Here is a 60,948-nt window from a genome sequence, read left to right as displayed (position 1 = left end):
TCTCGACGTGACATGACCAGCACGCTATAACCACGGAGCCACGCGAGCTGGTAGAATCAGCTCAGAGAGCTCAGAGTTAGTCCATTCCTATTGGCAGTCGTAAGCACATGACTTCTCGCTCGCTGCATCACATGCAGCGGCGTGCGATGTGACGTCAGAGGCGCATGAGTCTCGGTATTCGCGGCGCCCATTTTCTCCGCTTCTATTACCCTTTTCGCTGTGAAACTTTCGGGGCAGGTTCAGATTGATGCAAAGAACGGCCTCTTACGTTTATCTGGGATAGGATGACCTGTCTCAACCACTTTAATGGGAAATGTCGCACACCGCTAATATAACTACGAGATATCTTCTTCATCCATCATCTTCTGTAGGTAACAGAAGGATCATGGTATGCATTGACCATCATACACGCTACGCCAAAACCGCAGCGCTTGCCTCTTCGACGGCACCAGACGCTGCCTGTTTCCCCTAAGAAACACATATTTGTCGCTGGAGCGGAAGTGACGTCTACTAGATGTCATAGATCGAGAAGTTACCTGTCGAAAAGAACTCTTAGAAAGAAAAAGAAAAAAAGAAACTTAGTTACAGAAACGAGTTACCTCGAAATCTGCTAGATGTATTCCCGCTTTCTATCCAGACCGTTCAGTATGCTCCGATATATGAAACTCCCGCATTCATAATCTCAAAGTAAAGTCGTAGTTTTGCTACGAGAGATATTTAACGCAATATTTATAGCTGAACTTATTTTTGCTTACTGATTTTGCATTGAAAGGAAGGCAGCGCATCATTACTACTATCGCTGGTTTTTATTATCGAGTGTTTTGGAGCAGCCGGCTATTGCGTTTTGTAGGAGCGTTTTTCTTTCCTAACTCCAACTCCAACTGTTACTACATCCTACTGTCACTAATACCATATTACTACCGTCATCAGCAGCACGCGCATGGTACCAAAGCCCGTGAAGAAGCAGAAGCAGTGTCTCGTTCACCCGTTCGGTTGCTCACTCCTTCCCTTGCCTTGCCTTGCCGAGCACATCAGCTCTCACCGCCGGATAACATCAATTATGGGTAAGCAGTGTTCGGTCTTTTTTTTTTTTTTGCTTTGCAACCATTGCGTACGTTCCCTAACGATACACACGGCATAGTGGCACATCCACCTTTTTGACGCGGTCAAGTTTTGAGCTGTGTAGTCCTAATGTGGTTCAGGTGTGAAATTAGGAACGTGGTTGGTCGTTCGTTTTTGATAACTATTACTTGTGCGGCCACGTGCCTGCTAGCTGGAAAGTTCACCTCGGTGTGGTCAGTCGTAGACGTGTAGTGGTACGGTTCCGCTTAGTCATTGCGAGCGTCTACGGTAACTGAAATTACCGCTGTTCCTTCGACTAAGGGCACTTGACCACACAAGAGAAGGAAGCAGCCCTCTCAAAAAATTACGAATGAAACCAACTTTCCAAGCGCTGTTACCCTACCACGGCGTAGCGCTTCCTCCGCTCATGTTGGGCAGCATGTACAGACTGTCCCACGTAACGACCGCCAAGCTCTAAAAAATATATATTGTTGTGAAGAGAAGTCGAAGCTGATAGCCAGTATTTTCGTTTATACTAATTAGCTGAGAGCCGAAGTGTCAATGAAAGTGTGTTTTCTTAAAATCAAATCAACATATTCTCGAATAAGGTGTCCTGAACGCGGCACCCTTTACGGGTTTTTTCGCCAAGAGAGAACCCGAGAGTATCACGTGACTGTCTGCGCGCGCGTGTAGGCACTGGCACGCATTGTTCTTCGAACGAGAGCAAGCGTTTGCTACGGATGTCCACCGAAAGCGGATGTCCAGCTTTCACTACATGCTCAATATGACAGGGCTTGTTGTACATGCTTGTCCATAGCTTGTTTAAGCCGTATAAATATGGTGACCTATAATGGTATAACGGCAGTTTCCTATAGAAAGCCACCATCTTGCATGATATCACTCTGCCGCCATTACAGCGGGGTGGGAGGCGTCATGGCGCCCAGTGATATGTGCCGCAACCAATACGGCAGCTTCCTAGAGAGCACCCATCTCGCCTGACGTCACTCGGTAGCCCTTTCAGCAGGGTAATGGACGCGCCCAATTACATGTGCCGCAACCAATACGGCAGCTTCCTAGAGAGCACCCATCTCGCCTGACGTCACTCGGTAGCCCTTTCAGCAGGGTAATGGACGCGCAAAATTACATGTGCCGCAACCAATACGGTGGTTTCCTACAGAGCACCTATCTCGCCTGACGTCACCCGGTAGCTCTTACTGCAGAGGGGGCATGGACGCGCCCAGTGATATGTTCTGCAACCAATACGACAGCTTCCTAGAGAGCACCCATCTCGCCTGACGTCACCCGGTAGCCCTTACAGGAGGGTGGGGGTATTGGGTCATGGATGCTGCCAGTGATATGTGACGCAACCAATACGACAGCTTCCTAGAGAGCACCCATCTCTCCTGACGTCACCCAGTAGCTCTTACAGCAGGGTGGAGGTGGTGGGGTCATGAACGCGCCCAGTAATACGTGCCGCAACCAATACCACAGCTTCCTAGAGAGCACCCATCTCTCCCGACGTCACCCGGTAGCCCTTACAGCAAGGTGGGGTATTGGGTCATGGACGCGCCCAGTGATATGTGACGCCACCAATAAGGCAGCTTCCTAGAGAGCACCCATCTCGCCTGACGTCTCCCCGTAGCCCTTACAGCAGGGTGGAGGTGGGGGGGGGGTCATGGACGCGCCCAGTAATACGTGCCGCAACCAATACGGCAGTTTCCTAGAGAGCACCCATCTCTCCTGACGTCACCCAGTAGCCCTTACAGCAGGGTGGGGGTATTGGGTCATGGACGCGCCCAGTGATATGTGACGCAACCAATACGACAGCTTCCTAGAGAGCACCCATCTCGCCTGACGTCACCCAGTAGCCCTTACAGCTGGGTGGGGGTATTGGGTCATGGACGCGCCCAGTGATATGTGACGCAACCAATACGACAGCTTCCTAGAGAGCACCCATCTCGCCTGACGTCACCCGGTAGCCCTTACAGGAGGGTGGGGGTATTGGGTCATGGATGCTGCCAGTGATATGTGACGCAACCAATACGACAGCTTCCTAGAGAGCACCCACCTCTCCTGACGTCACCCAGTAGCCCTTACAGCAGGGTGGAGGTGGGGGGGTCATGGACGCGCCCAGTAATACGTGCCGCAACCAATACGACAGCTTCCTAGAGAGCACCCATCTCTCCTGACGTCACCCGGTAGCCCTTACAGCAGGGTGGGGGTATTGGGTCATGGACGCGCCCAGTGATATGTGACGCCACCAATAAGGCAGCTTCCTAGAGAGCACCCATCTCGCCTGACGCCTCCCCGTAACCCTTACAGCAGGGTGGAGGTGGGGGGGGGGGTCATGGACGCGCCCAGTAATACGTGCCGCAACCAATACGGCAGTTTCCTAGAGAGCACCCATCTCTCCTGACGTCACCCAGTAGCCCTTACAGCAGGGTGGGGGTATTGGGTCATGGACGCGCCCAGTGATATGTGACGCAACCAATACGACAGCTTCCTAGAGAGCACCCATCTCGCCTGACGTCACCCAGTAGCCCTTACAGCAGGGTGGGGGTATTGGGTCATGGACGCGCCCAGTGATATGTGACGCAACCAATACGACAGCTTCCTAGAGAGCACCCATCTCGCCTGACGTCTCCCCGTAGCCCTTACAGCAGGGTGGGGGTATTGGGTCATGGACGCGCCCAGTGATATGTGACGCCACCAATAAGGCAGCTTCCTAGAGAGCACCCATCTCGCCTGACGTCTCCCCGTAGCCCTTACAGCAGTGTGGAGGTGGGGGGGGGGGTCATGGACGCGCCCAGTAATAGGTGCCGCAACCAATACGGCAGTTTCCTAGAGAGCACCCATCCCTCCTGACGTCATCCAGTAGCCCTTACAGCAGGGTGGGGGTATTGGGTCATGGACGCGCCCAGTGATATGTGACGCAACGAATACGACAGCTTCCTAGAGAGCACCCATCTCGCCTGACGTCTCCCCGTAGCCCTTACAGCAGGGTGGAGGTATTGGGTGATGGACGCGCCCAGTGATATGTGACGCCACCAATAAGGCAGCTTCCTAGAGAGCACCCATCTCGCCTGACGTCTCCCCGTAGCCCTTACAGCAGGGTGGAGGTGGGGGGGGGGGGGGTCATGGACGCGCCCAGTAATACATGCCGCAACCAATACGGCAGTTTCCTAGAGAGCACCCATCTCGCCTGACGTCACCCGGTAGCCCTTACAGGAGGGTGGGGGTATTGGGGTCATAGATGCTCCCAGTGATATGCGACGCAACCAATACGACAGCTTCCTAGAGAGCACCCATCTCGTCTGACGTCACCCAGTAGCCCTTACAGAAGGGTGGGGGTATTGGGTCATGGACGCGCCCAGTGATATGTGACGCCACCAATAAGGCAGCTTCCTAGAGAGCACCCATCTCGTCTGACGTCTCCCCTTTGCCCTTACAGCAGGGTGGAGGTGGGGGGGGTCATGGACGCGCCCAGTAATACGTGCCGCAACCAATACGGCAGTTTCCTAGAGAGCACCCATCTCGCCTGACGTCACCCAGTAGCCCTTACAGCAGGGTGGGGGTATTGGGTCATGGACGCGCCCAGTGATATGTGACGCAACCAACAAGGCAGCTTCCTAGAGAGCACCCACCTCTCCTGACGTCACCCAGTAGCCCTTACAGCAGGGTGGGGGTATTGGGTCATGGACGCGCCCAGTGATATGTGACACAACCAATACGACAGCTTCCTAGAGAGCACCCATCTCGCCTGACGTCAACCAGTAGCCCTTACAGCAGGGTGGGGGTATTGGGTCATGGACGCGCCCAGTGATATGTGACGCAACCAATACGACAGCTTCCTAGAGAGCACCCATCTCGCCTGACGTCTCCCCGTAGCCCTTACAGCAGGGTGGGGGTATTGGGTCATGGACGCGCCCAGTGATATGTGACGCCACCAATAAGGCAGCTTCCTAGAGAGCACCCATCTCGCCTGACGTCTCCCCGTAGCCCTTACAGCAGTGTGGAGGTGGGGGGGGGGGTCATGGACGCGCCCAGTAATAGGTGCCGCAACCAATACGGCAGTTTCCTAGAGAGCACCCATCCCTCCTGACGTCATCCAGTAGCCCTTACAGCAGGGTGGGGGTATTGGGTCATGGACGCGCCCAGTGATATGTGACGCAACGAATACGACAGCTTCCTAGAGAGCACCCATCTCGCCTGACGTCTCCCCGTAGCCCTTACAGCAGGGTGGGGGTATTGGGTCATGGACGCGCCCAGTGATATGTGACGCCACCAATAAGGCAGCTTCCTAGAGATCACACATCTCGCCTGACGCCTCCCCGTAACCCTTACAGCAGGGTGGAGGTGGGGGGGGGGTCATGGACGCGCCCAGTAATACGTGCCGCAACCAATACGGCAGTTTCCTAGAGAGCACCCATCTCTCCTGACGTCACCCAGTAGCCCTTACAGCAGGGTGGGGGTATTGGGTCATGGACGCGCCCAGTGATATGTGACGCAACCAATACGACAGCTTCCTAGAGAGCACCCATCTCGCCTGACGTCACCCAGTAGCCCTTACAGCAGGGTGGGGGTATTGGGTCATGGACGCGCCCAGTGATATGTGACGCAACCAATACGACAGCTTCCTAGAGAGCACCCATCTCGCCTGACGTCTCCCCGTAGCCCTTACAGCAGGGTGGGGGTATTGGGTCATGGACGCGCCCAGTGATATGTGACGCCACCAATAAGGCAGCTTCCTAGAGAGCACCCATCTCGCCTGACGTCTCCCCGTAGCCCTTACAGCAGTGTGGAGGTGGGGGGGGGGGTCATGGACGCGCCCAGTAATAGGTGCCGCAACCAATACGGCAGTTTCCTAGAGAGCACCCATCCCTCCTGACGTCATCCAGTAGCCCTTACAGCAGGGTGGGGGTATTGGGTCATGGACGCGCCCAGTGATATGTGACGCAACGAATACGACAGCTTCCTAGAGAGCACCCATCTCGCCTGACGTCTCCCCGTAGCCCTTACAGCAGGGTGGAGGTATTGGGTGATGGACGCGCCCAGTGATATGTGACGCCACCAATAAGGCAGCTTCCTAGAGAGCACCCATCTCGCCTGACGTCTCCCCGTAGCCCTTACAGCAGGGTGGAGGTGGGGGGGGGGGGTCATGGACGCGCCCAGTAATACATGCCGCAACCAATACGGCAGTTTCCTAGAGAGCACCCATCTCGCCTGACGTCACCCGGTAGCCCTTACAGGAGGGTGGGGGTATTGGGGTCATAGATGCTCCCAGTGATATGCGACGCAACCAATACGACAGCTTCCTAGAGAGCACCCATCTCGTCTGACGTCACCCAGTAGCCCTTACAGAAGGGTGGGGGTATTGGGTCATGGACGCGCCCAGTGATATGTGACGCCACCAATAAGGCAGCTTCCTAGAGAGCACCCATCTCGTCTGACGTCTCCCCTTTGCCCTTACAGCAGGGTGGAGGTGGGGGGGGTCATGGACGCGCCCAGTAATACGTGCCGCAACCAATACGGCAGTTTCCTAGAGAGCACCCATCTCGCCTGACGTCACCCAGTAGCCCTTACAGCAGGGTGGGGGTATTGGGTCATGGACGCGCCCAGTGATATGTGACGCAACCAACAAGGCAGCTTCCTAGAGAGCACCCACCTCGTCTGACGTCTCCCCTTTGCCCTTACAGCAGGGTGGAGGTGAAGGGGGTCATGGACGCGCCCAGTAATACGTGCCGCAACCAATACGACAGCTTCCTAGAGAGCACCCATCTCGCCTGACGTCACCCAGTAGCCCTTACAGCAGGGTGGGGGTATTGGGTCATGGACGCGCCCAGTGATATGTGACACAACCAATAAGGCAGCTTCCTAGAGAGCACCCATCTCGCCTGACGTCTCCCCTTTGCCCTTACAGCAGGGTGGAGGTGGGGGGGGTCATGGACGCGCCCAGTAATACGTGCCGCAACCAATACGACAGCTTCCTAGAGAGCACCCGTCTCTCCTGACGTCACCCGGTAGCCCTTACAGCAGGGTGGGGGTATTGGGTCATGGACGCGCCCAGTGATATGTGACGCAACCAATACGACAGCTTCCTAGAGAGCACCCATCTCGCCTGACGTCACCCGGTAGCCCTTACAGCAGGGTGGGGGTATTGGGTCATGGACGCGCCCAGTGATATGTGACGCCACCAATAAGGCAGCTTCCTAGAGAGCACCCATCTCGCCTGACGTCTCCACGTACCCCTTACAGCAGGGTGGAGGTGGGGGGGGGGGTCATGGACGCGCCCAGTAATACGTGCCCAGTAATCTGCAATTATGCTATTTGGTCACTCCTTTATGGAATTGTTCTTTCCGCAGCCGAAAGCCAAATGAGCGCAATGAGTGAGATGAGCTCCATGTCTGGCATGTCCGGCATGTCTGGTATGTCTGGTATGGACATCTACTGACCATGTTCTGTAGAGATACTTACCATTTTATGTTTTCTAGGGACGGAAAGCATAGGACAGGACAAAGGCGGTAATTGACATTTCCTGTTATTCGGTTCGTTCGGTTGTTGGGTTCAGAAAAAGCGTTTCATCCTTCGGTGCTCGTGCGTTGTAGAGTGAAGGGGTATCAGCATAAGATGTGGCGGATCCAGGGGAGTAAGGGAGGGGTGGGGGCGCACACATCGACTTTTCCTCTCCCCCGAACTGACGAACCGATGGTCAGGATCCGTCCCTTGCATTAGTCCTAGCAGAAACGACAAGGAACAGGACATTGAGCACAGGCACGGGGGATGGGTGGGGGTGATCGTTTCGCCCCGCTTTACCTCTGATATATCTCGGGGCTGCTCTTGCAAGGGAGTTTACAGGCTTAAAATGTATACATTTGTCTAACAGTGAGTAAGCGTGCAGTGGATCAGCTCGGAGGAACTCTCCGAAGTGCTCAACATTAATGAATCATCACTGATTCCGTATAAACCTGGTCGGTCCCAGTCCAGTCTATGTGCTAACATGGATTGGTTCTACTCATGACGCGAAAAGTGCATGAAAAGAAAAGGACGTTGTGGAAAGTACACGTGAATGCTTTATTTTCCAGGCAATGAGTAAGTACAGCAGCGTACTTCCCGTACCAGGTATGTCGCATGCTGACAATGTTCATTACTTCCAGGAAAGCCAAAAAAAGGGGACTGATAGCGATGGCGATTTGCTGCGTTCTCCTGTTGGCATTAACCGTCGCTGTCGTCACCGGTGAATATACTGGTTCTGTTTAAACATCCGGGGGGTATTGTGTACTATTCCATGTAGACATTGCGGGACACCGCTTATACGTACGTAGCCACAACGAAGACCCTTCTTCGGAGCGCATGCATTCAAGACCGTGATATTGGCGTTTTCGAGAACCGTAAGGGGCGACAGCCTATACGTTTTACGAATGGGATACAGAACGACCTTCGAAGTCGATGCGAGTATGGTGAGACCGTTCCATCCGCGGTTCTCATCCATATTAGACTCGGGGCAGCACTGTATCGGGTCGTCGAATGCATTTTCAGCCAGTACTTCCAAAAATGGGAAATATGTCATCGTCTGCCGCTAAGCTCCTGCGTGGAATTCCAAAACTGCGTTCCCGCCTCGCGTGGCCGGTCGCCTTCGGTGATTTTTCAGACGATGCGATGTACCATATGATTACAGGCGCATTTGGGTCCAGTTCAGCCAACGAAGGGGGTGAAGGGGATGGAGATACACAGGGCTATGACGAAAATTACGACATTCCTCCTCCTATTCCTTCAACAACTACTGCGAGCACAACGACGACCACGACAACCACGACCACCACCACAACCAAGGCTCCCCGTACGTTTCTCTTGCTATGCTTGTGTTATCGATGGATGTTTCTGCAATCGCTTTTATCTTGCAGTACCAGAGAAGACCATCACTTGTGTTGCGTATTGGACAAACAAAGCATTCTTTCCATCGGATGGCATCTGTGACATCCTGTTATTTACGCAACCGTCGCCTTTTCCATCTTCAGAAGCACTGTTTTCACAGTTTCTTACAAATGCTCAGAGTAGTCAACGGACGAAGAACGGGGTAGACATAGCGGCCTCGTAAGTATAGTGGGGCTGGGGCTACGACATGTTTGCTCTGCTTTGTAATGCCTCTACAGGTAGAAAAAAAAAAAGAGAGAGCGCTATCTACCTGAAATAGGAAGTCCACTCATACTGTATTGTGTGAGGCGAGATGTTCCTGCTGGCTACCGAGAATGATTCACATTATTGCCTTCCAGTGCGTGCGAATGCAGTAAAAGCTCGCGTGGCTCAGTGGTTAGTGTGCTGGTCATGTCAGTCATGTGGGGACTGGGAGGTGCACGGGGTCGAATCCCGGTGCCGGCTGTGCTGTGTGGGGTTTTCTTGGGTTTTCCTCAAACGCTGAGCCCACCTCTGAAGCCGACAATTGTGAGCTCTTTCCGAAGCACCACCTTGCGTGCTTTGTGCTGCGCGGTTGCTATGGTAACCAAACTGTGCTTCGCTCCGCGTATCATTTCATAGACAACCGTATAGGCCGCGCTCCCGGTAGAATGCCAGCGCAGCCGCACGCACGCATTGGATCGTCTGCTAGCGACGCGACCGGTGCATTGCTCCGCTTCATGCACGGAAACCGCTTCATGCAACTGCAAAAGGAGTGGAAGAAAGAGGGCACGTGCCTCGCTATTGGCCGACTGACATGACGTAGCAAACAGCCCTCCCAACGGAACAGATTCAAGACTCCCTTGCATACCAGGATTGCGCCCGAAGCTTGCCACCATAAATTGCTACTCCGTCCCATGCGTGTCTTGCCGTGCTATATTCAGTGAAATGCGTTGCGCGAAGTTATGAAATGGGAATAGCGCTGAATAGCAATTCTCTTGTGGTAAGGTACGCCGCAAAAAGCCTGGCTCTGTTTGCCTTTCAGCGTTGCTGCCACCGTTTACCAACAGCTGAGATCCGCCAGTGGTAAGCAGGGGATGAGGTCGTACTGGATGGATAAGGTAACGGTGTTTTCCACCCTTGACCTCGACCTGAAGACATCCACCACGGATGCAGAAATCAGCAACATCATCAATCTGCTGAAGGTACAGTTAGTCTTCGATGAAACAAGCTCCAACTTTTCGCTCACATATCCTTTCAGCAAAGACGAATGTGGTAAAATGTAAGTGACATTTCCTCGCGCTTCAGATGTAAAACAGGCAGTAAAAAGGACAGGAGGCTAAATTCCGTCACTGCCTACACCCGTACATTGTGCAGTTCTAATATTTTGCGGAGTTCTGATAATTGATATCTAAATCAATCAATATATCAATCTAATATATCATATGTCATCATTTCAATATATCATGCCAAGGCATTGAGTGATGAGCGGCGCGAGAATTAGAGATCATAATTGGATCGAGCAATATTGTGAGAAAATAGAAGAACAAAAAAAAATGAAATACAAACCAGTTTTCTCATATAACGTGGAGCCGGTTTTGCGCTTTTCCTTATGCCTTCCTGTGACTGCCGTGTTTTGCGGCTCATTTCCTCAGTGGTGTCTCCCTGCCACGCCTAACAACAAACCTCACATTTGGACAGTAGACAAAAGTGTTATTGCTTTTCAGGAAATCGCTTCGCTTCAGGAAGAGTTCAAAAAGTCCAAGGATGCGTACGCGTACATTTTGTTCGGCGCCGCGCCGCTGTTCGAGGGGAAAAATGACGCTACTGTTATGAATATTTTGAAGACCAAGTTTCAGCGGGTGATCAAGTAAGAACCCGTAGGCTGTAATTTCCGCGCTTGTGACTTACCCAGCTCGTTCTTCTATCCAGCGAGGCCAAACCCGATTTGGTGCTCTACCGCACAGCACTGTTAAAGGATTTATCTGGAACAAATTGCCGTGAAACTGGTCACACTGTGTGGGAAAACGCTCCTCTGCCCCACATTCAGGCGTCATTCGTAAGTGTTTCACTAATAGCGCAACCGAAGGAAGCAACGCCGTCGAGCCAGTGATTTGTCTTGACCTCCTACACCCCCCCCCCCACCCCCAAAGAAAAAAATCTGAGAGACAGATCCTACAATTTTGTGATATTATGCAATATTTCTTCAAATAGCATAAAAATTAATGGGAGTAGTTGCGTCACACCAGGTCCCGCCACACCCCCAGGGACGAAATTCTTGGTAAACTACTGCATCGAGTTCTTGATTACAAATAGCGACGATCCAGGTGAATGCCGTTGTACGTTACGCGGCCGTTGCTTGCCTTTTGACGAACGTACACTACAGGGTCGGTGAAATCCTGTTTCGCTCTTGTGAAGGTCGAGTGTCTTGGATTCAGAAACCAGATCCGCTTGCCGCCGGCAACAAGAGAGGCCCTAGCGTTTCACATGGGAGGTCGCTGGAGTGAATTTAACAACAACACTTTCACAGACTCCGAGTTAGCGGCGCCGTTGGTGATACCAAGCGGCAAAGTATGCAATCGGAGTAGCTCGTACTCGAGCCTCCGTTACGTAAGTAAAAATCATCCTTCTCACATCGAAAGTCATCCTACGCCATAATGCCTACCGCCGTTTGTCATTGGAATAGTGGCAGGTTTTTCGCAGACTTTTATGGGAGACTAGCTAATTGCCCACGATGTTTTATTCACGAGTTTCGTGGCACGAGACCCCAATGGCATATGTCTCAAAATGGCAGCAGTAATGGCATACCAGGGTGTAGACTTGACCCAACACAGCTTCCCAATGCCCGACTTGCCAGCCATATGCATGGCATCACGCTTAACGCAGGTCTGTCTGGGCGTCACAGCCAGATTCTGGCAATCACATTCGTAGTCATGCGGTCGAATGAACAACCAGTCAGTGGTATACAGAGTGGACAATAGTGGTATAGCATCGCGGACGGAACGCGAAATTATGAGCCGAGATCACTCCCAGACATGCTGGACCGAGAATGGAACAGTGCTGAACAAAAGTGACACGCTAGCAGCGAATGGTACCGTACGTATTGCCTTGCTCCCTGCTTCTGCCAAGTAAATAGTTACTTCCCTTCCTGTTCAAAGTGACTATAGTGCAGTGATTCAGATGTTGCATCGTCTTGGTTACGTATTTATTGGTGTTGCACTGAGGCTCTAAGTGGCTGAGGTTCTTACTGCTTGGCAGCAGTCTGTACCACAGCTAAAGCGGGACTTGTAGTGACTTTCTTGAGTGACTCTAGTGACTTGAGACTGAGTTGAAGCGACTTTAAGAACTACTGACACTTAACATCAGATCGTTGATATAGGTGCGTCTCTGACATCTATATACATGCCTAAAGATACATGGCCTTGAAAATCGTGAAAGGCGCCAAACCATGTGTGCTATGGAATAGGCGACATTGATACAGAGACATGGGAACAAGTAAGAACTTTTAGTGCACGGATAAACATGACATCGCTTGGTTCTGTAGCGGCACACACGACGGCTGGCTCGTACCACGTCGTTTCCTCTGCCATCTTTGTGGCCAACAAACGTTCGTTCAGCGCGTCGCCCGTGATCCACGTGTGGCAAGAATGCATGTGGCAAGAGTGCATGCAAGAATGGCATGCATGCCCTTAGCGGCGGAAATCCTCGAGAGGAGATTCGATCGCGTGCTGTCTAGGGTGCCTGAATATTAGCTGGACAAAAAAACTCCGACTTCGTCCGTCATGCGACGGACGTCATCAGTGCCAAACTGAATGAGAGATTATACAACCGGTTGCTATTTAAGGAGTATTGTTCCGGAAGGGGGCCACGGTTTTTGTTACAAACCGAGGGGTCACCATGTATGTGCCAAGACTCTAGAAGCTTCCACTGTCCCCATCTTTGTTCTCGAGATAAGGCCACCGCGTGATCGAAGTAGAAACAACGTCCTGTGTCCTAACAATGTTCAGTAAGCTCAGTCTTAAAAACCGTGTGTCGTGCGTCGCGCTCTTTATGTCCCGCTTATGTTCTTTGAAACTGTTCCGTTTCCTGCCTGTCTCGCCAATGTAGCACGTGTCAGTCTTGGCATTGTAGTTTGTAGTCTAGTCTGGCCTTCCGGGGGGACGGAGTCCTTTGGTTTCGACATGAGTAGTCCTGATATCAAACGGAAGCAAAGCCGGATAGATTCAGAAACATCGTTGACATAGGGGATGACAGCGTGAATACTAGCTCCCTCCGTAGGGCGGAGTCACCCTTACCTTTACCCTAATACTGAACCCCATGCTTACCATGCATGAATGCTGTGTGGCGATTGCAACTTCACCTTTTCACCTGCTCCTTCTCTGCCTTTCACCTCTTCTGTTAAGTATTTACTCCACTGTTGCTAAGCGTGCAGCTACAGGTCCCGTTTTCTTATTCAACCCGAGTAGCCAGGGAGTTTGGTAACGACGTCAGAGCCTTCATCATCACCTGACTCCAGAGTGGCCACGTTTGACCGCAATTTTCGAACAGCTAGAGTTACTCTGCGCTGCGCGGACTGGCCTGACGGGCGCTGACGATGTGGAAGTGGTGGCATACAGTCTGTTTAACAACTTACCGCAGATACGTGCACTCAAGCAGATTCTGATTCGACAGTTTTCAACGAGTCCTACATTTCCAAATTGAACACCACCCAAATTGTCTGTCCAACAGAACAGTTGGTAGCAGACGACGCATCGTCGTCTGCTAGCTTGTGTGCGACATCATAGCGCCGAAAGTAGAGAAGAGCTGTCAATCCCTGGCTACTCTGACGTCTGAGTTATGACGTCATTTCCGCTTCTCTGGCTATTTTTCGCCTGTTGTCTTGACCTTATGCAGAGGGAGCTTGTATTGACGTGGTACTGAGTGTTGTCTAGGATTCCTCTCTGTATTGTCCTCTCCGCCAGGAATCCTGATGCTTTAACCGGAAGTTTAACCATCTGTGGGTGGAACATCGGTGCTAACAACCGCTCAGCACACCGCTCATTGTAGTCCATCATAGACGTACGTCGACCGTGGCACAATTCCCCTGAAGTCTGCCCGGGACGCATACCCATTCCTTCATGCTGTCCTCTCTCCATCTGCCGACATCTGTACGCCGTCCATAGCCATACTTGCTTCGCGCCGCCAACAAATTTTCTAAGCTACGGGATGTCGCGAAATATTCGGTGTAAGGGGACAATTATGCTGGTGTGCCCGACACGACGGCCGCGCCTATTCGGTACATCAGCTCCATCCTATCATCTGCATGCTTGCAGCTAGAGGAAGAAATGACACGAAAGCTCAGAACTACTCATGAGGGCTACTCACGGTGTCGTCTGTTGTCTCAATTAACACGATCAAAAGTCTGGCCGTGTGTACACAGCGCATTCAAATCGGAATTAAATAGACGTACATGTATAAAGCCCTTAGTCTTTCCCTGTACGTTAGATCCGCGATAGGAACCGTATTTTCTACTTCTTCTTTTCTTCTAAAATGTAGCTCTGCTCTGATCCCGACGACCATGAACAGACACATAAAAGGTTCTATGACTACCATTGCTATAACGGGACACATGACGTCATCGACCAGAAGAGAGTGTTGCGGCTGTTGCGTGCAAATACATTATGGGTGCTCGCTACTGACACAAACACCACAATGAGAGTAAAGGTACGTACCACAACCATGCTTGACTAAGCTATGGGTCTCCGTGGGTATGGATCTCCGCACAATTTGGAGGCAGTGATTTATCCAGACGCCTCCTGAACCCCCTAACGCCCCCTCCCCCCCCAAAAAAAAATGTTCAATTGCACCCCTAACTTTTTCACCTGTGTACAGGGGGTGCCCTTACGATTTCACATGTCGGTAATATGTTAAGCTGTAATGACATAACGACCCCAACACCCCTCCATGCTTGGGATTCTGGATAAACCACTGTTTGGAGGAGTGCTTATTACAAATGCACTCAAGTACGAGGAGTCTTCAAGTCAAACGGGGATTTTTCGCAAAAGTAAACAGGCGAGAAATGCACAGCATGCATCTCCAGCTGCACTAATGCACTTGTCCCAGCGTTTCACGAGGGCTTCGATGCCAGCAGCGTAGAAATACTTACCAGCGCGTAGCAGCCACGATCAGACTGCATTCTTGACTCGTCGTCGCAGCTGAAGTTGCGGCCACCAAGGAACGCCTTCAGTGGCCCGAAGAGATGAAAATCGCTGGGGGCGAGGTCTGGACTGTAACGGGGATGTAGCAGGAACTCCCAGCCAAGTTCCTGTAAGGTGCGTGTCGTGAGATGCGCGGTATGCGGACGTGCATTGTCCTGTAGGCAAGGCCGGTGCTAGGGGTGTGCGGGGCCTGAGGCGGAGGCTCATTGCGGGGCCTGTTTCACACTAGCGGGAAATGGCGGCAGGTGAGAAGGGTGAGAAATCCTTGGTATAGCTTGCAGGGTTGGTGGATTTTTCTTTTTTTTTTGGGGGGGGGGGCATTTTCTGATCGCATGACGGAATGGCATATTCTCTTATCTGCGTTAAGTGCATACTTGATATTTAAAAAAGTAATCCCTGGTTGAGGGCTTCATGCGCGGGGCCTAAGGCGGTCGCCTACCCCTATCGCAGGCCCTGCCTGTAGGACTCCTCCTTTGATGATGAGGCCCAGCCACTTTTGCTTCAGCGCCTTATGCACATCCCTAAGAACCTGGCAGTAGTATGCAGTAGTACCACTGGGAAGAATATCAACATGAAAACGGCAGCTTCGTCCCCGAAAAACGTGGCCATGACCTTCCCCCCAGACTGGGTGCTTCGGGCGAGCACGGATGCTTCCATTGTTTTGATGCGCGTTTATACTCGGGAGTGAAATGGTACAGCCACGTTTCATCGCACGTGATGATCCGATCAAGGAACGGCTGTCCTTCAGTGTCGAAACGGTACCTTAGCTCTTGGGAGATTTCCAGTCTTCTCTGCCGCTCAAACACAGAGCTGCTTCGGGACCCAACGGGCACTACCTTTCCGAAACTGGAGGTGTTCATGAATGATTCAACGTTCCCACAGAAAGGTCCGTCTTTCGTGTTATCCGTCGGTCCTTGAGGAGCAGGCGCTCAAGGAACTCTGACACTGGGCTCTGAGCCGCCCCGGCAGGGATCGTTCTGCCCTGATGTACGGCAGTCTCGGAACCGTTTGCACCACTCAAACGCTTTGCTGTGTCTAAGTGTATCGTAACCATACTGAGCCTGAAGTCTTCTGTGAATTTGACTTCATTCACGAGGAGCGTCATGACAATTCGCTATTCGATGTGCGCGCTCACCCATAGCCTCCTATGGCTCACCTCGTTGTCAGCCATCTTGTCCAGCACGTGTTTTCTGTTTTGCACCACCACGTGGTCAACACGCGCGAGCCATTTGACAGAAAGTCTCGGTTTGACTTTCAACACCCGTCATACATTGCAAGGAGTGCTTATTACAAATGTACGTAATCTGTTGACTCTGGGTGTGTTTTCTTTCCGAAACCACCAAACAGCTAGGCGGCAGTGAGGTTGCAGTATGTAGTGCTGGACAAAAGTTTACGGAACGCGTTCCTCAGAGTGACAGGGCAGCAGCGAATGGGAGCGTACCGACTTCAGAAACCCAGTGACAAGTCCCTACGGTACCATTCGCTGCTGGCCTGTCACTTTGAGGAAGGGATGCGCCGGAGCGTGGTCCGTAAGCTTTTGCCCAGCACTGTACATCGCTGAGCGAGTTGTGCCATACCGTATGCGTACGTAAAGGGTAGCGCTGATTGTTCGCTCTGCCGCGCGCAAGGCAGAGCTTTGCTCGTTGTGCGGAACCAGCGCGCTATTCCTACGCAACAGCGTATGAGGAGAGCGGGAAGAACTGCGTACCCAATAAGCGAAGCGTAGGTTTTTTTGTCGTGATCAGATAGCGCGTTAGTCTAAGGATGTCAGATGAGGTAACGAGGTAAGAATATCGGATGTGTAACGGTGGAACACTATAACCGAGCCTGTACATTACTTACAGGTACGGAGGGCATACGGAGGTACATAGCAGATACATATGGAAATATACATACTACTTCATTGTTTCAGATGTGCAAGGCAAAACAACAGGGCTTTCACGGTGGCTACGTCATGTTCGGCTTGCAGTACATTATCCACAGTGGCGAGCTAGAAAAGAACATCTGCAATGACACCTACAGCGATGGCTACAGGGATATTCTCCACGTCAAGGATTATCTGAACGACAATTTCCGTGTGTGCCCATCATTGGAAAATTGGAAGAAACTACCCGACGACTGCACGTGAAATAAATTCCTGTCCTGGTGATCATTCTTGACACGCTTCGCCCGCGAAACACTATAGGAACCCTTCGAGTCTTTGAACTAAATGAAATATGAACTAAAAACTTCTCAAATATGCCGTAAAAATCGGGATGCGCATTTTTGTTCCGTCGTTCTTGGTATGAAAGCAATGCATAGAGCGCTTACATGAAAAACGATGAGCGGATCACGCCACAGACACATACCACAAACACTCGTGGAGCTGAAGGCTTGGCTTTCGACACTGCATCATAGTGGCTAAAATGCGAGCGCCGCCAGTCTTCGTAGCCCTAGAGAGACGAAAGTGTGTAGTACGGCTTATGGGTCATGCACACAGTGGAAAGCACAGAAGGCAAGGGATGGGCTAAGCAACGCACCTTACCGCACAGAAACCACGATCGAAAACTCTAGCTTCCCCGAAACCACCAAACGGACCCAAGGAAAAAGGCGAAATATGCTCTCCCGTCTGAAAATACTGCAAAATATGCACTATGCGGGCGTTTTCATGCCAAATACGCCACAACGTGTGAATCTTGCATTTATGTGCATGCAACAATAGGGCTTTCTGGTTCTGGTCGGTACCAGTATTATAACCAAAACTGTAATGAAAAAATATAATCCGCTCTCTAGTAATGAGTATCGCTTTTTAAAACAAAGTGACTCCGTGCAAGTCTGTTTCCGTTGATGCAAAAATGTACACGTGGAGGTAGGACGTCCTTGAGAGATGATCATGCGTGGCACACATGAGTGATGTCTCCGCACATCAGTAACAGGTTGATCTGCAAGAAATAGCACCTAGAATCTTTGCACTATCTGTGCGGAAAATAATGGGCCTAACATTTGGGTGGCAACGGATAGATAGTGCCTTTTGGCCCTTCATACCACTCTGCGAGGCTAAATTGCAATAAACTTCATTGCACGCAGCAAAAAGGTCGCTCAGCAAAAAACAAAACAAAAAAAAAACAGAAGGAAACAGTCGGCCCAACTTTCGTGAACGGCTGCGGCGTTATCATTTGGCTCGTGCAGTTTACATTAATTAGTATAGAAGACTGTTGCCAGCGACCTGTAACAGCCGATGACTCTCTACGGGGCTAGTGGGGTCGGTTGGCACATGACAACAGCGTAGACAAGAATCGCACAAAGACAGTCAGTGAACGTATTTCAACCTTTAATCATAATCACCCAGTATTAACCACATGATAAAATGTTGAAAGTTCGACGTTCCCCCATCTGTCTGGTCGCTTTCGTCGCGTCTTCGCTGATGACACTCCAACCTTGTTCGGATTTTTACTTGATTGATATTACTAGTACATTCCTGCCAAGTTTCTGAACAGACCCTACATGGCCGACTTGTAATATTGATGCCCATCAATGCCACCAGACTTAGATTGGTTCAGTCGCAGGCTTGCTGATCTCCCGAGTGTATTCGAGCAAAGATTCTTCGAGTGCAGGATACTTGAAACGGATCTTTTTTGCCCGCCGTTTTCCGCAGTGGTTGATACGTTTCTGATGACTAACAAATGGAACTGATTGACCTGCGGTGCGACGCTCGTCCACGTTCGGTACAACTTACGTCCGATAGTAATTATTCGTTAGTTTGCTTCCCGAGGCAACTGTGTCAACGTGTGTCTGCGAGCATGCCTTTTCTGCGATAAACCTCAATAAGGTAAAGTTGTACTCACAACTAACAAACGAACACCCCAACGCAGTCCTGAATGTTGTAGTTGCGCAATGACTTTCATACGATGTTGACGCAATACTTTAAAACAAGAGGCGCCAAGTTTCCTCGTGACAAGCCAATAAAAAGAATTGCTGACCCAGTGATTGAGCAACGCTAAGTAATACGTTTTATGTCGTTTCAACTTTTGTGTTGTGTCATCGATATCAGAAACAGGCTACCCCAAAGTCGTAGTATGCTTCCCGCGTAGTTCCCCCAGGGCTCAATGCGGCCCGTGGACTCAAATGAGTTCGGCACCTCTGGTATATACCATCGAGAATAGTAAACTGAGTAGAGAACATATGAGCAAGAGTGCATCATCAATGTCCTCACATGCCCTGCTTCAACGGCAATGGCCCTCGAACACAACCCGCCGTTGAACGTTTAATTCGCGTACTTTGTAAACGGAGCATTAAAGCAGTATCGCCAAGACATTGTCGTGTCGTACATACCTCCCTGAGGAACATGAACATTTCTGCTGCCTCTTTCGGGTGAATCCTTCAATGAACAAGTCTCGGTTCCATTCAGAGTCCTGCTCATCTGAGATGCGGGGGGGGGGGGGGACGTCCCTACTCCACCGACTGCCTCATGCTGTGGACGAGGGCACACGGATAGTGAAACAGGCGCCACCCCCTTATGGCACGATGCTTTTGATATTGCGTATCTTGTGTTTACCCGGCAAAGAGAGTATACTGAGACTTTCCAAGGGCAAGCATGATTAGTCAACCGCAAAACAGATCTTCACCAAGATTTAGATCACCACCACCTCTCCCCGTTTGCCGTCTGCTACTCCGTAACCACCAGCTCCCTGACGCGCACCTGCTCTTCCCATCCGCTGACACCACGCGCACCTGAAACCGTATTTTGATATAGAAGGGATACACTTCTGATCAAACAATTGATTTTAAAACGTGGTCACAGCTATGTATATGAGCGAACCCTCCAAATTTTCTTGAGGCGCACTATGTCACAGCGTAAGCCCTACTCCGCGCGCCGGCTGGGCCCTTTGGTTTTCATTTTCTCCCTGGGATTTTTGCAGAATGACGGCATTTGTAACTACTTAAACTTCACCACATTGCACGCTCTTAGCCAACCGTCGTTCCGAATGGATATCATTCTGTGTTCTGATTTGTTCAAAACGGGGGAGGCGCCTACCTGGGACATGCATAATGTATCCAAGATAGGCGCCTCCTCCCATTTTCAACAAATCAATACACAGAATGATATCATTCGGAATAATGGTTGGCTGTATGAGCGTTACTTCGGAAGTTACTTCGAAAGAAGAAGCGGAAGTTACTCGTCGTGTAACTTCGCTAATTACTATTTGTGCCGAGTAACTGTACTTGTAACTTAGGTACTTTATTCGCGAACTAACTGTCACTCTTACTTTTTCGAGTCTTTCCAAGGCACATAAGAAGGGACATACATCATGGACGCTTTGTACTGCAGGGTGCAGGCCAGAATAGTGAAGAAGAAAAGAATCCTACGTACTGGTGAAAGGGCTCGCCGTTGTCGACCTCACAGAGGTGGGCAACGTCACCACTGACGCCCTGGGGAAAGTGCGTCCTGGGCCGACTTCTAAGGGAACTGTGCCGACATATGTCTGAAAGTGTCTGAGGGAAAACCAGGAGAAAACCCAGACAGCACAGCCGGCACCGGGATTCGAACACGGGTACCTGTCAGTCCCGAAGTGACATGACCAGCACGCTAACCACTGAGCCACACGAGCTGGTAGAATCAGCTCAGAGAGCTCAGAGTTACGTCCATTTCTATTGGCAGTCGTAAGCACGTGACTTCTCGCTCGCTGCATCACTGGTATAGCGTCGTGCGCTGTGATGTCAAAGCCGCGTGAGTCTCTGTATTCGCGGCGCCCATTTTCTCCGCTTCTATTACCCTTTTCACTGTGAAACTTTCGGGGCAGGTTCAGATTGGTGCAAAGAACCGCCTCTTACGTTTATCTAGGATAACGTAGGATGACCTGTCCCAACCCCTTTTATGGGAAATGTCGCACACGGCTGAGGTATCTCTTAGGCCCATCATCTTCTGTAGGTAATAGAAGGATCATGGTATGCATTGATCATCATACACGCTACACCAAAACCGCAGCGCTTGCCTCTTCGACGGCACCAGACGCTGCCAGTTTCCCCTAAGAAACACATATTTGTCGCTGGAGCGGAAGTGACGTCTACTAGATGTCATAGATCGAGAAGTTACCTGGCGAAAAGAACTCTTAGAAAGAAAAAGAAAAAAAGAAACTTAGTTACAGAAACGAGTTACCTCGCAATCTGCTAGATGTATTCCCGCTTTCTATCCAGACCGTTCAGTATGCTCTGATATGTGAAACTCCGGCATTCATAATCTCAAAGTAAAGTCGTTGTTTTGCTACGAGAGATATTTAACGCAATATTTGTAGCTGAACTTATTTTTGCTTAATGATTTTGCATTGAGAGGAAGGCAGCGCATCATTACTACTATCGCTGGTTTTTATTATCAAGTGTTTTGGAGCAGCCGGCTATTGCGTTTTGTAGGAGCGTTTTTCTTTCCTAACTCCAACTGTTACTACATCCTACTGTCACTAGTACCATATTACTACCGTCATCAGAAGCACGCGCACGGTACAAAAGCCCGTGAAGAAGCAGAAGCAGTGTCAATTGCCCCGTGCTATGCGCCACTGCGGAGAAAGACGAAGAAGAAGAAGAAGAAGCAGTGTCTCGTTCACCCCACTGATCTCTATGTATAAAGGCTGGATCGCGTATGGGAGAGGGGCTCCTGGGGGAGAGGCACGCATTCGGGCCGCCATGTTGGTGGGCCCTAAAACGCTGTGTGTGCCCATAGGAAACAATGGGAGGCAACAGAGATTGTGAGTATTTATTTCGCTACAGGCGTTGATCATTGTTTGTCGTCACGCAATTTTGTAAGGTGCCTGTATACTGATGTATCCTAACAGTGTTTCACAGGTGCCCTGCCTTTCGATTCTTAATAACGTTATGTTTTGCATTCCGAAACTAGACCGTCACTGCAGTGCAGCGCTGGGAATTGTACTACAGCACGTTTCCCAGCCAATATTTCAATAAGAAACGATGTGAGGTTAACAACAACTATGTATATAATATCCCGTGCTGCGTTCTGGACAAAAATTGTTCCGTAACGAACGGTCCGGGAAAAGATATACTCGCATGACAGAAAGATATCGTTCTGTAGAATCACAGCCGTTGTTTTAGCCGGGTATGCGTTTAGTATGATTTATATCAAGCATCGCCGCGGAAAGAGTCTTTTAGTGTACGACATGGGTGCCTTGCCTCGCAAATATGCACACACCGAAGCAGCTCAAATAATTACTTCACGCAATTCGATCGCGCTCGTTATGACAGTTAATCAGGTAATGATGTAAGCTTAATCAATTAAATTACTTAGAAAGTGGTGACACCTGCTTGAGGCACAGGACTTATCTCTTTTTGAAGTACAGCCCTTCTATGTTTGTTTGTTCCTTCCTTCATTTGTTCTGTGTATTTGCAGGCGCAGTTGAGCCAAACTGAATGTCCATCTCGAGTATTCACATGCTTTTGCTGAACACAGCTGCAGCGTGAGCAAAGCTGCTTAGGGACGGGGGCCTGCTATCCAGCGCTGGCTTTGTCATGCTTGTTACGTGGAGCACGTTACAAAAAATGCAGCTCCACATCTGGAACTCCAATCAGTAAAGGGGCGCCGTAGCACCGTTGTAAGACCAGACACGCTTTCTGAAGATCTTCTATGGCACCTTCCGCAGTTTGCACAATTTTCTTCAGCATCGAAGTCTCTCATAGGAACCACTTTGCATTAACTGTGACTCCCATCTTGCACTTTGATGTGCAAGGGCCCTCTTGCACTACACACGTATGGTCTGCAAATTGCAACAGAACGATTTGGAGCTTGAAACAGTTGTGCTTTTGTCATTTTGAACCTCGTGTACCCTGTCTGTGAAACGTAAACAAAAAAGTCTAACACGATATGCTTTTGTAAAGAAGATCACTGATGATGAGTAAAGAGAGTGAGTAAAGAGTAAATAGTAGAGTAAAGATTAGTGAGTAAAGAGTAATGAGTAAAGAGAGAGAGTATACATTTTTCAAGTTCAACATTTATTTCTTGCGCTTATGCGTTTCAGGATACAATGAACGTGCAGGGAGGCCGCAAAAGACTACATTTGTTTATTCGTGACCTTCCTACAATGACAGTACATATTTTAGGGATGACAATGGACAGGTACACTCTCTAAATTTGTAGCACTCAATTTTAGGTTGGAATGAGCAATGAATAGCAACTCCCCTCCTGATATTTTCTCATATATGCTGAATTTAATTTTAAATTTAATGTGATCAAAAGTAGATGTAAACAACATCACTACCAGAGAAATGCATCCTCAATAAATAAATTTCTTCTTATAGCATATATGTGCATGCCTATGAACTGAAACAATTATCACAGTTCCCTGACAAGTAATTTCTGAGAGTGTACTGTAGAGGCTGCTTAGATCTACAACAGTTCATACAAGGTATTACATACTGTGAATGCCTTTAAAAATCCCACGTGACACATATGCCTTTACTTTCTGGAGGTGCTGCGGTAGTCAAAGTTTGTGGGCATTACGCAGGTTCTGCACCCATTTCTTGAGTATGTCGAGGCAGCTGTGAAGTAACCTGTATTGATGATTATTCCCATTTTTATGGTGCATCGACAAAACAAAGGTAATAATACATCAGAACATTGGTTTGGGGCAACCAGTTAAAAATGAATATGTTGTTTAATAAATGCATTGGACAAATGTTAAAACATCAGTTTAAAACATGGTTTACAATCCCTGTATCTTCTAAAAATTGAAAAGATTAAAAATATTCTAAAAAGAATTATAATTATTATATTGCTGGGTGAAGGAGCCCAAGGTGTAAGGTGTGTTTCTGATGTGAACATGTAAGAAAATGTGCAAATTTGAGAGAGTCTACTCACAGTGCGTGCACTGAGGTGGTTCCTTCCTGTAAACAAGAAACCAGTGGATGAGGAACGTGATACTTACCTGTACACCCAGTCGTATCACCATCACACTGCACAGATTATTCACTGGGTAGTCCTCATGACGAAACCTGTATTGACGGAAGACCACTTTTGCCTTAAAAACTGCTACAAATAGCACGGCACGCTACAAATTATTATTATGGTAACAAGCTGACGATACAGCTCAGACACAAGACGTTATTCAAGTCGCGCCATACCACCGTTACGTAGGATTCTTTGTCACAAATCAAACCAAGGCACAAAACAATACCAATACATGAAAAAGGGTGACAATCTTGGTCTCATTATGACGTAATACCCAACTTGTGCGCGAAGGTAATTCAAAGAAATGAATGTGCACTCGCTTCCGTAGAGAACACCATGTACTATGCTAGCAATGCATGCAGAAAAGCGCTCGAGTGTTCGCACATATATTGATGACAACACTACCAGTGTAGTCTAACACGTTCTCCCAAGCATATTATGCACTCAAACTGCATTTGCCGCCTGGTAAAATGCAAGTGTGTTCGATTGAACCTATGAAGAGCGATCAAACAACCTGCATCCAGTGCTCGTTTTGGGCAAAAAAACACTTCATAATTGTCAACTAAACATACAGAATGGACGTCTATTTATTCCTTGATAAAGAATGACTCACCTGTATAAATTTAGGCCCTGTATCCTTGCCAGTACAATTGGTACGACCGTGATTGCAAGAAGTTGCCATGATCGCTGCGGCGACTGTTGTGGGTACAGTAAGATGGCGGCCGGTTTCCTCACGCTCGCGCTCCCATCTGCGATCCAGCCTTTTACAATCGAGATCAGTGGTTCACCCGTTCGGTTGCTCACTCCTTCCCTTGCCTTGCCTTGCCGAGCACATCAGCTCTCACCGCTGGATAACATCAATTATGGGTAAGCAGTGTTCCGTTTTTTTTTTTTTTGCTTTGCAACCATTGCGTACGTTCCCTAACGATACACATGGCATACTGGCACATCCACCTTTTTGATGCGGTCAAGTTTCGAGCTGTGTAGTCCTAATGTGGTTCAGGTGTGAAATTAGGAACATGGTTGGTCGTTCGTTTTTGATAACTATTACCTCTAGCTGGAAAGTTCACCTCGGTGTGGTCAGTCGTAGACGTGTAGTGGTACGGTTCCGCTTAGTCATTGCGAGCGTCTACGGTAACTGAAATTACCGCTGTTCCTTGGACTAAGGGCACTTGACCACAGAACAGAAGGAAGCAGCCCTCTAAAAATTACGAATGAAACCAACGTTTCAAGCGCTGTTACCCTAGCACGGCGTAGCGCTTCCTCCGCTCATGTTGGGCAGCAGGTAGAGACTGTCCCACGTAACGACCGCCGAGCTCTAAAAAAATATATATTGTTGTGAAGACAAGTCGAAGCTGATAGCCAGTATTTTCGTTTATACTAATTAGCTGAGAGCCGAAGTGTCAATGAAAGTGTAAGTTTTCTTAAAATCAAATCAACATATTCTCGAATAAGGTGTCCTGAACGCGGCACCCTTTACGGGTTTTTTCGCCAAGAGAGAATCCGAGAGTATCACGTGACTGTCTGCGCGCGCGTGTAGCCATTGGCACGGATTGTTCTTCGAACGAGATTAAGCGTTTGCTACGGTTGTCCACCGAAAGCGGATGTCCAGCTTTCACTACATGCTCAATATGACAGGGCTTGTTGTACATGCTTGTCCATAGCTTGTTTAAGCCGTATAAATATGGTGAGCTAAAATGGTATAACTGCAGTTTCCTATAGAAAGCCGCCATCTTGCCTGATATCACTCTGCCGCCATTACAGCGGGGTGGGAGGCGTCATGGCGCCCAGTGATATGTTCTGCAACCGATACGGCAGCTTCCTAGAGAGCACCCATCTCGCCTGACGTCACCCGGTAGCTCTTACAGCAGGGTGGGGGTGGGGGGTCATGGACGCGCCCAGTGATATGTGACACAACCAATACGGCAGCTTCCTAGAGAGCACCCATCTCGTCCGACGTCACCCGGTAGCCCTTACAGGGGTGGGGGCATGGACGCGCCCAGTGACATCTTCTGCAACCAATACGGCAGTTTCCTAGAGAGCACCTATCTCGCCTGACGTCACCCGGTAGCCCTTACAGCAGGGTTCCGGTAGAGACCAGGGGGCTTCCGGCGGTATAGTGTCCTTAGTTATGAAGCCAGTGAGAGTCTGGCGTGTCCTCTGCGCTACTCGATAGAAGTCGCTTTCAGGGTGGTATCGAATTTCCCTGAGGAGCGGGTGGCGGGGAATGTGAGCACGCAAACGGATGAAGTGCCGAGCCGTTTCACGTTCACGGAGAACCTCAATCGGGAGCTCGCCAGCTTCAGCGAGTACTTGCCGCGTTTCAGCCATTCTTGGAACTCCGAGGCATCGACGAAGGCTTCGAGCAAACAGGGACCGAAGTGTATTCAATGAAGTGGAACAGCCGCCCTTCAGGAACAGCCGCCCGGAAACACAACGCAACCAGACAAAATCTGAAAACTGCACAAATCCATCTATGGCTTGAAACAATCCGGAAGAACGTGGTACCAGACCTTAGACAAGACCCTGCAAGGCCTCGGTTACAGACGACTGGAATCGGATAGATGCGTCTACGTTCTGGAAAACGCGAATGATAAGATACTCCTGAGCGTTTACGTCGACGATATGCTTATGGTCGCAACTAGTCAGCATGCGTTGATCAAGTCAATCGACGATCTGGAAAAAAAGATAGACCTGAAAGACTTAGGAGAGCCGAAATATATTCTAGGCATTGAAGTTAACCACGAAAAGCGTAACCGCTGCATAAAACTACATCAGCGGAAGTATATCGACGAAATCCTGGAGAAATTCGGGATGACTTCATGCAAGGAAATCGGAACGCCGATAGTAAAGGGCCTGGTAACAAAACAAGAACACGACGTGGATAAAGGTGGCGTTCACGATGCAAACACGCAGCAACAGCGTAGTCCGAGAAACATTCCGTACCAAAACCTTATCGGAAGCTTAACGTATCTAGCCCAAGCAACGAGACCTGACACCGCTTTTACTACTAGTTATATCAGCCAATTTAACAACAACTTCACCGAATCACATTGGCAAATGGCTAAACGAGTGCTGCGTTATCTCAGTGGAACGAGAAGCACCGGGATCACGTATCGTGCTTCTGGTTCTCAAATCACGGGTTACACGGATGCAAGCTAGAACGAGGACGAAACCGGCAAATCTAGGAGCGCCTACGTGTACATAATGTCAGAAGGCGCCGTCTCCTGGAAATCAACCAGGCAACATCCAATGGCCCTCTCAACTTGCGAATCCGAATATGTTGCCCTGGCAGAAGTAATGAAGGAGGGCAAATGGCTGAAATCCTTCACGGATGAACTCTGTTTCCGACAGTATTGCACTGGGGAGGTGCAACTGTACTGCGATAATCAATCGGCGATTAAGCTAATTGATAATCCCATCCATCATCAACGGTCTAAACATATCCAACTGCGCTACCTGTACGCGAGAAACGAAGTTGAGAAGTCTTACGAAGTCTTACATGCCAACTGAACACATGATAGCGGACTCCTTGACCAAAGCTGTTCCCAGGGACAAGAACTCTTTCTGCGCATGAGGCTTCGGCCTTGGCGTTACTTAGCGTCAACACATGCCTATCACCAGCTGGCTAGGGGGGGAGTTCGTTGCCGTTCTCGCCAGCTGATGTCCGACAACACAGGGCTGACTTCGACTTCTTCTCTATTGACTAATACAAGACAGCTGGTTGTCACGGGGCACGCGATGACACACAGTCATTCTGCCCGCAGCCTCAAAACGGTAATGATGCCTCTTGTCTGACTCTGCTCTTGTCTCATCATTGGTTAGAAGCTGCTCAGGGCCTTCTTTCTTCGTTTTTTCTTCCGGGTCGCCGGCCGCTTATCCATGCTTGAACTGTGCCGTTGGACGTGACGGAACCCGTGGTACTGCCGGAACTGGTACCCGAACCCGTGGTACGTCACCTCGACTTCTGCTTCGCCGATGCACTCTTTGGATGTGGAGAGGGCTTTTTAAAGGTGTGCAGAACACATCCTTGCGCGCGCTCTGTAGGTTACCTGTGCTCATCGTTCTTTGGCATGCGTTCTTTTATTCGTTGCAGAAGACATCGCAGCGAAAAACAAAACATATTTCCGCAGTCACTTTCATGCTCCTTTAAGCTGAACATGACAAAGGAAAAAAAGCTGCAGCTAAAACAGCATTCCGTATATGGCCTAACCAGCCAGGCCTTTCAAAGTGACCATTACCAGCTCAACTAGCAGCATGCACATTTCGTCACAGGTGAAGGCCAATTAACACAATCTTAAACAACGGGAGGGTAATTTCACGCAGAATTAGGTAGAGTGGTCCGGTTGGCCTCCCGGATTTTTTCTTTCGAACATATATCAGCACGTAGTCCCTACGACGTACACTGGCATTGAAAGCAGTTGAATATAGTTGGTAGTTATTTTTTAATTAATTAACGTTCATATGCGAATGTGTCGACCACAGCGCTTCCTAGGAAGTTTGACGCCATGTATCTTCATAACCACTCAACATATTCAGGTGATTTTTTTTCACGTGCCGTCAGGGGTGTGTCGCATTGTATGCTAGGTGCTGAAGATTATATGGTCTGCGTTTGTCCAGCTATAAAGTCGAAGCTTCCTCCTTTGTAAAATTTTGCACTTTTCGGCACCTCACTGACCTTTCAATTGTGATACCGAAAAGTAATTTGTATCATTGTGTTCGCCTTGAAATGTCCGTTCTTCTCCTAGCAAGCACGTCACTGTGTGAGGGGGCAGTCTACCGAAAATGTGTTAATTCAACAGCGTGCTTCCCATATAATGCCATGCGTGACGTCGTTCATATTTCTCACAAACGCTGCTCATGACGACTCAAAAGAGCACATCATATGGAAATCGCTTCAGAGATGCAAAGTACCCCGCAGTGTCATCTGAGTAAAGACCGCAGCAACAGCGAATGCTGTTCTGCTTTTCCTGGAGCTAAGTGAAAAGCGCACTCTTATGTGAAATAAAGGCAAAATAGGGCTTCGAGAAAACAGTTACTGAATAAACCACATGAACTTTGAAGAGAAAAAATTACACACTGTACAGAAACATGATATATGTCACTTCTGTGTTGGAAGAAGAAGTAGTAACATCCCGTACCGAAAGCGTTATCGGAAGGGACCATGAAATGATTTTCGCGAATTCCGAGTACTCTGCAGGAAACCGTTCTTATGATCCCTCACTATCGTACACACATCGACTTTTAACCGTATTCAGTACAACAGGGGCGCAGTTATCAGACAAAAATAGCGGGGCGTGACCGCTGAATATATGCCTTTGAAGCGGGCTTACGTCATCGCCATCCAATTCTCTTAGCCAAGTGTCAACGACGAAGAAGACACACCCCGCGGTACCATGTGGGTGCATAGTTTCGGTTTGGACAACAACGACGTCGTATATCTGCCGTCGAAATCACTTGAAATATGGCGAAAGGCAAATTGTCAGCAATGGAGGAAGATATCATGCGACACACACAGCCTCTATGGATCGTTTGGTACTCAGCAGCTCGTAAAATGTCACCGACGGAGGTATGTTCTGACCAAGAAGAAGTTCAAAGAGGAAAACGTGCTCCGGTAACCATGCTGACACTCAACGGCTATATTACATTTTTCGTAGAATTCTGTGTCAACGACTAGATACAATCTTGCCTCCAGGTCAAATTAAAACATATTTCATGGCGAAGTATGCAAGCTTGTTAGCAAATTTTGCAGTTTGCTCGCAAAAGCCCGTCCACGAATCGGTAACATGTTCTGTGTATGATGTCACGGCCAGTTTGCCTCAGAGGCGGGCCGTAGCAGCTGCCGTTCACGCCCGTGGTTAATATAGAATATCTTCGCTATTTGAACGATTTTCAACTTCATATTTCGCATAGTCAATGCTTTAGTACAGGGGAACAAATTAAAAATGATTGTGGGTTTGTCAAATATCCTTTCATGGTCCCTTTAATGTATCTAGCCCGAGCAACGAGACCTTAATCGCTTTTTCTACTAGTTATCTCAGCCAATTTAACAACTTCACCGAATCACATTGGCAAATGGCTAAACGAGTGCTGCGTTATCTCAGTGGAACGAGAAGCACCGGGATGACGTATCGTGCTTCTGGTCAGAGGACTGCAGATGCGCCAAAGATTCTCATCTTTAAGGCTCTCTGCCAACGCCTTTCAAAACTGTAAAAAGAATGACGGGGCCTTTTTTCACGCTACGAAAAATTCTGGAGATATTTAGGGTTGGAGGAAAATCGGTCCATTGCATCAACAATTACCTACATGTCGGATAGGGCAGTTGCCCATTTCAAGAATCTGTACAGGCTGTACAAACTTTTAAATACAAACTATGGGACATAAAAGTGAGTGTTCACTGCAACTGGGCATGACTAGAGTGCATGCGACGGAGTCGGAGGGGTTATTAGGCAAAACGGCAAACGCTGTACAGTCTTTAGCTGTTGCTGCACCTTTTTCTGAGAAGTCGCTGCAGGGATACTTTGCATCTCTGAATCGTAGCTTCGCCCATCTATCAAGCAACTTTTTCTTTGATGTGCTATTTTGACTCATCAACAGCAAAGTTTGTGAGAAATATGAACGGCGTCACGAATGAGAATATACAGGGTGTTTATTTATATTCGTTACAGAATTTTTATTAAATTCTATATGCTTATTAAATTCCCGCTTTTGCATGAAATCCCGTAATTAAAAAGCTAATTAATGAATTTTAGGTGATTAGTTATCTTGTAGTTGCATACTTTCTCCAAGGGGATGTCAGCCTGGCAGTAGAAGGCAACTGCAAATACTGCATCTATTTTGCTGTGCAAGTTCTTTAATAAAAATTCTGTAACAAGTAAAATTGAACACCCTGTATATGGGAAGCGTGCTGTTGAATTTACCCACTTCCGGTCGACCAACGATCGTTGAACACGTTTCTCCACATCACAAGATGATGTGCTTGCTTCGAGAAGAAAGGGCATTTCGAGGCATGCACAATGATATAAAGTACTTCTGGGTATCACAATTGAAAGATCAGTGAGGTGTTGAAATAGTGCCAAATTTTATCAACGAGGCAAATTTGGGATTTCTTAGCTGTTCAAAGACAGACTTTACAATCCTCAGAACCCAGGATAAAATTCAGCCCACCACTGACAGTATGCGAACAGAAATTCAGCTGAATACGATGATTAATTGGTTATGAAGATATGTGGCATCAAGCTTCATAGGAAGATCTGTAATCCAAATATCCGCATCTGAATGGTAATTAATTACAAAATAACTACTAATTATTTTTGACTGCGTTCACTGCCAATACGCTTTTTATGAACTAGGCTTCGATATATGTTATGTTCAAATAAAAAACTATGGGAGGTAGACCGGACAACCCTGCCTGATTTGGTAATAAATCACCTAGCAAGACACAGCAAGTCACCATTTGAAGTCACTTACTTTAATCTTTCTGCAGTCTGCCGTGACGCTCCTTAGCATGACGGAGCCAGGATTTAACTTCGGTCTCCACCTCGTACTCTGTTATTTTTTCCAGTTTTCTTATTTGTCGAACTGCACCTATCTAGCACTTGCAAAACCAGCAAGACATTTAATCGACAATAAGGAACTTCAAGAACACGTAGAGGGTGCGGGAGAGACAGAGAGAGAGGGGAGTAGGGAATTGAGGATAAAGTAAGTTGAAAGAAGGTCACAGGAGGTGTCTGAAGGACGGGTGGATACAAATAGAAAGCACATTATTACAATTGCAGACATTCTGTATTGCCAATGCTTCTCTCAAAAGACGTTCTCCCCTGTCCCAGACGGCGGTACTGGCGTGGGAATCGGACAGGCGAAAACGTCTTTTGGCTGGCGTCACAGGCTGCCTTAGTAGGCACTGGAGCGAGTGTGTTTGTGACTCAGCTCGCTTAACGCAACACAAGCACCACTCGCACACCCAGTAGTGTCAGACGTCGAGGGTTCTGCCATCTGCTTCCATGCACCCATTTGAAATTCGAACATGAGAGCAGACAAGCATCCGGGGGCTCGAGTGACATATATCCAGTTGAGCGAGGCAAACAAGGCGGTGCAGGCGTTTGGTTATGCGAATTGATGGTGCCCTACAGATTTGGAAATACTTTTTATTTTTACAGCGTTAATATGACTTTGTATTGATGTTTGATGGACGACAGAGTTAGTCAGATACGCAAGTGAGCCGTGTAGCGAGCCGGAGAAACAGGTACCGGTCATGCAGGTTAAAGGAACCGATAAAGCGTGCTCCCGTTGGAAACTTTTATAGATGTGATATGACTGTGTATTATTGAAAAAAAGCTTGGGTGGTGGGGGCTTCACGTTTAACCTGCCCCGACAGAAGCCCGCCTCGAGACGGCTGTGCCTCCAACACATCAGGGCCACTATAATTTCCCACTTGTACGGATGCAACGTCGTCCTGTAAACAATGCAGGCCTGGAAGTGGAACGCACACAAGAAATCTGTATCTCGGCTAAGTCGTACACCCATGGAAAAAGCAGAACCCAATACAGAGTGTGACGGAGAACACGGCCAGAGAATGCATATCAGCTTTTTCTCGGTTTCAGATGTGAGTCCGTTTCCAAATTCTTGCAGCTGCTCGATGGAGTGAAGTGGCTTCGGAACAACGAGGGCGTCGTCTGCCGCTACTGTAGCAATCTTTGAAGGCACAAAGGCTATGAAGAACGTCATCTTGTTGCTGCTGGTTGAGTCTAATGATGTTTAGGATACGGAACACTTGACGTTGGAATTCTGCAAATAGTGAAGTAGTCCACCTTACTGTGTAATAATTTCACCAAAAAACAAGAAATCACTAGCTGACAGAATAAACCTGCCTGCACAGCTGCTGTTTTCTTACCACCATAGTGTAATGTGAATTGTTCATGCAAAAACAGAAGTTATAATGCGACAGTTGAAGACAGATTCACTATGGTAAAGAATGTCCACAAACGAATATATACCATGTAGGGGCATTGGTCTTTCCTCTATGGTGGGCACAACAGGCTGTACAGTCTCACTTCGAGCTGCAATGCAGAGTATGACAGGTGAAGATGATAATTCACAATGCTAGAGAATGTCCACAAATGAATACATACAACGCCGGGGCAGTGGTCTCTCCTCCATGTTGGTCGCCAAGGGGTGCATGGTCTCACTTTGTGCTGCAATGCCGAATATGACAAGTGAAGATGAAAATCCACTATACCAGAATGTCTACAAACGAATACATACCACGTAGGGGCATTGACCTTTCATCTATGCTGCGCGCAGAGGGCTGCACAGTCTCACTTCGTGCTGCAATGCCGAATGACACCTGAAGATGAAAATTCGCTATACTAGAATGTCTACAAACGAATACATACAACGCCGGGGCAGTGGTCTATCATCCATGCTGGTCGCTGAGGAGTGCATGGTCTCACTTCGTGCTGCAATGTCGGATATGACAGCTATTCTCGCTTTATCTCAGTATGCAATATTTAAACCTGTTCTCAACCTATGTGAGACGAGCTACCAACAGAAATATCATCACTTTCCATAATGTCAGATGGAGATGGTACTGCAAGGGCCACAGGAGTGCGTGCTGGCGTTCCTGTGCGACAATCATCTATAGGATGAATACCGTGGCAGCAAATTTCAGTAAATTATCAGTATTTTTCCTGAATAATTCGCACACCTGCATCGCTTGAAATGTCAGATCTTGGAGAGCGCCGCGAGGATGGCCCTGCAGCATTATGAAAAGTTTACTTTATTAATGTACACTTGCATTAAATAATATATTTTGTACCGGCCCCCTCGAGCAGCATCTTATATTACGTGTACAGCACAGCCACGCGATTTTTTTTTTCATATTTATAGTGGCAATTCACAACCGCAATACTGCTGCCGTATATGCCGCGAAGTTCACAGAGTTATATTTCACAAACTTACCTGCAGTATCCTTCCACGGACGTGTGGTAGCTGTAATGATTTCTTGTTAAATTGACGCAAGACATGAAGATTGGCTGAGCAACTTACCAGACAGATGTTCACCATGCCTCCTCGTGGCCTCTGTAAGGTATTAGGTGTCACACTTGGAGCATGCACTGAGTAGCGAATACCTTTAGCAGCCAAGATAAAGCTCCCGGGCACAGGTGGGAAGTCGTCTTCACTTTCGATTATTTTTGGCACGCTCCTTCTCTTTGCCGGAACATCCGAGTTCATGTCTGAGGTTAATTCAGAAATAGGGAGCTTCAACCTTGCATCACGGTACGACACTGAAATTTGATGACATGAGAACATTAACATCAACTGTACATCACTGCTAGGTGCTTAACCCACTGAATATTCCTTTAACTTGTGTGTTGTATTCGGCACAGTCCATCCCCGGGGGAGACCCCTTCTTAACCATTCGCACCACTTTATTTGATGGCCGATTTGGCCACAGGCACTTGTTCCCACGGATCCATGAACATGGGACGACTTCAACTTCCTTCGTTTCAACGAACTCAACAATAGCGTATTGCATCTGTAAGACTGTCCTCAACATGTGCTGACTGTAAGCAAGTATGGATAAGCCTGTAGTCTCCAATGCACAGGCTAGTCCTCAAACCATGTATAGCAATAGAACACGTTACAAATGAATCAGAGGCAGAATGACGCTTCCACTCATGTGAGGGAGTTGAACAACCTTGCGGACTGTTTCTAACGGCCATGCTTTCAGCTCAGATGGATGAGATGCAGTCACAATGCCAAGTGATGATGATGGTAGGGGTTTATCAAACAGATCGCGCCGTGTCATGAGTTCACGCCCAATCACGCAAGGTTGCCTGGATGACCGCAGTACTGCAAAGTTGACAACCTGAACTATTTTACCATCTATCATGCAACAGCTATCAGCTCATGTGCATGTAAGCATGAAGTCGGAAAGCTTTACAGCCCTATATTGCGGCGGAGAGCAGGACGCAAGCAGTGGACCGCGATTATGGAGCCCCCCGAACTCTGTGTTGTTACTGTTGTTTAGCGGCTGCGGAGTTCTATCCAGTTGCATTTCGTTCAAGAGATTGTACAGCTGACTCAGTGGCGCCCCTGGTTTCTTCAGCATTCGCTTCAGTGCTTGCATATTATTTTTGAATGGGAAAGAACTGAAGGAATCCAGGGGACCGTTCTCTTTCACATCATCTGCAAGTTGTAGGAGGCAGTGTACATTGTAGGAGGCAAAATGACTGCCATATAGATCTGCAAATTTTCCTACAAAATGTCCCAGCAATGATGCAGCGTAGTCACAGTGGCTGTGGCACAGGCATTCATTAGCCAAGATAGATACGGCAGAGTGCAGCGTGAGAAGCTTTATGTACAGTGGCTTGGAAAGCACCGACTCTAACACAACAGGGTCAGTGTATAAAAGGAAAAGCCTAAGTTCTGTAGCTTCCCACCTGTCGAGATCATCTAGGCCTCTCGGCTTTCGGGCAGTCTCTTGGAATGTGATCTGCCATGGCAATGCTCGCTTCTGTTATCATTGTCCTTTCCCTGGGGCCCAGACGGACAGATAATGGGCCACAAGTTCACAGCATCAGCAACTCCCAGGCATATCACATGCATATAAGCAAGGGGGACTTTCTTGATTATATCGATGGGCGAAACTGTTAATATTGACGTGCCCCGATGATGCTCTGGGTCCGCATGCAGGCGCAAACTCTCATGTGTCCTCAAAGGTGCCGGTGCAGTAGAGAAACACATTCTATTCATTTCATGGTCACCTTCATCTGTGCACCTTTGACACCCTGAATGTCGCATATGCCCCTTGGTGCACAGAACATAAGCACGAGCGGGTGCGTCACACATTAGAGAATGAAAGGTTACATGAACGACCTTGCCATTTATTGTAATGCCTTCACGAAGTAGATCCTGCAGTTCCTCAACAAAACGTTTCAAAAACTCATTTTGGGAAAGCGGTTTCAATCGTCCACAATAGGCGCCAACAAGAAATGGTGGGGAATTTCCACCTTTCACCAGACATTGGATGGGCCACATCTCAGTTTTTGAGCTTTTTGCCAAAGAAAGCCCGTCGATATTAAAGGAAAGCTCAACATGTGATGGCAAAACTGTTGTTTGACGTAAAGCGTCCTTGAGACCTGAGTTTAAGCCGAAATGACAGGAGTTCGCATCAGGGCTCGAGCATCCTTCGGCAGATCTTCGTTATAGGGATGCATGCGGAGTAGTTTTAGCAGGGATGTCACAGAGGACAGCGCTATGTTATTGCGGATGGCCCATGACCTTAGACCTGTTTGAATATCACTCAAGTGATAGCGTCTGCGTTCCTCAGAATTACTGCAGACAGAGCTGCCAGAGTCGCTCTCCGAACCTGCCTCACCAGCGTTGTGAAGTTCAACATTAGGGCGGCCTTCAGAAGGCATGTGCATCATTAGCTCGGGACCCGTCACGGGTGTTCCAGCCTCGCTACTGTCGGTAGTACTGTCGCTAACATCATTCGAGGGATTACTTTGCTCTGCAGAAAGCGCTGAACCTTCGCCGTCTCCAGTGGACATCTGTGGCAGCGTCTCTGCACTACGCGGTGGACGGGCGCCGTCCAGAATGAGTAGATCTGACTGCGCCTGGGAAGTTCCCGCTGTTTCACCCAATAGCGCCATCGTAGCACGAGTCCGCAATGAAGCCTTTTGATTAACATACTTTTGCTGGTGCTTTGGCATGCCTGAAGCGCAGTAGCGATATAAGTTAACGCACGATAGCGCACTTAAGCCTACTTCTCGGTTGCAGTCTTGTGCATTCTGCCTCCAGTCATTCTGGGAAAATCGATGGCTGTACAGAACAGCTGCTGCATTTTAGGTAGTCATCGTACTTACAGTAGTTGGTTGATTGCTTTCAACTTACGGGTCATGAAATTCGCTCACCTGCCGCTGCACGCCGGTGTCAGTTGCTCTTCGCGCGAACAAAGCAGCAACCAGACTTTGCTTGGATCGGACATCGGCTTGATTAATGACGATACTGCAGTGGCTCCATCTAGCACTGCAATGAATTTGCAAACCATTTACATGTTTTTGTTCGAAAAAAAATGCTCCAAATCAGCTTATTGTGGTGACAAGCAGTCGTACAAATAGAAGAACGAAGACGAAAGATAAGCGCTCACCTGAAGTACGCAACATGTGACTGAAGATCGCACGTGGGGGGGGGGGGGGATTTATTGGCAGAAAAAAAAGAAGAGAGGGGAAAGGTGATGGGCACGGGATGCTGTTTGCTGGATTCACATACCGTGTGATGTGCATCAGCGGCGCACAATGATGCGCAACTGCTCACGACACTGGATATTAGTGGGGCATAGTATAGACGTCCACGTCAGTGCACATTTTTTTACGACTGAAAACAGACCTCCCAAAGACACCTATGCGACATTCGGATGTGGGGGGTTGTCTGAGACGATTTCCTGACATCCGTGGGACATTGGTGGTTTACTGGGTGAATTAGACAGATGGAATGCAACAGAAATCCGCTTGATGTTTCTCTACAGTGGACCAGCCGTTTTAAAATATTGTTTGGGTGCGAACGAGTATGCATGTTTTCTAGCTTTTCACTGTGCTATGCGTCTTCTAGCGAGCGAAACTCTGTGTCGAGAGTACGCAGACTACTGCGATGCACTTCTTCGGTACTTTGTCTTCACTTTTGCGAGGCTCTACGGCGACCATCACGTGTCATATAATGTGCACTGCCTCATACATTTGGCACAAAATGTGAAAAATAAAGGTCCGGTAGACATGTTCAGCGCGTTCCCTTTGGAAAACAACATGCGGTTCCTGAAGCGCCAGTTGCGAAAAAAGGAGTGTCCCCTTGAGCAGCTATTCAACCGCCTGTCAGAAAGGGAACGCACATTGGCATCTGTGAAGCAAAAGGAAAAGGAACAGCTTTTCTTACAATCTCACTCAGGAGGCCCACTTGTGCCGGAATGTAGTGGACCTCAGTACAAGATGGTGAAGACGCCAGGATTTATCCTGACCACCGAGGATGGGGACAACTGCTGCGAGATCGCTTGTGAAATCGTCTTAATTTCAAATTTAGCCACATTACGCGCAACAAAAGATGTCTGTATCATTGGAAGAACATACTGCATACTCGATGATTTCTACACTCAACCGTTTCCATCTTCTAAAGTGGGAACCTATGTCGTGTCTCAGCTATCTGGCTTGAAACATTGGACAACTGTAGGTGTAAGATAACTTCCAGTTCGGGACAAGCACATCGTCATTCCATTGCTGCACCACAACCGTAAACCATAGAATGGGGGACAAATGGGAAGTTTTCCTGTGGATTACGAACATAATATTTAAGTTGCAATCTCAGAAAGTCGTGCATGTGCGACATCACAATATCGTACAACGTTTTTTTGTTTATTTTAATTCCGTGTTACCGCTGCGAAGCAAATGTGACCATCAATGGCGGCAAGATGTGAAGAGAGGTGACAACAAGAAGTGGGGGGCAGTGGTGTTAGTAGACATCCTGTGATTAGTGGAAACTGTGTCAACACTCATGTGGAAAGTTTAAAGAAAACCAGGGGAAAACATGAAACAGCACGGCCGGTACAGGGATTCGAACCTTCATCACCTCCTGGTTTCGTAGTGCAAAGCGGTTGCATGGTGCAATGTCAACGGCCACTACAGTCACCCCTGAGGAAGGAGCCGAACTGGCTCCGAAACGTCGGGTATCCCCGTCCTGTAACTTGGTTGGAGATTTTCGTTACTATCAATGTATGCATCCTTTTGCTTAGTATCTACGATATGCACATGTATAGATATGACAAGCATATTGTTGAGTGTTAGATGAGTCACGAGTTCTATTTTTTACGTGTTGACAGATGTTCCTGATAGTGGAATTTCTGGAGGAAGAGCGATGTGGGACGCATTCAGTTGAAATAGTTCCTGCCTCATGGGTCAAAGGCAGCGTCTGTAAATGGCCCTAAGTGCCATCCGATAAGTCACGAAAGCTCATCATGAAGTGCGCCCCTCCTACAGCGTCGTGGGAGAGCTTTCACGTTTCCATAAAAGGCTCTTTTCGTGAGTTCGCTTCCTTTTTGGAAAGAATGATGCACTTGTTTAGGTTGACTTGCAAGTCCCTAAGCTTTCACATATGCACTATATATATACACCTTGTCAATATATATATTTTTAGCAACGTATCAAGATGCACACAGTAAGCTGGATGCTGCCCAGTACACCTGAGACATCAACTCCGCTTCCGATACAGGGTGTCAAAAGAGGAAGCTCGTCCCAGTGCGGCATTTTGATGATTATGCGGAAGTCCCAGCCTTAGGTGAGAGGTTCATTTCCCAATATGCATTTGAAACAAGGGAACGACAGTTGAAACATAATCCTGTTGCAAATATGTATTATTATGTGTCTGATCTTAGTGCCTTCATTCCCTGGACGTATTATATTACTACGAGACTGGACTGTGTACGCTTTCCTTTATCGCCCAAGTGTCTACTGTGCACTTCAACGCAACAGCACACTTTGCCATGTCTCATAAAGACAGGGCGTAGTAATCTATTTACAGTGCTCTTCTTTAGGTACACAGACCAGAAGAAAAAGAAAGCGGATTGAGTCATTTGACTCGGACAAGGATGTGGTCGACGTAGACACTCTGCCAAGTTCGCCACCTTTCCCGACGACATTCCCTGAGGGGAGTAATAATAACCGTGAGTGTCAGAATTACATAGTCTGTCAAAGGCACATTTTGCTACTGCATCTATATGGCGCCTGTCAATTTAAGTTACAACATTCAGTTGCGAGTCACCATACTTCACCCACCGGAAGTATAGTCCGGAGCGGTAGCGTCAACAGTGACCTCAATCGTATGCGATGTTTCATATCTTATAAAATGTATTAATGTACTCGTATACATCAAGTCAACTGGCCGATGAAGATAAGTTTTACATTACCTTGATACTTAAAACATCTAAGGTGGGTTGTTCGCAAATCACATGAAGATAAGAGCACTAAAAATCGCAAAACATCGCACCAAAAATAAAATGATATTAAAGACACACACACGTGGACGCTGGTGTGTCTGTGTTTTTGTTGTGTTTCGTCCAAGTTTTAGCTCATAACCTAAGTATGACCTCAGTAGTAGGAGGGCGGGCAGTGTAAGCTTGCGTATTTTTCCCTGCGCGGCGCGTGTGCGGGGGGTTGTCCACGTGATTATCGGCGGGGGAGGGCTGCGTGCGCGCTTACCCTCTCGCATTTTTCAGCCTGGGCAGACTTCTTTGGCCGACTTCACATATTTTTCCGATACAGCAGGTGAGCGGTTTACATGCAGAGACATGCAAAGAAGGGTTATACACAAAAAAGGACAAGTGAAAATATATTTGCCATTCAAGTTGAGATATATTTATTAAAGCCAGTAGTGCTAGGAACTGTGATGCCAATCAGGTGAAGGAGAAAAACTCAGCCGAAAAACATTCACCACCTGTAACAGGGTGGTGCTCGGGTGGAGGGCTGCTGTGGTGGGCGGAGCGTGACCGGAGGGCTGCGTGCGTGCTTACCCTTCACCCTGGGCTGACTTCTTTCACAATTTTCCTACTTGGGCGTCGCATGGCCGGAGGGCTGCGTGCGCGTTTACCATTCAGCCTGGGCCGTCGACTTTCGTCATTTTTGAGCCTGGGCCGCCGACTTTCGTCATTTTTCAGCCTGGGCCGCCGACTCTCCTCATTTTTTCAGCCTGAGTCGACTTCAATCGTAATTTTTCCAGCTACAACAGGTGTGCAGTTTACATGCAAAGGATAGCCATACACAAAAGTACAAGTGGAAATATATTTATTAAAGTCATTAGGAATTATGTTATGACTCTGCGTGAATGGTAAAAAACTTAGCAAAAAATCTGAAATAGAAGGAACACAATACAAGTAACAATACTTATTAAAGGTATTATACAATAGCATTGAATACGTATCACAAATCAAACACAATATTTTTTATTAACAGTAATCACAAGTTTTCCCTGAATCAGAAGTGATAGCGCATTTAATACATTCTTAATCAATACGATTACAATCAAAATTATAAAAAAAGTCTGAGATGTTAGAATCGATTAGGTGTAAGTAATTTCGAGCACAATAGCTAATATTCCAATGTGACACAAATTTAATTTCTATTGAAGTGAATAGCACAGACATACGACAATAATTCGAATCAACACATAGCATTAATATAGAACCTAACCGACATGTAGGGAAATAATAGCTACACCATATCAAAACGATCACCACACTTAATCAAAGAAGATATTCTTAATCAACATGATTATAAATAAAATTATAACTTGTATTATAAAAAGTCTAATATTCCTATACGTGAGAACCATCAGTGCAATAGCGGGAAGTTCTGATAGTTGTATGTAATTAAATGTGAACAGCACAGACCCTGGAAGACTATGGGACACGAACACAAGAGGAAATAAAATCTATACCACTACAAAGAAGATATTTCACTTCACCACATAGCACGCTCCTAGCCAACAAACAGAACAAAGAGCGACACGAACACAAGAGGAAATAAAATCTACACCACTACAAAGAAAATATTCCTAATCAAAACAACATAGTAATCTATCATTCAGAAAATCAAAAGAAAAAATCAAACTCATCAGAAAATAGACATGTTAAAAATGAACTTCAACACATAGCTCGCTCCCAGCCAACAATCAGAACACGAACGACACGAACACAAGAGGAAATAAAATCTATACCACTACAAAGAAGATATTCTTAATCAATATGATGACAATCAAATTACAAATTGTATTATAAAAAGTCTGAGACGTGAGAACCATCTTTGCAATAGCGTGAATATCTGTCATAACATTTCGAGCGCAATAGGGAATCTCAGTTTCATATTCCAACATTACTCAACTTTTAATTTCTTATTAAGTGAATAGCATAGACGTAAGGAAATAACGAGAAACAACACAATCAACAGCTACAATTAATAGAGAGCCAAACCTGCGCACCATCCAACACATGGAGAAATAATAGCTGATCAATCTATCAAAGGCGAAATAGCACAGACTTAACGCAGAAGAACGGAGGAACACGCGGCGACACGTAAACAACAACAGAGGAAAATAATCTATCATTGAACCATCATAAAATCAATCAATATACAATTTTCATTCTAACAAACACTACGAACCTTAATGGAGGTATCCAAGACGTAGGAAATATGCACTGTTTTCACTCTTTTCCTTAAAGCAGGGAGACTTTGTCTCTATCTATATGGCCAAAGCACTGTGCATGCTTTATCACTCAAAGGGTTGGGGGCTATATTCCTTCGTGCAGCAAACAGAACGCTCTAGAGGTCAGATAAGAGAGAGTTCAAAGGCGATATATTTTATTGTGCAGCGCAAATAGATGTCGATATCACTCGCGGGGGTCACTATCTTTTCGCATCCTTTCACTGAAACGGAAATATTTCGTCAAAGTGGTTGTCAAGTCCGCTAAGTTTGTAGAGATGCGATATTGTTATTGAAGATGTAGAGAAAGTCCAAATTATTAATTGGTAGCAACGATACTCAATCAAAAACGAGAAACAAATTTAATTACGTCAATTTTTGTAATATCTTACAACAGAAATTTCTAATGAAGCACACAGAAATATCAAATGTGAAATGCAACTCAGAGTTATGAGGCATTCCCATCTTAGAGGTACTTACTTATGTCAATCGAGTGAACAATTGAAACAACTACAAGACAATAATTATTTCAGGCAGTAAGTTCACAACTCATAGAGTATCAGTCGAGCGAATACTTGAAACAAAATCAAAACAATAATTCTCACGACAGGCGGATATTATAGCATTCTAAATCAGATAATAAAATTTTAATCAATAAAATAAACATAGATATGCTTTTAATTAAGTGTAGACGTGCACTTGAAAACAGAAGAGACAATTGCTCTACTTTGAAAAGATGGACAGATTTTGTACTCGATACCGTAAGTGATGGGAAGATGTGATAAAAAACTGCTTGGAAAAGGAGGAGCCGCGAAACGATTTGATTATCGCTGCATTTCAATACGTGCTAGACATGGTCCTATTCGGTGATATGGTACAAACTACAGAACTGAAGGTGCAAGAATTTATATGCCGAATCTACAATACTTATACAAATATCTGCACATCAACGTCGGAAGGGCCACTAGGATTGATGGCGGGGTTTTTGAGATTTGCTAACGAAGAATTGAAATACACTAGACCAGATGTAATTGTAATCATTGCAATGGGCATTGCATTCATCAAGAAAGCAGTCGGATCAAATTATCATATACAAGCGGGCTATATCGCACGATTCATTACGGATTTGTTGAAATTACACATATCTGAGATGGAAAGTACATACAATCTTATCACGTGATATGCTCCACTACCACGGCAACGCAATTATTTTCTTCAACCTGTCTCTGCAAGGATGTCGAATCAACAGAAGTTCAATATTGTCGTGCAAGGTCTGATGTATTATCACCTGTTGAAACTCAACAAACATATCAATTGCGGAGGACCACCGGACGATTTTCATCTAATACTCTCTTGTACGCCATTCAAGAATCTTCACACAAAGAAAGGAACCATCAATAAGAGACGAGATGCCATCAATAAGAGATGCAAGTTCATCGCGACAAAGTGCAAGTTGTTGAAGCAATACAAACACGGCGACAACATAGCGCCTGCGTTAATCAACGCTGGATTCAAGCGCCCAATAATCAGAATAAACTATTTAATGTCTTCGGAATTCATCAAAGAAGAGAACAAACGAAAACTTCAGAGTTTGAAATAGAACTGTAAGTTATCGAAATAAACAAGTGTATAACTGAAACAATAAATGTAATCTTTGTCATCATTATAATGAATTCTTCGCATCACAATGAAAAACACCTTACATTTAGCATGGCTAGACTGAGAACAGTGATGGCTAAGGAAAACGAATATTGCACAATTTTGTGTAAGAATTCTCATATGGAATGAGACCTGACAACCAAATAGGTTTTACTCGACTACACTCTGTACAAGTTCAACACCCGAAGGATAGAATTGCCGGAGAAGGATCGGTCATTGAAATTTAGAGACATGATACATCAGTCTATGATTACAAAAAGGATCACTAATCTCATGTGAAAACTTATCATATTTCATGACTTAAGTTCCACAGTGCATGTATATTTCTCAATCAGTTGCACTAACCCAGACATAGTAAAAGAAGAAGAAAAGGCGTCTTTGACAAGCAACCGATTGGAGTGCGGAACAAATATATAAATATTTTTGTATGACTGGATAGGAAAAATGAGCCGTCCAAGATAGCGCAAAACGGGAAGTAAGGGAAGATAACTGATTGCGGCGGGATAAGACAAAGCGTTCGCGACACAGTGTCATCGACTTTTACAATCGCATTGGGGTTCACTGCCTGGGAGATAATACGAAGCCTTCGCGAAAAGCGAATCTATTATCAGATGCTACAATGCAAACGAAATATTTTACGAGCACGACGTGTGCAGGCCAAGTCTACATTTCTAATCACATAGTCTTGATAACACACAGCACACAAACATATATGAAATAATTTCCAAGTGGCAATCTGATTTTGAGAGAAGCGGATCACACAACCGCCATCAGAAGTGCTTAACCAATATACAATGAAGATGAGCGTTATGCATAAACACAATGGAAGATATGCTATATTTATTATAATAACCAGATCAGCGCAGGTCACACATAAACGTAGATCCCATTCACAAAATATACTCGAGATTTCCCTGTAACCATACAGAAAAACTATCACACTATTTTAGTGTCATAGCATCCGGGCACTACAAATGGAAAGGCCATACTTTAATTTTATAAGTCTTTAGCTCATAACGTTGTAACACGCAAATTCCACACTAAAGAACATTTTCTTCTTTAAATTTTCGAAGTCAAAACTGCACGCTATTTCTTGCATTTCTCTAAAGACATTGATTAAAAAGTTGCGCATATACTCACACATACTATACAAGATATTTGATTGTGGATTAGTTGCTAAAATTTATCGGTTCACATTCAGGAGAAGTGGTGACTACTACACATCAGTAAGAGTTTAATTAAAATTTCAACAAGTGTTGCGATTTATGATCAGTGTTGTAGAATGTGTAATTTCACAATACGCAAGCTTTAGCTCGCCCACTTTGACGAGCACTCTTTCACGATGTCAGAGAAGTTATTTGATTGGATTGATATTTTCTGTATACACTATAACATAATGCGAATTCTTTATGTCGTGGATATTAAAAGTTACGAATATTTTTCGAACGAAAATTTACTTAAGACTCGAAGAAAGGGTCACCAGCGTCGACGAACCCGTTTCCGGAAAAAGTTAACGCTCGCGTGCGGTACCGCCTTAACGCGTCGGGCGCAGACTGGCGTTCGGTTTCGGGTACGGCATTGGATAAACGCGGCCCGGCGTGTTGCCGAAACGGGTTCGTCGACGCGGGTGACCCTTTCTGCATTGTGCATTGTAGCATTGTAGGTGCATTGTAGCATCTGATAATAGATTCGCTTTTCGCGAAGGCTTCGTGTTATCTCCCAGGCAGTGAACCCCAATGCGATTATAAAAGTCGATGACACTGTGTCGCGAACGCTTTGACTTATCCCGCCGCAATCAGTTATCTTCCCTTATTTCCCGTTTTGCGCTACCGTGGACGGCTCATTTTTCCTATCCAGTCATACAAAAATATTTATTTATTTGTTCCGCACTCCAATCGGTTGCTTGTCAAAGACGCCTTTTCTTCTTCTTTTACTATGTCTGGGTTAGTGCAACTGATTGAGAAATATACATGCACTGTGGAACTTAATTCATGAAATATGATAAGTTTTCACATGAGATTAGTGATCCTTTTTGTAATCATAGACTGATGTATCATGTCTCTAAATTTCAATGACCGATCCTTCTCCGGCAATTCTATCCTTCGGGTGTTGAACTTGTACAGAGTGTAGTCGAGTAAAACCTATTTGGTTGTCAGGTCTCATTCCATATGAGAATTCTTGCACAAAATTGTGGAATATTCGTTTTCCTTAGCGATCACTGTTCTCAGTCTAGCCATGCTAAATGTAAGGTGTTTTTCATTGTGATGCTTGCGATGATTCATTATAATGATGACAAAGATTACATTTATTGTCTCAGTTATACACTTGTTTATTTCGATAAATTACAGTTCTATTTCAAACTCTGAAGTTTTCGTTTGTCGTCTTCTTTGATGAATTCCGAAGACGTTAAATAGTTTATTCTGATTATTGGGCGCTTGAATCCAGCGTTGATTAACGCAGGCGCTATGTTGTCGCCGTGTTTCTATTGCTTCAACAACTTGCACTTTGTCGCGATGAACTTGCATAGTCTCTTATTGATGTTTCCTTTCTTTGTATGAAGATTCTTGAATGGCGTACAAGAGAGTATTAGATGAAAATCGTCCGGTGGTCCACCGCAATTGATATGTTTGTTGAGTTTCAACAGGTGATAATACATCAGACCTTGCACGACAATATTGAACATCTGTTGATTCGACATCGTTGCAGAGACTGGTAGAAGAAAATAATTGCGTTGCCGTGGTAGTGGAGCATATCACGTGATAATATTTTATGTACTTTCCATCTCAGATATGTGTAATTTCAACAAATCCGTAATGAATCGTGCGATATAGACCGCTTGTATATGATAATTTGATCCGACTGCTTTCTTGATGAATGCAATGCCCATTGCAATGATTACAATTACATCTGGTCTAGTGTATTTCAATTCTTCGTTAGCAAATCTCAAAAACTCCGCCATCAATCCTAGTGGCCCTTCCGACGTTGATGTGCAGATATTTTTATAAGTATTGTAGATTCGGCATATAAATTCTTGCACCTTCAGTTCTGTAGTTTGTACCATATCACCGAATACGACCATGTCTAGGACGTATTGAAATGCAGCGATAATGAAATCGTTTCGCGGCTCCTCCTTTTCGAAGCAGTTTTTATCACATCTTCCCATGACTTACGGTATCGAGTACAAAATCTGTCCATCTTTTCAAAGTAGAGCAATTGTCTCTTCTGTTTTCAAGTGCACGTGTACACTTAATTAAAAGCATATCTATGTTTATTTTATTGATTAAAATTTTATTATCTGATTTAGAATGCTATAATCTCCGCCTGTCCTGAGAATTATTGTTTTGATTTTGTTTCAAGTATTCGCTCGACTGATACTCTATGAGTTGTGAACTTACTGCCTGAAATAATTATTGTCTTGTAGTTGTTTCAAGTGTTCACTCGATTGACATAAGTAAGTACCTCTAAGATGGGAATGACTCATAACTCTGAGTTGCATTTCACATTTGATATTTCTGTGTGCTTCATTAGAAATTTCTGTTGTAAGATATTACAAAAATTGACGTAATTAAATTTGTTCCTCGTTTTTGATTGAGTATCGTTGCTACCAATTAATAATTTGGACTTTCTCTACATCTTCAATAACAATATCGCATCTCTACAAACTTAGCGGACTTGACAACCACTTTGACGAAAGATTTCCGTTTCAGTGAAAGGATGCGAAAAGATAGTGACCCCCGCGAGTGATATCGACATCTATTTGCGCTGTACAATAAAATATATCGCCTTTGAACTCTCTCTTATCTGACCTCTAGAGCGTTCTGTTTGCTGGACGAAGGAATATAGCCACCAACCCTTTGAGTGATAAAGCATGCACAGTGCTTTGGCCATATAGATAGAGACAAAGTCTCCCTGCTTTAAGGAAAAGAGTGAAAACAGTGCATATTTCCTACGTCTTGGATTCCTCCATTAAGGTTCGTAGTGTTTGTTAGAATGAAAATTGTATATTGATTGATTTTATGATGGTTCAATGATGGTTCAATGATGGTTCAATGGTTCCTCCGTTCTTCTGCGTTAAGTCTGTGCTATTTCGCCTTTGATAGATTGATCAGCTATTATTTCTCCATGTGTTGGATAATAATAATTGGGTGTTTACGTCGCGAGACAACTGAGCCATGTGTTGGATGGTGCGCAGGTTTGGCTCTCTATTAATTGTAGCTGTTGATTGTGTTGTTTCTCGTTATTTCCTTACGTCTATGCTATTCACTTAATAAGAAATTAAAAGTTGAGTAATGGTGGAATATGAAACTGAGATTCCCTATTGCGCTCGAAATGTTATGACAGATATTCACGCTATTGCAAAGATGGTTCTCACGTCTCAGACTTTTTATAATACAATTTGTAATTTGATTGTCATCATATTGATTAAGAATATCTTCTTTGTAGTGGTATAGATTTTATTTCCTCTTGTGTTCGTGTCGTTCGTGTTCTGATTGTTGGCTGGGAGCGAGCTATGTGTTGAAGTTCATTTTTAACATGTCTATTTTCTGATGAGTTTGATTTTTTCTTTTGATTTTCTGAATGATAGATTACTATGTTGTTTTGATTAGGAATATTTTCTTTGTAGTGGTGTAGATTTTATTTCCTCTTGTGTTCGTGTCGCTCTTTGTTCTGTTTGTTGGCTAGGAGAGTGCTATGTGGTGAAGTGGAATATCTTCTTTGTATTGGTATAGATTTTATTTCCTCTTGTGTTCGTGTCGTTCTTTGTTCTGTTTGTTGGCTAGGAGCGTGCTATGTGGTGAATTGAAATATCTTCTTTGTATTGGTATAGATTTTATTTCCTCTTGTGTTCGTGTCGCTCTTTGTTGTGTTTGTTGGCTAGGAGAGTGCTATGTGGTGAAGTGGAATATCTTCTTTGTATTGGTATAGATTTTATTTCCTCTTGTGTTCGTGTCGTTCTTTGTTCTGTTTGTTGGCTAGGAGCGTGCTATGTGGTGAATTGAAATATCTTCTTTGTATTGGTATAGATTTTATTTCCTCTTGTGTTCGTGTCGTTCTTTGTTCTGTTTATTGGCTAGGAGCGTGCTATGTGGTGAAGTGAAATATCTTCTTTGTAGTGGTATAGATTTTATTTCCTCTTGTGTTCGTGTCCCATAGTCTTCCAGGGTCTGTGCTGTTCACATTTAATTACATACAACTATCAGAACTTCCCGCTATTGCACTGATGGTTCTCACGTATAGGAATATTAGACTTTTTATAATACAAGTTATAATTTTGTTTATAATCATGTTGATTAAGAATATCTTCTTTGATTAAGTGTGGTGATCGTTTTGATATGGTGTAGCTATTATTTCCCTACATGTCGGTTAGGTTCTATATTAATGCTATGTGTTGATTTGAATTATTGTCGTATGTCTGTGCTATTCACTTCAATAGAAATTAAATTTGTGTCACATTGGAATATTAGCTATTGTGCTCGAAATTACTTACACCTAATAGATTCTAACATCTCAGATTTTTTTATAATTTTGATTGTAATCGTATTGATTAAGAATATCTTAAATGCGCTATCACTTCTGATTCATTGAAAACTTGTGATTATTGTTAATAAAAAATATTGTGTTTGATTTGTGATACCTATTCAATGCTATTGTATTATACCTTTAATAAGTATTGTTACGTGTATTGTGTTCCTTCTATTTCAGATTTAGTTTTTTAGCATTCACGCAGAGTCATAACATAATTCCTAATGACTTTAATAAATATATTTTCACTTGTACTTTTGTGTATGGCTATCCTTTGCATGTAAACTGCACACCTGTTGTAGCTGGAAAAATTACGATTGAAGTCGACTCAGGCTGAAAAAATGAGGAGAGTCGGCGGCCCAGGCTGAAAAATGACGAAAGTCGACGGCCCAGGCTGAATGGTAAACGCGCACGCAGCCCTCCGGCCATGCGACGCCCAAGTAGGAAAATTGTGAAAGAAGTCAGCCCAGGGTGAAGGGTAAGCACGCACACAGCCCTCCGGTCACGCTCCGCCCACCACAGCAGCCCTCCACCCGAGCACCACCCTGTTACAGGTGGTGAATGTTTTTCGGCTGAGTTTTTCTCCTTCACCTGATTGGCATCACAATTCCTAGCACTATTGGCTTTAATAAATATATCTCAACTTGAATGGCATTAATAAATATATTTTCACTTGTCTTTTTTTGTGTATGACCCTTCTTTGCATGTCTCTGCATGTAAACCGCTCACCTGCTGTATCGGAAAAATATGTGAAGTCGGCCAAAGAAGTCTGCCCAGGCTGAAAAATGTGAGAGGGTAAGCGCGCACGCAGCCCTCCCCCGCCGATAATCACGTGGACAACCCCCCGCACACGCGCCGCGCAGGGAAAAATACGCGCAGGGCTCAGGGCAGGGGTGCCGTAGTTTGGACAGCAAGCTTACACGGCCCGCCCTCCTTCTACTGACCTCAATAGTTAATATTCTGGTTGTCAGATATTTTGACTATATCTGTTTTGACCACTTACAAACCATGTTTCACCGTAATGATGGAAGAATCCTAAATAGTTATGTGACACTTCAAATCATTAGTGAGCACTGCATGAAATGATCGTTTGTGTTCCAGCATTCACCAACTATTTGTTTTTGTTACATTTCCTGTCTTTCATAGGCTGTGTCCAAGATGAACCTGGGACTCATGACAATAGTGGTCAAGCCTTCCTTGATATGAGAGGTACGAGATGTCATCAGTGAGACCCACGGTTGGGCATTACAAATAGTGCCTTTTCTACCTCTGTTTGCGGCTACCGAACAAAAGCCATTTCCACACCAGTTGTAGTGCATGTCATATCAATGCATTATTTATAGCGTGTGAGGCCACAAATGGCATGAAAATAACAAAGTGTTATTTGGTGGACAAGGTAACGTTTTCTGTTCACTGCCACAAGCATGGAACAATGTTTTACCATATTTTTGCATAAGCAAGCAGAACTTTAAACCAGCAATTGCAAGGGAGAAAGCTAGAAATATGTGACTTGTTATTTTGCTATTTCTATCCATGTTTTCTGTAATAATTGTCAGACGAAGCATGGAGCAGTGGGCTAGCCTTAAGTAAACGATAAACATGCATACCAATAAGCCGGGATATTGACCAGACAGAGACTGATGCAGGTTCAACTAACGCGTGCCTCAGCGCGGGCACTGCATGCAAGCTCGTGGCTATTTAGTCATTTTTTGCCCAATGCTTCACCATCTCTGTGGCACCAGTGCACTTCGCTTATCTCGACTGAACTGCACATTTGTTCAGCGCGAGTTTCCTCGCTTCAGCGTTCCTGGTGATAAAAACTAATTTGGCATCTGCTGTTAATGTCTGCGGCATAATTTTGGTTATTCATGTTTTGTAGCTTTGAATATTATGGCCTTAGTTCGAAATGTGCCAATAAAATCCGAATCATCGGAATCATCATCATCGTGTTTTGAATAACCGACTTTTGTTTCTCGTATAGTTCTTACTGAAGTAGTCTTTTTGTTTGTTTTGTTCTCAGTGGACGTCCTAGCAGGAGAGGGCAGCCTGCAGCAATCACGGAAACAGAAGGTTGTGCCACACGAAGGTACTTATGCATGATACATCTGCTAAAATTTGTTTTCGTTTAGCTTAAGTGCAAAAATTGCCACACGAGCTTGTATATTGTATTGTGAGCATCTAATACTTCTATTAAAACCAGGGTGTCGACCCGAAGCGAGAACCGAAAAAAAAACCCCGCTTTTTTCCTAAACGAACCATACCCATATTGCCACTGCACTGCTGGAACTGAACCACATGCGAACCAAAAACTGAGACATGGTTACCGGTTTAAATAGAGTTTTGTCAAATACGGAAATATGTGCAACAGCTGCGCTCCAAAATGTCTATATCATTATTTGTGTTAGTTTTCAATAAATTCGAATGTTCAGCAACATGTAGTGGATAACAGTCAAACACAAAAGTCTCACTCCTTTCTGCTCTCATTAAACACATAATCTCTCTCTCTCTCTGCTCTCTGGAGACACGCGGCAACATTAATGAATAAGCATGCGCTACAGTTTCGGTTTCTCGGGAGAGATGTCATCAGTAACTACACTAGGTGCTACTGTAAGTAATCTTTCACAGACTGTGGTCAGTCATGGTAGACTTGTACTGTGCTTGCATTCATGTAAGGCATACCAGGTACTTTTATACTCCGTATTGGTGCAATTTTTCAGGGCTGTGTGACATACCAGTCGTTGCGAAGTCACTCCTATATTAGGCATAAACACAACTACTTGATCTTTACCTTAAAGCTTCGGTCATCCAGAGTATGTGCAATTCTCGTTGGAAACACTTTAAGAAATGGAATCATCGAGTCTTTATTTACAAATGTCTGCGAACCTGAACTGAAGCAAGTTTTGGTTCGACACTCTAGTTAAAACTACACGGCAGGTTTGATATAAAAACATCACGTCTTGGGGTGATCACAATGTTGCACTGCCTCAGATCGTTACAAATATAATGGTGCTCTGCCTTGTCATACAGAGTTTCAACGACAGGCTATGAGGCTGCTGCATATGACGCGCCTAACCCAGCTGCAACATGGTGAAGTACTGGAGGAGCTATGTTCTCGACACATTCGCGTTCTTGAGCATTGCCCGTCCATGATTCAAGCACCTTTCACCACCACTGAAGACCTGGAGGCATTTGACAGCGCCCTGAACGAGAGCAAGACAGCTCAACTGGTGAGCAATCTTTCTAGCATTACTGAAGTATATTCACAGTCAAGGTTAATATGCTGCATGCCTTCATGTCAATATGGAATTTGAACGTAGAGGATGCATACTAGGGAGAGAGAGAGAAATACATGATGACGATGATATGGGGATGACTTCCGCTAATTGAGCAGAATGCTACCCCATTGCTATTGGGGGAAAATGAGAGGATGGTGATGAGGATGATGCTGACGACGCAGACAGGGTTTTAGAGATAGTCGATCAGGCCGGTAGTTTGCAGGAATTTGATGAAGGGTCGTAAGACGGACATCTGCGTTCGTGTGTCCCATGGTCCCAAAATGAGTCTGAGGTCAAGGGGTCGGCTGTCAATCCGCGCAAGGTCGTTTGCCAACAAGTGACGCTCCCTCCTATAGGTGGCACAGGCGATGATCACATGGTCTGCGGTCGCTGGCACACCACACTCCGGGCACAAGGGACTACTGGCACACCCTATCTGGTAACGGTAGTACGGCGAAAAGGCAACATTCAGCCGTAGGCGATGTAGGAGGGACTTAATGACGCGCGGTAGAGATGTCGGTAAGCGACACGAGAATGTTGGGTCTACAATTCCCAGTATGGTACTGGCCGGGACATCCCGACGCCATTGTTCGACGGATGAGGAGGCAGCCCAGTCACGAAGAAGAGACCGTCTGTCCCCCCTTGGGAGAACAATCGGGACACACTTGCCCTGGAGGTGAGCGGCTGCTGCGGCAGCGTCGGCAACGTGATTGCCAGAGATTCCGCAATGACCCGGAATCCATTGAAAAGCGATGGTGTGGCCGTGGGCAGTTATGGACTTCAGTAGGCGTAGAATGTTTATCACAAGTGTGGCCAGTGAGCCGCGGAGACCTGAGGTTTTCAGGCATCGAAGAGCTGACTTGGAGTCCGTACAGACTACCCATCGCAGTGGATCGCAGGTGGCCGCATATTGTAAGAACAGCAGGATTCCGTACAGGTCGGCTGAGGTCGAAGAGGTGCGATGGGACAACCGGCAACCCCGGGTGAGCGGTATCGAGGGTACCACAAAAGATGAGGATGACGAAGTTTTCGTTGAGGAGCCATCCGTGAAGACCGTGCAGAACCCATCATATGCGGTGCCGATGAAATCCATAGTCAGTTGCTGTAGTACGAGGTCGGGGTAGCTCCTTTTGTTGTCCGTGATCCCTGGGACAGAGGCGGTGACGCTTGGCGACGGAAGTGTCCACGGGGCCGTGCTTTCAGCGGCGGGGCTGATCACGAATTTCGGAACGCGGGATTTGAATGACATTATACATCCGTGGATCGGCGTGCTTGGCCTTGCCCGAAGTTTCCGGATGAGCGGGTGGTGGCGATGGTGTGCAATCAGGCGGATATACTGGCGCACAGTTTCTGTGTTTCGGAGAACTGCAAAAGGGATGTCGCGGGCTTCCGCAACCACTAGCCTTGTCTCGGCCCCGCGGGGGACACCGAGGCACACACGTAGGCTCCGTGCCAGCATAGCGCGGATCCTCTGTGCTAAGGTGCTGGGGAGATCGTGAAGCACAGGCAGACTGTAGGCGACTGTGGCACGAATCAAGGCGTTATGCAGCATCAGGAGGTCCTTCTCATCGCGTCCCCACCTCATTCCAGCGAAGTGACGGATGACAGCGGTCCAGCGCTGAACTTTCTTCTCCATGCCATCGATGTGACGTTTCCAAGAGAGGCTAGTGGTTAGAGTTACGCCGAGGAATTTGTGGTGCTGGACATTTATAAGTGGCCTGTCCCCAATGTGCAGACGGCATCGTTGCATGGATTTGCGGGAGAAGGCGAGTGCCGCACTTTTCTCCGCTGATATTTCCATCCCTGCTCGGAGCAGGTAAGTGTGAATGTCGTCCAATGTAGCCTGGAGGCGTTGTCGAATGGCAGGGCGAGATGTACCAGTTGACCAGATGCATATGTCGTCGGCGTAAAGGGACAAGTTGACCTTCCTTCGAATGCAACTCTTAATGCCCGCCATTACAACATTAAATAAGAGCGGGCTCAGGACGCTTCCTTGTGGAACACCCTGAGGGACCGGGAACAACTCGGTGTCTCCTTGTGATGTGCGGACGAAGACGGACCGTTGTTGGAGAAAGTCCTGAAGCCAACATAGTGTACGATGCGAGAGACCAGCTTGGTACAGATCATGCAAGATGGATACGTGACTGACCGTGTCATACGCCCTTGTGACATCAAGAAAAACGGCGACGGAAATCTTCCTGCGCTGTTTACCAACTTGCACAGCTGTGACGAGATCAACTACAGAGTCCATTGAGTTACGGTAACGGCGGAAGCCGCTCTGCTCCTCGGGAAAGAATCCATGCCTCTCAAGCCACCACTCAAGCCTCCGTAGGACCATTCGTTCCATGACTTTGCCCAAACAACTGGTGAGGGTAACTGGGCGAAATGAAGACAGCTGAGACGGGTGCTTTCCTGGTTTCAAGAGCGGCACCACCTGACCTACTTTCCACTCCAAAGGGACCTGTCCGCTTCTCCACGAATGGTTGTACATGGCTAACACAGCCTTGAGGGACAGAGTATCCAGGTTCCTAATAGCAGCGTAGGTGATACCGTCCGGGCCAGGAGATGACTTTCTACTCGAAGATGATATCGCCGTGAGGAGTTCCTCCATGGTGAAATCCGTGTCGAGAGGGGGTATTGATGGCATAATCACCTGTTCAAGGGTAGACTTCAAGTAAGCTGTGCGTGCCCGGTACTCAGCACAACGACACACGTCCGCAGCTCTCGTAATGAGACGACAAAATTCCGAGGCAACCAGCTTCTCCGAAGAGGACGTGGATAGGGCCAAGGACCCTAAAGGATTTCTAACTGGATGAGTTTCCTTCAGGCTACGTGCAATTCTCCAGATCCGGGCAGGGCTTGCAAATGGGGACAGTGTCATGCAAAATTGGCGCCAACGCTGACGGTCAATGTCCCGGAGTGCCTTCTGTACCTGTTTGCTGGCGCGTCGTGCTTCCTGGATGTCATGAATGTCGCCAGTCCGCCTAGCTTTGCGCTCTGCATGTCGCCGGAGAGCTCGGAGCTGTTCCACCCGGGGGTTAGTGCCTAAGTGACCAGGGATCAAGCGGACTGACTTGGTAGAGAGCGCCAAAGAGCGAACAATCAGCTTTCCGACATCGTTTACCGAACGCAGGGATTCAGCGTGTTCCGCACAGGCAGTCCGGGAAGCATGCCAGTCCGTTATCTTCGCCATTCTGCAGCCAGATGCCGGGGGATAACGGTTATATGTTATGTAAATGGGGATGTGATCGCTCCCCCTAGAATCTAGATCGGTGTACCAGTGTAAGTCCCTACAAATATCTTTAGAGCAAAGAGAGACATCCAGGACGTCAGTAGAGAACGATCTGCCGATGAATGTTGGGGAGCCGTCGTTAAGTAGATGAAGGTCAAATCTCTCAATGATTTCCAGCCAGATCTTTCCTTTGCGATCGGTCTTGGGGCTGCCCCAAACAGGGTGATGAGCGTTTATGTCGCCAACCACCAGAAAAGGCGGATCTAAGTCGTCGAAGACGGTCATCAGGTCAGTCTTCGAAACCGGTACCGATGGTGGTATGTAGAGACTAACAACGGTAAGAGTGATCTTGCCGAGACGAACCTTACACTTTACGCAGTCAAAAGGCAGACACTGGGACATTGGCACAACTGCAGACACGAGGTCCAGGCGGACAAACAAGACACTCCTATAAATGTCCGCGTTGCCCTGAGTAACCATGGCATACCCGCTTATGCTAAAGTCCTTCTTGACGTAAGCTTCGCTGATGGCCAAAAGAGGAACACGATGTTTGAACAAAAAAGGTTTGACGTCAGAGAGCTTGTTTCGCAAAACCGCGTGCATTCTACTGAATTAGGGCGGCACGCTTATATATTTGCTCCATGGCCGTAAAAGCATATGTCCATTACCATCAGGGCCCGCACTTCTGGTAGGTTCGCAGCCTCAGGGCAGCATGCCACAATCACTTTCAAAGCGGCTAGAACTAACCGCAGAATGGTAGTGCCAGTGGCAGTATCTTGCGCGGGCTGGGGCTGCAATTGCCTTATGCGACGTGGTGTCTGGGGTTGAACCTGAGGTTCAGGCGTCTTCCTTGGGAGCCGTACCAGATCAGCGTAAGTTGAGCCGTGTGTGGCAGCGGTTGAACGTTGCTGCGGCAAGCTACGGCTTCCCTTATCAGCCTGTGCTCCAATCCTGTCACACGAGTCGCACAGGGGCTTTGATCGCATAATTAACTTTTTGGGGCCCACTTCTCGAGGTGACTTAAGGTCTGAGGCTGCACATTCTGCAGCACGAAAACCAGGCATGTAACGAGCGTCTTTAACAACAGGAGGCTTGTCGGCTGTGAGCACCCGAGCTTGAAACCGTCTGCTAGCTGCACGCTTTCGTGGGCATAACGAATGAGAGGCGGAGTGCGGCCCTGCACAGTTTGCGCACTTCGGTTGACGTCGCGCTGTGCATTCTTTCGGCTCATGTGGGCCCGAGCAGATCTTGCAACGTTAAGGCCCACGACAGCTTCGGGCGAGGTGGCCAAACCGTTGACAGCGGTAGCATTGAACAGGCCCTTCCACGTATTCATGAACCGTGTGAGAGGAGAAGCCTAGATGAATCATATTGGGTAACTTCTTGTTCGACCTAAAGGTCAGTATAACACTTCGAAGAGGTACATATTGATCTGACCCATCTTCCATGGAGATATGACGAACTTGACGTCTGGCCGCTACGACACCCACATCTGCCAAATAGGCGACAAGGTCCTCGTCGGTGTACTCAAGAGGGATGTCCAAGACCTTCCCCGTATTTTTGACATATGACGACGGTATCATGACCGTGACCGCGATACCGGCTACCTCTTGCAGGCCCATCAGGTTTGAAACAGCACCCTCCGTCTGGACAAAAATGCACATCGAGCCGTCACGGTTCACGCGATGATGAAGAATAGGCTCTTGGGCCGCGGAACGAATGGTCTGTGCAATGCTGTTTGGGTTGACTTTCCAAAATGACTTCTCGGAAAGCGTCGGCTTGAACAGAACTGGGATACCTTGTGGTCTGTTTTTCTTGTATGTGACAAGTGTGAAGGGGTCACTCATGTCCTCATCCAGGGTGTCCTGGCGGTCCGCAGGAGGAGTTGCCGGGTTTACATAGTAAGACTCAGTGCTGGAAGACCAGTCCTGAAGCGCTGGGGGTACCGCAGGAGGTAGTTGTCCAGATCCGGTATCCTCTGGACGCTCTGGTCGTCGTGGCGTGCGACTTCGGTCGCGGAAGCTAGAGCAACCGATGTCTTGAGATGGACCGGCATGATGCATATCAGCCGGTGTGAGGGCCATAGGCCCTCAAAATTGTGGCAGCTAGGCCTTGGAAACAGACCAAGGAAACAGGAGCGAGAAAAGCTACACAGTAAATTCAAAAACACCCTTTTCGGTATAAACCGCTTACACCTTTTTCTCCTATAGCTGGCACCCTTTTTTACACCGCATCAACTGTAACACCCTTTCAAAATGGTGTATTGTGCAAAAAACACCTGTTTAAACACCCTTTTAGGTGGGTGTTTAACACTCTTACACCCTTTCGAAATGATGTAAGCTCCCGCGGCAGCATGCCGAGCCATGCAGTCCGACGTTTTTGCTTGTATGGCAACAACCACCCCTGCGACGGCACAGTTCCAACCGTGGTTCCACAGCAGAACCTAAACTGAAGCGCAGCGCGTCACTGACAACCCTCATCGTCCTAGCAACACTGAGTGAGCAAAAAAAAAGAACTATTCAAATAAAATGAAAACAAAACAGTTGGACATATGTAAGGGAAGAGGTGAAGATCGCAACATCGTAACGCCGTCCGTGCTCGTGAAATGAGCGGCATTACGATGCTGCCATCTTCAGACGATGCCAGTAATGAGCCCGAGGACTCTCGGTAGCCTAAATTGGCGTACCAGATTGATCATATACTGAAATGCAGTTCGTTGGAGTATGTTCGCTAAGCTTAGTGCGGTAAAACTCGTCTGTAACGGTGACGAACATGTGTCTTTGCAATTAACACGTACGCTTGTAACGCGTCAAGATATCAGCGAGCTTCCTGACATCCCTCCTTGTCAGATATTGTGTTTTCAACTCAAGCTATCGTCTATAATGTGATTACCTAATGAGCTGTCAAGCGAATGTAATTTTTCTCTCACGAATGAAAACACCGTTTTCAACACCAGTGTAGAAAGGGTGTATATAACGTAAACACCTTTTTCGACACCAGTGTTACTTGAAGGGTGTAAAGACAGGTGTAAACGCATAAAAACACCCTTTTTGATACAGCACTTGGTGTAATAAAGAGTGTATTTTCTCATACACCTTTTTTAGCACCCTTTTTGCGGCCTTTGGTTATCTTTGTGGAATTAAAAAAGGTGTATTTGCTTAAAAACACCTTTTTTTACCCAGAAAGGGTGTTTTTGAATTTACTGTGTACGTCCGTGCAGTGCAAGCACGAGCATAGAAAAACAGAACTAGACTAGAACTATGCATATTGTACAGAAAACTTAAGGAAACTAAATAATGCTAAAGTAGTGCATATTATAAGTCTTAACATTATCCCAGTATGAAATGGATAAGTAAACTTTTATGCAAGACTGTATCGCACAACAAGCATTCCATTTGGTGTACATATACGCTTGATAAAGCTGGTGCGCATTACGCTATCATTGAGGTAGTTCATTGGTACTCGTCTAATATATGTGTTGCTCTACCCAAATGTAGATAGACGAACTATGTCGCCTTGGGGGTAATGATGTTGGCAACACAACACGGAACATCTTGTGCTACATATTGACAGACTCCTTGGCGGAACAGTACAGCTGGATCGGCCAGAAAGGGAAACGAAAATTAGCAGTGCTCAAGTTCCCCAGCACCAATTTCAGTACGTATACCATATCTTCAAATGCCATCTCCATCACAGTGCAATGTCCGAGTCTTTACTGCATCAGTGAGAACCGTTTACCTTTGAACTAAAAAGAAGGGCATTTTTGCTGGTTGTACTGTATGTACTATAGCTGCAAGTGTGCTTATGGTCCTACATGTGCCTAGTGCACCATTTTCCTGAGAACGCACATGACATGCGTGGCTGTCGTACTGGCTTAAAATAAGCGAAACATTCATACCGGTACCATGCTGACGCTGCTACCATTTTTTCCTTTCTTAGATTTCCCGTTCCCACCAATGAGTTAGACTACGCTTCCCGCGTTTTGGCATAAAAAATGTACGGACATGACCCAGGAACAATAACAGAGAGCTTTAATGCAGGATGGCTGCTCTAAGCTCAAGAAGCGCATAGTAGCGCATAGTACCTTAAGAAGCGCAAAACAGTAGTGAATGGCAAGGCCTGTTTCATTTGAAATACGAAGTTTGCAAAGAAATGTTGAATGTGAAGAATATTAATGAGGCAAATATTAAAATTGAGATGAAAGTGTACAATAGTAAACTTGTATAGAATAAAATGTCAGAATGAAATTGGGTGAAGGATAATTCAAACTATACCGGGTGTCTGACTTAGACCCCCGGGCTAAATAATTCGCGAATGGGTGCACCAAACGAAGAACTTTCGTTTTTATTTTCTGTCCGATACCACCCAGAAGCTGCACTCTGTGTGAATGAGTGGAAAGCGCTCATTCTTTAATTCAAAATTCAAAGTTTCCTTAAAAAAATAGCTTCTAAAGCAGCACGCTGTAGGCATTAAAATGGGTACCACCCCTATAAGGACCTTCAGTGACCACCCTTTAGACAAAAATCTGCCAACGAAGCGGGTCATTTGTTGCAATAGGTAATTGATTTCGGCTTACATATTTTTCGTCGCAGCGAAGCGCAAAAGGGCGTAATTCATTGGTGTGTAAGGATGTAATTCATTGGAAGAAGATCGTAATGGGTTGTGTTTGGACATCTAAACAAAAATAAATAAAATTAAGTTAAATTCGTGGGTAAGTGAGTGGAAAAGCCCCTTTTGTGCTTCACTGCGACCACCCACGACAAAATTGTGTAAACCGAAACCAATTAATTACTGCAGCAAATGGCCGCTTCGTTTGGAGATTTTCCTCTAAACGTTGTCCACTTAAGGTCCCAAAAGCCGTAGTACCAATTTTAATAATGGCAGCGCCCTGCTTTAGAAGTTGTTCTTTTTACGAAACTCATTTGAAATTTTCTTTAG

General features: G+C 46.5%; 1 protein-coding gene across 2 annotated transcripts; it reads left to right on the top strand.

Annotated features, from left to right (window-relative positions):
• Window positions 1–969: 969 nt before the first annotated feature.
• On the top strand, window positions 970–17,308 carry LOC135374520 (uncharacterized). 2 transcript variants are annotated; one of them, XM_064607473.1, is made up of 12 exons: window positions 970–1,064; window positions 7,425–7,496; window positions 7,554–7,583; window positions 8,145–8,296; window positions 8,738–8,899; window positions 8,964–9,153; window positions 9,998–10,157; window positions 10,680–10,822; window positions 10,885–11,011; window positions 11,371–11,562; window positions 14,488–14,655; window positions 17,062–17,308. In XM_064607473.1, the coding sequence occupies exons 4-12, from the start codon at window positions 8,191–8,193 to the stop codon at window positions 17,275–17,277; spliced, it is 1,464 nt and encodes a 487-aa protein (XP_064463543.1). In that variant the 5' UTR covers window positions 970–1,064; window positions 7,425–7,496; window positions 7,554–7,583; window positions 8,145–8,190; the 3' UTR covers window positions 17,278–17,308. The 2 variants fall into 2 exon arrangements, with proteins under 2 accessions (XP_064463543.1, XP_064463544.1); XM_064607474.1 differs by lacking the exon at window positions 14,488–14,655.
• The last annotated feature ends 43,640 nt before the right edge of the window (window positions 17,309–60,948 follow it).

This window comes from Ornithodoros turicata, unplaced genomic scaffold (assembly GCF_037126465.1).
Source record: "Ornithodoros turicata isolate Travis unplaced genomic scaffold, ASM3712646v1 Chromosome68, whole genome shotgun sequence".
NCBI classification, from domain to species: Eukaryota; Metazoa; Arthropoda; class Arachnida; order Ixodida; family Argasidae; genus Ornithodoros; species Ornithodoros turicata.
This window is presented reverse-complemented; position numbering and strand designations above follow the sequence as displayed.

Coding starts and splice junctions, on each gene's coding strand:
- LOC135374520 (XM_064607473.1), top strand. CDS start 8,191: ATGCTGACAATGTTCATTACTTCCAGGAAAGCCAAAAAAAGGGGACTG. Junction 8,900..8,963: donor CACCACAACCAAGGCTCCCC/GTACGTTTCTCT, acceptor TTTATCTTGCAG/TACCAGAGAAGACCATCACT. Junction 9,154..9,997: donor GGGGTAGACATAGCGGCCTC/GTAAGTATAGTG, acceptor TTTGCCTTTCAG/CGTTGCTGCCACCGTTTACC.